Source organism: Biomphalaria glabrata, unplaced genomic scaffold (genome assembly GCF_947242115.1).
Source record: "Biomphalaria glabrata unplaced genomic scaffold, xgBioGlab47.1 scaffold_19, whole genome shotgun sequence".
In the NCBI taxonomy this organism is placed as follows: domain Eukaryota; kingdom Metazoa; phylum Mollusca; class Gastropoda; family Planorbidae; genus Biomphalaria; species Biomphalaria glabrata.
Window position 1 is genome coordinate 324,576 of NW_026602932.1, and position 72,089 is coordinate 396,664.

Here is a 72,089-nt window from a genome sequence, read left to right on the forward strand (position 1 = left end):
TTGAATAGGTTTACTCTACAGAGCTCAATAACCTTCAAATGCCACATTTAGTTTCATTCCACTCTCCAGTTGAAGTAAATAATCACTATCTCTACCATCAGACTCAAACAGCTGGTAATCACTTACCACAATCCTTATTCTACAATTAAAACAATAGTATTAAGTCTTATTGACATTTTATTTATTCAAATTTAATTATATCCACTCGTCGTTCTCTTAGGTCAGAGTTAGTAAATGTTAAAAAAATAAAAAAATTAGCAGTGCATTCGTCAACGAAACAATTAAAAATCGGCGATTGCAGACATAGCCCGGTGACTATAATTGTGTAATGGTTTTAAATGAAATCCATTATCGTAGACCCCCAAAAGCATCTCATAGACCCCCAATTTCTTTTTTAACTTCCGTGGACCCCCTGGAGGTCGTCGTAGACCCCTGGGGGTCCATATAGACCACTTTGGGAATCACTGTTCTAGAGTGTGATGATCTGTGTACTCCATATTATGAAGTAATTTCTTCTGCTACTACTGTGCTTTTTATATTTTATATGGCTTAAAAGAACTCATCTATGATTATGTCAAATTTTTTACAAAAAATTTCATAGTACCTATTAGAATTTTCTTACTTAAATTGTCTGATTTTGTCAAAGGTTCTGTTCCTGCCATTATGTATGGCTTTTCCTTTTGTAATAAAATTCCTAAAGCTGGTGATTTATTTTGAATACCAGTACTTAGAAAGTTTATTTCTGTGGTCTTAAGATGTGTAGCTATTTTAGCTTTAACTTACTTGGTTATTTTAGATTTACTAGATTTAGCAAGAGTTGTCGGTATAGTTGCATATAGATAATGATGTGAGAACAATAACATCAAAATATAAGACATTATAAAGTGTGGAGAATTGTCTCTTCTCTTATTAGATGAAATAATTTAATAAGGATCATTTTTTTTTGTCCAGAGACAGATGTTACTTTATAGAGAAGATAAGTACTCAATAAGTACTCATACTCAATAAATGGAATTCTACTTGCTCATAGTTTGCATCCTTATCGGATGTCAAACATCTTTCTTGAAATGTTCCATATTATCTCCCCTTAAAGAAAACAAGTATAATGAAAACCCTGAATGGCAATTTAAAAAAAAGAGTAAGGTAAAGTTCCCCTTTCAGTCCTAGCAATCTATAGTGCAGATGATGTTAAGGTCATCTCTTTCTTTGGCCAACAGTTAACAAATAGGGTGTCATGTGGCCAGCACAACACTAACACTAAACATTTTTCTTATTGTTTTTTTTTTTAACAATTTTAAAATGTTCTTATTCTTTCAGTATTCAAAGCAATGCTGTGGTCTGCACCTCCAATGCTGCTGAAGAAATAGAGATTGTAAGTATTTCAATACCATTTAAAATTTTGTATCAACATTATTTACTATTTAATTTCTGTAGTCCACAAACATATAAGAATTGCAATGAGAGGGGGGGGAGGAGATTCATCATGTGAAAAGTTTAGAGATGAAAAAAAGAGTTCTTATTAAAAGAATTTTCAACTGGTCATTGCCTACATTGATTCTGTCAACCATATCTATGGCCTCTTTAAATCGAGAAATGACAATGGATCATCTTATGGAAGTGAGATGAAGCTTATGCCTTAATCCTGGATGGAATGATGCCACCCTCTCCATGTGGGTAACCAGCCAGGCTAATTAGCCCCTCCCTACCCAAATCTTACTTGCTTAAGTGTCAGTACTCGCCTTTTCCCCTTCTCCTGTTAGTGATAAATAGTTAGACCAGGTCCAAGGTCTGGTTTTCAGAGGCTATTTGAGATGCATGCCTTTTTAAGAAAAATGTTTTTATATTTAACTTGTTAAAATTTTATTAGATTTTTTTTCATTCCATAGGCGAACAGTACAGAAGAAAACCATGTTTATGACTCAGTAATATATACAGGATATCAGACCGTAAGTCATTAAATAGTATTTGAACAGTCTTATTTCAAGTTTATTGCTTTCATTATCTCTCTATGGTGCAAAGAAATGTATACTAGTAAGGCTATTTGTGCCTGTAGAAAGTAGAGCTATTAGTTTTCTAACAATTTATTGAAAATTTTTTATAATAAATAAACAATGTCAAGAATGCTTAATTGGATATTACAGTTGCCAACTCTAAAAAAAAGGATTAAGATATAATTTTAACAATATATTAATTACATTATCTTACGTTAGATCCCCTCTTGTTTTAAATACTTTTAAGTCATAGAGTGAAGTCTACATGTCCTTCCATATTGACATTATTTTTTGCTACAAGCAGAAAAATTAAGAAAATTTCATTCTGCTGCATTAAAAAGTACTCATACATTTTAAAAAACAAAAACTGATCAAAACTTCCTTCTTTTTGTACACTTAGCTATTTAGTTGTTCTGCCATGTATGAAAATCCTCAATAGGATAGAAAAAGTTCTTTACAGGGCGACCATTTAATTAATCTCCAGACATTACATCCCTAAAAAGAACTGGAAAAAAAAAAGATATTTAAAAAAATGCTATTGCAAACCTTTTACTTTTTTTAACTAACAAACTTTCACATCCAAGACATAAAGCAAAACTTGTATAGGCAGTTTAAATTCACACCAGACAATGGAGGAAGATTAAACTAAATTTTTTATTGTTTTAGTTTTTTTGTAGTTTGGGTACTACATCAGAAATGAAGATTATTAAATCCTAGTCCAAACCTTCTACAGGATGGCAAGGGAATGACCGCCGTTAGGTGGGTTTGATATAGCGACCATCATGACAGCAGTCCAGAGCACTTATCACTAGACTACAAAGTTTCCCTTTCAGACCTTGTGGTCTATAGGGCAGATGATGTTAAGGTCATCTTTTTCTGTGGCCTACGGTCAATGAGGGTGTCAAGTGGCCAGCACAACGACCAACCGCCTTTACTTTTCCCCACCTAATGTCAGGTAGCCATTAGAGCTGGGTGGACTTAGAGGTGCCCAAAGATCCCGAAATTAAAATTACGTCTTCAACAGAATTTGAACCCGGGATATAAAAATGTTAATACTGTGTATGTGCATAAAGTAGATTTATTATTTTCTATGATTTTATAGGATAAAGTTCTTTAATGACTGTTCAGTTTTTCAAGTTTTTTTTTAATATTAAGGGGACTTTTTTTTTATTAGAGTGTTTGAGCTCTATTTTTTTTGTTTGTTTGACCACATCAGATCCAGCCTGAAACTTCGGAGAGCCTAACTGAAAGCATCCCAACCAGTATTGCTGACCAAACTGTGAGTTATTTAACAATGTTAATAACGTCTAATTTCAAGTTTATCAACACTCTGTTTTTAATGTTTGTATATGCAGGGATGCTTACATGCCAAAAGGGAATTCTGTATTCCCAGACCTGGAAATGTGTATTTTGAGGGCCAAATGTGTATTTTCCTAAATATCAAGAAATATACTAAGGATAGACTAAAATTAAATCATTCAAGCGCATAACATACACAAAGGGCAGCAATCCTAAACACAGCATAAAGTTATATAAGACATTTTGTACATTTTTCAAAATATTTACACTTGCAGTCTTTGTCTTAGACTTTTCTAGAAAATGTTAGAATGAAAATGTTCTTGTTGCTTGGCAATGATTTACTGATCATAATGCCTCTTGTGTACGGTACTTCACATTCCATAATAGCAGCAACAGAAACTTTATTCAAAAGAATGGGAATTTTTGTTACAAGTGAATATAGACTTATACCAGATGTAATGGTTTGCTTAGCTGGATCAGTGACATCTAGTTTTGTAAAAAAAAAGTTTTGTTGATAGGCAATTTCTTTACAAGGTATCCAAACACTTTGGCATCCTCTACAATCACTAATAACAAACATTTTAAATATTTGTTTTTCAGGCAGATAATTTTAATTAGTCATTGAACTTGTTTCTAATATAAAAAAAAGGAATTGAGTCTGCCTAAAATGCCCCTGATTTCATTATTTGAATTTAGGCCTTCATAAGTAATGGAAACTAGATAGTCGCTAGTGACTATTCCAGTAGCTACCACAGAAGATACATTCTGCAAGTTAGGGAACATCAGTTTGATTCCCTTTATCATGTTATAAGAGAGATAATATTAAGCTCAACCAATATTTCTTCTATGAAAACCTTTGCCCTTCTCACCTGCATGTAAACAAAAAATCTAAATCAGATCTAGAATAGATCTAGATCTGTAAGCAGCTTCATAAATTTATTTTTTAATGTGCATAGGGATATTTAAAGGTATTTTATCAACCCCACAGAATTGTAGGCTGTGAAATACTAGATCTAGATCTGTACAAAGTTAGCTTAGAACAGCCAATTTTTGCCCCCCCCCCTCTTTTTAATTTTAGATTCCATAAATAAGAAATAGCTGCTTTTGAGTAGAATAAATGTCATAAACTGGGATTTTATAAAAGAATTGAGACTCATTTTACATTTGAGTAAAAATCAATAATAGTAGGTAATCATCTCACTGTATTTGTTCCACAAAAAGAACTAACCAGCAATAGTGTTTATTGGAACATATTTGAAGAAAGTTGATGGGAAGGGATGGCACCCTGAGCTACCGTACCAGGTGCCACAGACACTGTCTGGGAGGTTTCCATTCTGTTTTTAGGTGATCAGTTGGATCTCTACTATACTTATTCCAGAAGAGTTTTATCAAAGATGAAGTGTTGTCCTGTTTGTGGAAAAAAAGCCAAATTATTTTTTTACAATTTTATTAATTTTAACGATCGAAACAAGACTATGGCTTAAATATTCCTGGTCCATTGGTGACTTCAATGGGGTATCACACAAACTCTCTTTGTAATCTTGTTATTTCTATATATATATATTACAAACTTGTATAATAAAATTGATACTGTAAATATGTGCATAAAGTAGATTTATAATTTTCTATGATTTTATAGGATAGAGTTCTTAAATGAGTTTTAAAGTTGTTTTTTTATTATTAAAATGACTTTTTTTTTATTAGAATGTTTGAGCTCCAGTTTTCATGTATTTTTATTGTTAAAATGATGTCTTTTTTTTATTAGAGTGTTTGTGATTTCAAATTTTTTATTTGACCATTCCTGTTCCAGCCCATGACTTCAGAGGGCCTAACTATAACTATTAATGGAACCTCCACCCGTATTGCTGACCAAACTGAAACAGATCCAGTTTATATTAATATGGCTTGCCAAACTGTGAGTGATTTAACAATATTTCTAGTCTTATTTTAAGCTTATTATCAACATGCTATTTTATTATTTCTATATTTCAAGTTTTTTTTTTATTATTAAAATGACTGTGTTTTTTTTATTAGAATGTTTGTTTGTTTTTTTGTTTGACAACACCAGATCCAGCCCAAATCTTCAGAGTGCCTTATTGAAAGCATCTATAAAATACCTACAAACAATGCTGTCCGAATTGTGAGTCATGTTTAAAAGTCCTAATTTTAAATTTATCAACATGCTATATTTATTATTTCTATATGCTACAAACTATTATAAAAAAGTTCCTATAGGGTAATATGTGTCTTTGTGTAAAGTAGTTGTTTATTTTTTTTTTAATAATCTTATAGGATAGATAGTGTTCTTAATGGCTGTCCAGTTTTCATGTTATTTTATTGTTAAAATGACTGTCTTTTTTTATTAGAGTGTTTGTGATCTCAAATTTTTTATTTGACCATTCCAGTTCCAGCCCAAGACTTCAGAGAGTCAAACTGCAACTGTTAGTCGAACCTCTACCTGTGTTGCTGACCAAACTGTAAGTGATTTAACAATATTTGTAAAGTCTTATTTCAAGTTTATCAACATACTGTTTTTTATAATTGTATTTGCCTCAGGCTAATATAAAAAAAAATCCTACATAATACTGTGTTTGTGCACAAAGTGAAGTTATCATTTTTTATGATTTTATAGGATAGAATTCTCTAAAGTTTGTTTAGTGAATTAAGCTCCATTCTTTGATTTTCTTGTTTGAACATTCCACAGCTTAATGGTTCCAAATGCCCAACTGAAACTGATCCAGTTTATATTAATATGGCTTGCCAAACTGTGAGTGATTTAACAATATTTGTAAAGTCTTTCAAGTTTTATATAAACATGCTACTATTTTTATATGCCACAATCTTATGAAATACTAAGACTGCTTTATTGATCCTAATGGAAATTTGTTGTGATTACAAGGACTCTTTTTCTCATATAAAGACAACACAACAGAAACATACACATAAATACAACAGACACAACATAGAAAGTTTATTCAGCGACTACACACAGGCATCTTGGTCCTGATCATGTTTCCTGATCAACGAGTGGCATTGATATAGTCTGACCGAGTGAGGTACGAACGAGTTTTTGTATCGCTCTGTTCTTGTTTTGATTGACAGTAGTCGCCCACTTCAGGACGACCTGACATAGTTCTGATGGAGCCGGTGGCTGTTGTCTTCCAAGATTTTTTCGATTTTCCTTAGACACTTTTGTTCAAAAAGTTCCTTTAAATGTGGCAATGTTGTGAGTGTAATTTTTGATGCCCTTTTTATGATGGTTACTAGACGGCTACACGTTCCACTACATATTATTGTGTGTGTGTTTGTATATAAAAAAGAGCTATTCAATTCTACGATTTTATAGTATAGAAAGAGTTCTTTACAAAATGCCCAGTCATCTCAAAACATTTATTCCTTAAGATGAGGTGGAAAAAAATATACATTGACAAAAAAAATTTAGTGCAAACAAACAGAAAAATTGCATTCTACATCAAAACATTATTTTGATATCCTAGTCCAATCTTACAGGATGACATGGGGATGGGCCAGGTTTGTGCATAGGACAGGTTTGTGCATAGGACCATCATGACATCTGTTCAGAGTGTGTACCACATGACCAAGTACCCATCCAATTAATGCTCTCTATAGAAAATTAAACGTGATGTCACTTATATGTTATTTTTTTTTACACTCACTCCATCTGTCTGTATGGTAAAAAGTTTGTACACATTTTTTCTCGTACACCTAATCTCTGGTCAAGCTGAAATTTTGCTAAATTATTTCTTTTACATGACAATGCAAGAATCAATTAAAAAAATTAACCAATTAGTTAATTAACTATTGCTACTGTAATTAATTATTTTGTTGGGTATCTTGAGCAAAAAAAAGAAATCATACTTGACAGATGTTGTGGTATAAGTTGAATTAGTCCCCCTCAGAACTCCTGAGACATCAGTGAAAATTATTTTTATGCATTTAAATAACAATCATGTAATCATTCACCTAGATAGCCCCTTCGTCCCTCCCCCTTTCACAACAGGTCCAAACAAATGATAGGATCATAGCACATTGAGAAAGCTAAACAAAAACAATTGGTAAAAATATTTCTAATTGCACAGATTTACTATGTCTTGGCATTTCATATAATTACATGACTGATCCAAACTAATTGATACAATCACACTTAAATATAAGCTTTGTTTTTTTTTAAAAGTATATTTTATGTTTTTTTTGTTTGTTTTTTTAATTAAAATGACTTGCTTTGATATCACTAAATTTTGTTTTTAACCTATCCACAGACTGTCAATGAAAGGAATAAATGAAAACATTTGAGCAGCCTTAAATATACTGAAATTTTATTCTACAAAAATGTAACTTCCTTCAGAATGAAAAAAAACAAGTTTTGGGCAATTATATGGAAAAAAAAACAAGTTTGAGACAATTTGAAAAATGTCTGATTCAGGTCTTTTTGAATGATTGTTGTGTTTTTTTAATATTAAAATAATTTTTTTTGTGTGTTTTAGATCTATATGTTATCACTGTAAAATTGAGTTGTTTAATTTCATATGCATAAGTCTTGTTAAGTTGTTCAGTATTTCATAGAGATATTTCCTTTTGATACCATCATAAGCGATTTAAGTTGATGTACTAGTACATTGTTTTCTTGACATTTTTTTAGTTTGTATTTATGTTATGAGTGCTGCTTTCAATATGTTAGTATTACTTCTTCCAAAATTCTTGATATTGGTTAGTCTTATTGTGAATTCAGGTTTTTTCCTCCATTTTTATTAGCTCTGTTGTAATTTTGGTCCTCTCCTGGTGCTTCGTAATTTTTTATTTCTGATGTTTAACCCTTTGACAACTAGAGTCGCCGGGAGTCGCCTCTACTGGTTGACAACTAGAGTCGCCGGGAGTCGCCGGCAATTGCCGATTTTGGGTTGTTTCGTTTACGCACGCACTGCTAGTTTTTAAAACTATTTATACCTTTACTAACTCTGACCTAGAAGAGCGATAGTGATGCTATTTTTAGGTGCTTATTTTGACTCTGCAGCATGTTAGATTGGATTTTTACGATTTTTTGAAAATTACGTTTTTTTTTTGCTAGCCTTCAAAATGGAACATATTTAGGCTTATGTTTAGGCTTTAATAGAATAAGATTTTAATGGGAATATTAATGTTTAAGCTGTAGAATAAGGATATAATGATTGGGGTAAGTGTTTTAGAACCATTTAAGACCGATAGTAGTGAAAATAAATAAAAAATTGATGCTAGATCCAGTATTGAATATGTTAGATCTAGTGAAATGGGAGATTGGAAGGCAACTAAATATGACTTGATATTTTAATGTTTTTGAGCTCTGTAGGCCTTCAAACATGATGCTTAACCATAGGTCTATTTTTTCTATTATAAAAAGAAGGTTTTTGTTAAGTTTTATTAGTTTTTTTCTGTGAATTTAGTCAAAAAATCGATTTTTTAAATTAGCTGATACAGAGTTATATCCCTTCTCTTAGGGATGGGGTAGATAGTTTCTTACAACTGCTTAGTGGTGAAATGGTTAAATTAGTGTTGGTAGGTTCAGACATGCCTACCCCCAAGACCCAGAATGTGGAACACTCAGGTTGAAAATGTGGAATTTTGGGCCCCAATGTGGAACATTTATTATAAATGCTTTTATGTTAGTCAGCCATACTGTACGCAATATAAATAAAACTTCAATTATAATTACTTTAATAACAATACTAGTTTGCTTCTTATAAATTAGATGTAAATATTATAATTAAAAGTAAGAAAACCTTTAATTCATAATTATGTCCTTCGTTTGAAATCAATAGTTCTAACTCCTAAATGATGAATTCTAACTAAAATGTATTCTAATAACCTAGACTCAAATGTTACTATTTTTATTTGTTACTACTAGATCTAAATCTACTGACTAGATAAGATCTAGATTATTCTAGATTCTAGATCTACTTGATTATCTATCCTTTTCTATGGCTCTACTCTAATCACTCTAGATGTTGTCTCTAGTTCTAGATCTACTAGTGACTTACTAGTCTAGACTTACATTTAATATAAGTCCTCTAAGTCTAAGAACACAGATTATAATAATAATATTATAGATCTAAATATTAATGTCTATAGTCTAGATCTATAGTATAGACTTAATGAGAACTAAATTTATTACATAATAATGATACATAGAAATCTAGAATCTAATCTTTACTATAGTATTCTAGATCTAGTACTCTAATAAGCCAAATGTTCCATTCAAATCCCTTTCTTTTCTCACAAGTGACAATGGCTCTACTAGTCTAGACTAGATCTAGATTCTAGACTATTCAATAATTCATTATTCAACTATTCATTCATCATTGTCTTGACGTATGGTCTACTATCTATGGCAATCTATGGTTACGGTATTGTCACTAGATTCTAGATCTAGTATAGTTACTATAGACTATAGTCTATATATTGTCACTATTCTAACACTAACTCAACTGGTTTCTTAGGCTTAGGTTTCTAAGTAATCCAAGAAAAGGATTTTAAAAAAATACGTTATTAAAGACCTAGATCTAGACCTAAATGTAATTAATTAACTTAGACACAGTGTCAGTAAGTTGTGAGTAAGGCTAAGGCCTAAATAAGGCTATACTATAGTTACATTCTAGATCTAGATCTATGTCTAGATCTAGCTCAACCGTATCTTCATAAATTTAGGACACACCGGGTCCGGGAGGAGATGAAATGTAAACAATAAACACAGACCTATAACTATATCTATTTTATTTTGCATTCAGTATTTTCATTTCGCATTATTAATAAATAATGAACAATCGGCGATTTTTTGTGTGTGTGTGTGTCGGAATTCAGACTTGGTGGAACAAAAAATCGTGAATGCGGAACGGCGGAACATGTGAACTTTTTTATGCTTTTGCGGGACGGTTCCGCATAATGCGGGACTGTAGGCATGTCTGTAGGTTTATAGTGTTGGTGGCTGTTCATATTTTCCTTTGTCTCCATCTTGTTTTAATTAGGAACTCCTCAAAGTATTCAGCCCATTTGTCAATGACCCTTCTGTTTTTTTGTGATGAGGACACCATTATAGTTCTCATACATGTGTGATCTTGCTTGAAATCCATTCTTGTCATCCCTTATTTTCATGCCCATTCCTCTCGCATCAAGGTTCTCAATGAGTGCTCTTTGTTTTTTTTATTGCCTCATTTTTATGCTTTCTGACAGATTTTGTAACCCTTCGCCTTGCTTCCTTGTACTGCTTTCTGGTTTCTTTCTTTAGCATTATTTGTCTGTTCAATATGCCTGCATTCTATATGTCAGACTCTCCTTTTCTTTTGCTTAAATCCAACCATGTCATCTGCTTTACTTTTAATAGCATGTTGTTGTTTTTTTATTGCTCATTTGTTATAATTAGGATTACCCACAGGCTATGTCTGTTGTTGTGCTTCAACAATTTATCTTTTGGTCTGTGAATTCTAGTATATGCTTCATTTAATTGGAGTGGCCAGCTTTAAATTCCTTCCCATACACACTTCTGGCCTGTGAACTATTCTCACGTAACATTTTGACCCAATATCCCCCATCCAATTTCAATACTCTTCTAAGATATTACTTTGAATTAGAGCGGCTCACTTATATTGATCTCCCACACACAAACACATCCTTCTGGACGTTTTTTTTTTTTACCACCACCCCAACACACAAAATAAAATATCTATATCTGCTTTTTCTTTTTAAAACATTTTACACACATAAAACAAAATTTTTGTCCTAGCTTTGATAGAAAAAAAAAGATTGTTTTCATATAATGTCTACAAAAACAAGTTAGGGGCCACATACTGCCATTGAAATTTACTTTCAAAAGGAGTTTTTTTTTTAAATGGTGATTAAAACAGAAAGAAGTATAAAATTGTCTTTTTGTTATAGCAACTTGAAGATAAAATTGGGAATGAAACATCATTTTGGGAAGTTTTAATTGCTGTAGTTTCCATTTGTGAACTGGCTTAGTTGTTCTAGAGCAGGGGTTCTCAACCTGTGGGTCGCGACCCCCTTGGGTGTCGCCTAAGACCATCGAAAATATGGATTGTTTTTGTCTATTCTTCTTTTGCTGTGTGTGTGTGGGGGGGGGGGGGGGGTCGCACTGAGTGGGGAATTCTAAAAAGGGGTCGCCAAGCTTAAAAGGTTGAGAACCGCTGTTCTAGAGACAAGTTAAGTAATAACAAGTTAAATTTGTATTTTTTTTAGTTCACCACAATCGGGGTACCGTAACTAGTGAAAGGTGAGGGAATCAGTAAGTGCCCTTAGAATTATAGTCTAGATTGTAATTGTCCTTTCCCAATGCTGTTAGATGTGTTAGGAATTCTTAAGTTTCTGCATCAAGTGGGTCTATCATGAGTTTTTGATTATCATATTGCTGTGCTACTTTGGTTACTGTATATTTTACTGTTACTCTTTGTCTAAATTTAGCTTTGGCTACCAGATGGTCTGCATCTGTTTCTCTGAAACTTCTTACATGAAATACATCAAATCTTCATCTTTTACTTATGATTATCCATTTATGATCTATTTGATTTTGGTTTTTCCATCAGGTGAGATTCATGTTGCTTTGTACATTTTCTTATGCTGGAATTTAGTGCTACAGATAGACATTCCTTTTCCTGAGGCCCAACCCAGTAATGTTAGATCATTATTATTTGCCTCTTCATATAAGTTTTCTTTGCTGATTATTGGTATGAAGGCGAATTCTTTTCCAATTTTGGCATTGAAATCTCCTAGAACTATTTTGATGTCCTGCAGTGTTGCCTTGTCATGAATTCTTCTAGTCCATCATAGAAGGCTTATTGTGTGATCAATGCTTTTTCCTTCAACGTTTAGGGCATTTTATTATAGCCTAAACATTTTTTTAAAATTAACTTTATATTATTCATATTTGTTTTAGCTTTCCCAACAATATTTTTTTTTATATGACTGTTGTTAACCCTGCGCACAACCAGCTGGGGGTGGCCTATTAAGCTCTCTGGATAGCTGCCTTTACTTTCAGTTAAGGTGCCATAATCTTTGTGGATCCTTCCTTTTCATACAGGCAGCAGGTTTGATTTTGGTATATCATAAGTATTTTATTTCTTCGATATTTGCCATATCTGAAGAGCATTCCCCTATTTGCCACCTGAGTAAAAGTTTGATGGGAGATCAAAGACTCCAGATGAGAAAAGTTCCATCTTGATTTAATTGTGATCCTTCAGTTGTGAAACTACTATATGGAAATGAATCCCTGTGCAATGGCAATGGTCGAAACTATATCTCCTCAGCAGTTTCCCTCTCTCCAAGCAACTGATCTAGATCCAAAGGAACAGCAAGTGTCGATACAAGATCAGTGGCCTCACAGGCTTTATACTATTGTCTTTCTACTTCTGCTGATGAATTTCAGAATTATGGCCCTTGAAGGCCTAATTGTTAATTTGTTTACCAACATTGCATTGCACTAGATAAAATTATTTTATAAGCTTTGGAAGGTGCCTGTTTTCTTCAACTTTTTTTTTTTGTTAACTTTGAACATTTACTTTTTAAAAATTAATGTAGCCATGATATCTGGACAGTTATTTTGTAGGGATACTGTTTGAGTCATAGCTTTTCTGGAATGTTACTTGCGAGTTGCATAATCAAACTATCGATGTGAGGAAATAAAGTATAAATAAAATAAAATAAGGTTATTACCTGCATGTAATTGTTATGAACTATTTGTTGTGATTAAAATTTTGAAACAGTTCCCTCTTCTGTCATTTATTTGTGGAGTTTTGTCTGTATTTGTTTACACCAAACTTAAATACCAGCATACAGCTGTTTAGTAATCTGCAGTTACAAGTTTTCGCCAGCATCATACACTGTTTTGTAATTACATGAATTATAGAGTACTTGCTTACAGAAATAATATAATAATCAACATTATTAAGGTGTACGGTACATTAAATAAAATAGCTGATGAAGGAGACAACATAGCAAATTTTAAAATACTGTGGAAACAATCCTGTAATAATTTCACTGAAGACAAACAAATGATATTCAATGAATGGCAATGCCTTCAATTTCCAAGATTAAAGATGAATGCAAACCCAGTCATGACCTGTATATTTTTCCACATCTGGTGCAGACAGAGCCATCTGGTGTGGGGTCTAGTTAAGTTTTCTTTATAGAATTATAAATAAATTAAAAGGCAAATCAGAATCAGGTGATAAGGTATTAGATACTTCTGGTCAATGATTTTAAAAATAAAATTGGAAAGCTCATTAACTTTACAAGACACAAAACAAACTAGTGCAGCAAACTATAGAATAACTATAATAAATGGAAAAGGCAACACATTATATAAAGAATTTGAAACTGTTTAATAAAAGAAATAAAAACAAGCAACATAATTTATCTCTAGATCCAGAATTATAAGGGGATGTACAAAATGTTCCTCCTAATGATAAGGACAAGGAGGCTCATTATCTAAGGCCGGCCCTGGTTACATGTTTTAGAGGTCTATTATTTCATGCACAGTACACCAACGATTGCTTCATTATGATTGATAGATTGCTTCATTATAATTGATTTCCTTGTGTAATCAATGCTTAAAATGGTATAAAGATAAGAAATAGACAAAAACTAAAAAAAAATTCCGAACAAGGGTAAGTACTTTATCTACCTAAGAGTCTTGTACTTTAGCTACCTAATAGACATTTGTACTTTATCTACTTAATAGACACTTGTACTTTATCTACCTAATAGACATTTGTTTTAATATAAAGAAAGAACGCAATACAAAAACAATATAATATCCAAATAGTGTATAAAGAGAGATGGCTTGCAGAATTGTCACGGGAAGAACAATATTTACAGCACATCAATGGCTGTGTCTGGCAGATACTACGGCTAGTACACAGCTGGTTCTCCTAGTACACACTCTGTTGAAAGTAAACAGATAATTATACATTACTTTCATCATGTCTCGACTACTGTAAACAGTACTGCTTCTTGCACGACTTAATCAAAGTTAGATATGTTGACCTCTAGTTCCTTTGATGGATTATGGGCAGGACATGGCCTAAATTGTGCGATGTGTCAAAAAATACAAATACCTCTAGCTCACAAAACAAAATTTAAGCAACCGATAAAGTGGATTAGTACAAATAAGGAAACAAACAACAAACCTATGGACTGAACAGAATACCGACAAATAAACATTTCCAATACATGGTTGAATATTTTTTGTTATTATAAAGAAAAAAATTACTTCAATAAAACAGGAAACGAGGCATTTCGTGTTTTGTAGAAACTTCACTCAATGGTTATGTCTGCGCTGAATGGCTGATTGTGGCAAAATATGTTGGTCACAGTTAGGGCTACGTAGCCACGTGAAATACTGCACTACTCATTAATCTTCAGACTCGAAGACAAGCTTTATTATTATTATTATAAACCTCATTAAAATTTCTTACTGTAAACAAAGTTTCTACCATAACTGACATCATGATAATTGTTTCCACTTACAAGAGCTAAGGCAAATTAAGCAGATCGAAATATCTAGGCCTACTGTATATTTTGTTTTTTTTATAGTTATAATGTTTTAATTGGTGTAACGCACAAAATGTAAGACACATTTCCTAATGGATAATAAAGATTATTATTATTCTCTCGACAATATTACTGGCCACCGAAAGGCAGGAAAGCCGCCATAGCTTTGTGTGGTCTGTCAGTCTGTCCTTTCCTCAACCTGTGACACTTATAGAAAATCTTGTGAAAATCTGATTTTACAGCTTGGAAAATCTCTTTTGCTTAGGCTACTTTATGATTTCTGAAAGTTAACCGTTTTTATTGTTATATTGCCGGTTTTTCATAAAAATGCAGAATGATACACATTCTTTGATACTTAAAGATACACACTATTTTATTTCCAGTGATTCATATGAGTCTATATTGAATGAAAGTACAGGTACAATCTTTTAATTAACTTCTCTTGACTCAAAATATTTTTACGTATATAGAAGATCGTTTAATGGCTATGTATCTTTTCTAAAACACGTTTATTAGACAAAGGAATAGTTTAAAGTTTAGAACTTAGATACAAATCGCAAATCACTTACACTACCAAAAGCTTAAACGTCAGATAAAACACATGTAATAAAACATGAATGGCTGCTTAATCGTTTGTTATGCGTTCTGGGCTGTCGTTCGGTGGTCTCGATGTTCATGAGTGCAAACTCTGCCCGCTGCCTTCCCCCTTCGTCCTGCGGGAGGTTTGGGCCAGGATGTAGTTCATCTTCAAAACTGAATAAGCATTCGAAAAATGTTTAATGTATTTACACACATTTTGTTACAAATTTTCCTACCGTTGGGGGACGTTAATTGTGTGGTAGCCTACTTGTATTTGCAGAATTGTAATGTAACGAGCAATAGTTACAGCACAGTGATGACTTTATCTGGCAGACACTAGTGTTAGTGCACAGTTCTGGCCTCAAGTCTAGATCTCCTGGTTCACATTCTGTAGACAATTTAAAAAACACATACTATATCATCAAGAATGTCTTCAATGCTCTTCGATTTGTGACTTGCAGCATACATTATTTTTATCTAAATGTTTAGCAACTAATGAAAAAGATTAGGCTAAGGGATTAGTGGAGGCAGGTACGATTAAAACAGCAATTTCGTGTATTATAACGTCACAAATATCTTTAAGCGAAAACAACTTTTGTAGTCTACACAATTGAAACAATAATTTGCATTTTTTTATTACAATTATACACGTCACATTCTTTTAACACAATTTAAAAACTTTAATGCACGCATCACGATGATACTCTCTCTGTAATATACACAGTGGTATAGAGTTGGTATAGACTGAAATACTATTTGATAAGCAATAATACACATTAATTCACAATTTTACATTGTTTGAAGCAGAAAAATATACTGCCTTTTTAAAGCGAGGATTGGACTTATAGTCATAGTCGAGTTCATAGAAAACCAGAAACATGTTCGTATTCAACCACGAGGGAGGAGCTATGTATACATATACACACACAATTACACAGTCACGATCGAAAGACTACAATATTGTAACGTCACTCTTTCTATCCAGGCTTTATGCAAACACTTCACAACCTACTCAACTTGACAATTCGGGCGCCATAAAACTTAATTAATGTCTAATATCTTTATGAAACATATGAGGTCACTTCAAAAAAGGAGTCAATTAGTCAATACTGTACAATTGGTAACACGAAACAGTGTCTGTAAAAATGCTTAACCGTACTGTACTGATGTATAAACTCTGTACTGTTGAATCAAACTCTGTACTGATGTATAAACTCTGGACTGTTGTATCAAACTCTGTACTGATGTATAAACTCTGTACTGTTGAATCAAACTCTGTACTGATGTATAAACTCTGTACTGATGTATAAACTCTGTACTGTTGTATCAAACTCTGTACTGATGTATAAACTCTGTACTGATGTATAAACTCTGTACTGTTGTATCAAACTCTGTACTGATGTATAAGCTCTGTACTGTTGTATCAAACTCTGTACTGATGTATAAACTCTGTACTGATGTATAAACTCTGTACTGTTGTATCAAACTCTGTACTGATGTATCAAACTCTGTACTGTTGTATCAAACTCTGGACTGTAGTATCAAACTCTGTACTGTTGTATCAAACTCTGGACTGTTGTATCAAACTCTGTACTGTTGTATCAAACTCTGGACTGTTCTATCAAACTCTGGACTGTTGTATCAAACTCTGTACTGTTGTATCAAACTCTGGACTGTTGTATCAAACTCTGGACTGTTCTATCAAACTCTGTACTGTTGTATCAAACTCTGGACTGTTGTATCAACCTCTGGACTGTTGTATCAAACTCTGTACTGTTGTATCAAACTCTGTACTGATGTATCAAACTCTGGACTGTTGTATCAAACTCTGGACTGTTGTATCAAACTCTGTACTGTACTGGATTCAACTGGGCGACTTCCCACTGGACTTGACTGTAATGGATTCAACTGGGCGACTTCCCACTGGACTTGACTGTAATGGATTCAACTGGGCGACTTCCCACTGGACTTGACTGTAATGGATTCAATTGGGTGACTTCCCACTGGACTTGACTGTAATGGATTCAACTGGGCGACTTTCCACTGGACTTGACTGTACTGGATTCAACTGGGCGACTTCACACTGGACTTGACTGTAATGGATTCAACTGGGCGACTTCCCACTGGACTTGACTGTAATGGATTCAACTGGGCGACTTCCCACTGCACTTGACTGTAATGGATTCAACTGGACGACTTCCCACTGGACTTGACTGTAATGGATTCAACTGGGCGACTTCCCACTGGACTTGACTGTAATGGATTCAACTGGGCGACTTCCCACTGGACTTGACTGTAATGGATTCAACTGGGCGACTTCCCACTGGACTTGACTGTAATGGATTCAACTGGGCGACTTCACACTGGACTTGACTGTACTGGACTAAATGTAACTCGTGAATCTGAACTGTCATGACCTTCTCTCATTTTATAGGGTCGTCGAAGGCCTTCTCGAAAGCGCAAGAACATTGCCATTCCTTCTGGATGATCATATGAACCAAGGAATCGCCCCTCGCCACGGTTGAAAGTTTGTCCAGGGCCGGCCTTAGATTAAAGGTGGCCTCGCACAGGACTCAAAAAAATGTTTGGAGAAAAAAATAGCAAAACTTGGATCAAATCTCAAACTAGCAGAAGTCTATAGCTCAATGTCTACTGGTCTAGCTCTAAGCTCTATATCATCCAGATCAAATCTCAAACTATCAGAAGTCTATAGCTCAATGTCTACTGGTCTAGCTCTAAGCTGTACATCATACAGATCAAATCTCAAACAGAAGTCTATAGCTCAATGTCTACTGGTCTAGCTCTAAGCTCTACATCATCCAGATCAAATCTCAAACTATCAGAAGTCTAAAGCTCAATGTCTACTGGTCTAGCTCTAAGCTATACATCATCCAGATCAAATCTCAAACTATCAGAAGTCTATAGCTCAATGTCGACTGGTCTAGCTCTAACCTCTACATCATCCAGATCAAATCTCAAACTATCAGAAGTCTATAGCTCAATGTCTACTGGTCTAGCTCTAAGCTCTACATCATCCAGATCAAATCTCAAACTATCAGAAGTCTATAGCTCAATGTCTACTGGTCTAGCTCTAAGCTCTAGAATCTAGATCATACAGATCAAATCTCAAACAGAAGTCTATAGCTCAATGTCTACTGGTCTAGCTCTAAGCTCTACATCATCCAGATCAAATCTCAAACAGAAGTCTATAGCTCAATGTCTACTGGTCTAGCTCTAAGCTGTACATCATACAGATCAAATCTCAAACAGAAGTCTATAGCTCAATGTCTACTGGTCTAGTTCTAAGCTCTAGATCATACAGATCAAATCTCAAACAGAAGTCTATAGCTCAATGTCTACTGGTCAAGCTCTAAGCTGTACATCATCCAGATCAAATCTCAATCTAACAGAAGTCTATAGCTTAATGTCTACTGGTCTAGCTCTAAGCTCTACATCATCCAGATCAAATCTCAAACTAACAGAAGTCTATAGCTCAATGTCTACTGGTCTAGCTCTACATAATCCAGATCAAATCTCAAACAAAAGTCTATAGCTCAATGTCTACAGGTCTAGCTCTAAGCTCTACATCATACAGATCAAATCTCAAACAGAAGTCTATAGCTCAATGTCTACTGGTCTAGCTCTAAGCTCTACATCATCCAGATCAAATCTTAAACAGAAGTCTATAGCTCAATGTCTACTGGTCTTGCTCTAAGCTCTACATCATACAGGTAAGTTTTTTAATAATTAAAAATGCGTAATTTCTTTGTTTCAGTCTTATATATATTTATATTTTCACTTGGCATAAATTTTATATTTCACCAAAATTCACTTCGCCTAGGGCCTCCAATCACATAAGGTCGGCCCTGATTCACCTAGCGCTGGCCTCTGTTACTTGTGCTAGTTGTACACAGACGATTAACTCTACCCAAGTCGCCACCAGCGCTGTATCGATATGAATACAAACACGGTTACAAATGCCGAGTACAGATGTCATGTTCAGGACTACTTCAACTAGGCCTAGATCTAGATCTAAGTAGTCTTTTAGTGTTTAGGTGTCGAATTGATTACAAATATATTCTAAATATCTTACGTTTTGGTGAAGTGGGTGTAATAAATGGTATTGTTGGTGTGGTAATTGATTCAGTTTTGAAATAAAACGAGCAATAGTTACAGCACTGTAATGGCTGTGTGTTGCAGACACTAGGGCTAAGACATTGTTCTGGTCTCAAATCTAAATCTCCCGGTTCACATTCTGTAGAGTTTAAGCTTGAGATATGGAACAGTATCAAATATGAACAACCACGAATTTAAGGAAAATGTTACGAACTGACGAGACTCTTAATTATGTACAAACTAACTCATAGACATAGTAGACGATGAATACTTTAATGTTGAGAAACCATTAATAACATTTCAATAATAACATGGTTTACACTATTCCATCTTGGATTCTGCTCTCTAACCCTTTCAACACGCATTCACACGAAGCAGTACGAAGCAGTAAATGGCCTAATTTGTTTTACATACGTCGGTGCAAAAGAAAACGAAAAAACTAATTAACCAAATTTGTTAATTAACTATTGGTAATTAATTACTTTGTTTGGTATCTGAAACAATGAAAATAAATAGTACTTGATTGAAGTCGCGGTATAAGCTCCTTTATATTAGGCTGCCGTCTGAGGCTTAGTATGGTTACCGCGTTGGCTTGAGAAGCCTGAGAAGGCTTTAGCCCCAAAGTTCGGTCGTTACCTTTTTTTTTTAAATACACTTTAAAAGCGATCACCCAGATACCCCGTTCTTTCTCCTTCTTTCCAACCGGTTGATAAAAGTGATAGGATCATAGTGTATTGAGAACGCTAAAAGGATGAGATAGCGCTGAATAATGTAGAAGTAGTTTTCTTTATTCGATATCAATCACAATAATTAATTGCCAATAATGAATTGACTAATGGGTTTATTTTTAATTGATTCATGTTTTCTCTGCTACAATGAATAATTATTCAAGTTTCCACTTGATACAAGAATAGGTGTTGGAGAAATAACATCTACATTTATCTAAGGAGACCAAAGCCTACATATTTAGCCATATATCTTAATTCTGAAGGATTACATTCCTCTAAGATACTCTAAGCGTTACTAGACATGGATTGACATGTATGGCTTTATGTATGACGTAATAGATCATTGAAAGTGTGTATTGAGGTTTACCTTTCACGGGCCTAGACACATTGTTACACGTGTCACAGCATGCTCGATAGCCAAGAGTAGAGTAACAGTTGCCCATAAAGTCATTGATAAACAAACTGCAAGAATAGCTCGGTCTGTCTCCAAATGCACAGTTTTCTAGAGATAGTAAAATGTAACAGAGCTGCTCAAAAGATTCCTCAAGCGGACTAATTCAATTTAATGCCACCACATCTTTTAAGTACGATTTCTTTCCCTTATTTAAAAAAATAATTCATTATCAATAGTTAATTAACAGAGCTGCATTAACCATAGAGTAGCAGCAATAGCACAGTATTAAGATTTACTACTTCTAAAGAGAAAAGTATTGCTGGGAAAATTAAGTTAGCTTTATAATGTACATAAAGGTACATTGATGGCAGTTTTAAAAAATGTGTTTTATAATGGACACAAATGAAGCGACCATAATTTCAAAAACATTTGGCCTATTATCGTACAAATGCGTCATGTAGACTCCCCATAGTACCAGTATAAATTAGTTTATTTAAAAAAATCAATATTCAGTTCTGATTAGGTGAATAAGAAAAAGAATATTTAAGATCTTTAAGGTACACACCATCAAGTTGAGGAGCGTATGGGTCGCTGACACATTGTCATTTATGCAGACCTGAAACAAAGACAGGTATTTAAAAATTCAATGATTAAAATTTTATAAACTGTGTGATAAATTACTTATTTTGTTTCAAGATCTTACCAAGAAGAACATAAAAATACTTAAAAAAAAAAAAAAGTTATATTAAATGTAATTGAATCAATTAGTTAAAATCATTCATGTAATTATAGACTGGGATTTTTAATTTCGGGAGCTTATGAGCATCTCTGAGTCCACCCAGCTCTAATGAGTACCTGACATTAGTTGAATAAAATTAAAGGCAGTTGGTCGTTGTACTGGCCACATGACACCTTCCTAAACCATAGGCCACAGAAACAGGTTACCTTAACAACATCTGAGATATAGACCGTATGGTCTAAAAGGTAAACTTTACTTTTTTTCCTTATATGTAAATATATATCTAATTTTATATAATATAGACGTTACTTCAAAAAAAGAAGATGATTATGTCCTTCGCGTCATGCATTTAGCCATGCATATTAACCAATGACCTAAACTCTGCAAGTCACTAGTTTTCCTAGCTAGCTCAGGTAACCCATTCCATGCTCTAATAACACTAGAGAAATAATTTATATATATCCTCCTTCGTGATCGAAGATGAGCACATTTCTCATATCCTATGGACTCGTAGATGACTGTAAAGTCCAATCCTGACTTTAAAAAGCCGACCGCATACATGGCCTGGGGTGGGTTGGGCCAGTTGCAGATAGGCTTGCTTTTTTCTCTCAGCTTTTTGTTAGTTGTTAGTTCGGCGCTTTTTCACGCTGGTCACTCTTCTTGCTTCAAATCTCAAGACTCCAACACTCACAGCTTCACGCCATTAGGAGAGATTGAGAGCTAGTGCTTCCCAGCGGTAAATGTCAATATTACACCGGAGCTCTTGAGAGTGTCTTTATAGTGTTTGCTGCTTGCATTGACCCCTATTGGGAGCGCTTTCCTACACACAACTCCCCGTACAAAGGCAGTACGGAAAGGCGATTATTCTTGCATGCGGACTACAACTCCCGCCTATCGAAATTGGGATCTTTTTTACTGTGACATCGATACTGTTCATGTTGGCTTACCTTAGGATTTCTGTATCTGGAATGTGGTCAGACCAAAGCACCGTATGATATTTCTGAACTTAAATTGTGTAATGTCTCTATAAATAGCTCGTTTTTATCTATAGTATTAGACTATCTTTATGTAATTGTACAGCAGACTGACCTAGATATATAAATCTGTGTGATAGAAATATTTACACCAATGGTTTTCATTTAGCTTAATCAATGCGCTATGATCCTATCACTTGTCTGGACCAGTTGTGAAAGGGGGAGGGGAGAAGGGGGGTGGGGCAAATGCTGACATGATCTCCTTTTAAATGAATTTAAAAAAATGTTCCCTCAGGGCTAAAGATTCCTCAAGCGGACTAATTCAACTTATGCCACCACATCTTTTAACTACGATTTCTTTCCCTTATTTAAAAAAATAATTCATTATCAATAGTTAATTAACCAATTAGCTATTTTTTAAATTTTATTCTTGTGTTATCAGGTAAAAAAAAATGAAGCAAAATTTCAGCTAAATACGAGATTGGGTGTGGGAGAAATAACAGGTACAAACTTTTTGCCATACAGACAGACAGAGTGAATTGATTAAAGCTTTGTAAAAAAAAATGATGTACTTCTATTATTTGTAAATTAAAAAAAAAATTTCATAAGCATTTAGACCAGTGTTTTCTTAATAGTGTTCCGTGGAACCTTTGTGTTCCGCGAGGCCTGACTTGTTCCTTGAACTATTTAAATAATTTTTAGGATTAGTTTAGGCCTACACGTGAATTAATCTCTACGTATGAATTAGTTTCTAAGTAAATGCAGAAAAAAAAAAAGATTTTGTTAGTTCTTCCTGGTAACAAAAAAATTCTATAACATCACTATGAACTTTCAACTGACCTAGATTCTGACTCAAAATTGAACCAAAGATAGAAAAAGCATATCTCTGCACTGTTTTATGGGGGCGACTGATAACAAAACAGATCAATTTATTTAGTGGAGGGAATTAAATTTTTTTACTTTGGTCAAGCTTATTTTATTGCTTGAGTTTTCATATATTTACTTTATCAGTGTAACCCGTTGACTTTTATTGGTGGTAAAATGTAAAATGTTGTAAAATGTTTTACATGTTTCGGATGTTCATTCAGAGTTGAAGATAATTACTTCCTAGTCCAAACCTCCCGCAGGACGACGGGGGATGGGAGCGGGCCGGGCAGGGTTTAAACCCTGGACAATCCAAACATCTGAACGACAGTCCAGTGCGCAAACCGCACACCAGGCAGCCACAGGGGGCTGTGGCTGGGGTGTGGGAGGAGGGAGGGTGAATTTGAAAATCCCCCGGCCCCCACTAGCAGGGGGGGGGGGGAACCCAAAATGAGTGTTTTTCCATTGAATATTAAATATTACGCAAAATGCAAGTGCCCACAAAGAGATCAAGCCCCCCCCCCCTCCTGGGCCCCCAAATGATGGGAAATTCCTAGCTACGCTCTGGGTAGGGGTTGAACATTAAAGCCTCATTAACTAAGGATTCTGTAATATTAGTTTTGCTTCATTTATTTCTCTGGATAGGGGAAAGGGACGATGTTGGCTATTTCTGCCACAAGTAGTACTACCAATGAAATAGTAGTTGCAGTGGGTGGAGTCACAATAAGCGAGTTTAGGGCTAGACTATACCCAGAAACATGAGAAATGGTGAGAGAGAAAGATGGAAGAAAAAGAGAGAGTGAAGGACAAAAAAAGAGGGAACAAAAAAAGGAAAAGAGAGTGAAAGAAGGAAGGAAAATAAAGTGAGAAGGGGGAAAAAAGAGAGAGAGGAGGGAGGAAAAGAGAGAAGAAAGAAAAAAAAGAGAGAAGGAGAAAGAGAGAGAAAGAAGGAAGGAAAAGAGAGCGGAAGCAAAAAAAGAGAGACAGAAGGAGGAAATAGAGAGAAAGAAGAAAAATAGAGAGTGCGGATGCATGTGTAAATCAGATGTACTTGAAGTATTTCTAAAGATACTTGATTATACAAAGTGCGTGCGTACCTTGTTGAGTGTATTTTAACTGCGAACTCGGACATGAACATCACATTACAAGACATGAACAGCTACAACAGGATCAAAGCCTCAAGAACCAAGTTAAATCCAGATGAACACTATAAACCATCTTTAATACAGAATGGGCCACAGTCTAGTCCGTCAATAACAACGATGTCTACCCCTCAAGAGTCTAGCAGTAACTGATTTCTAAAAGTCTATTCTAATCTCTAACCCAAAGTCTATGTCGTCACTATACAATGTACGTTCACTGTCGGTCTTATAAAGTGCGCAAGCCAACTAACTAAACAGGCTATCTAACAAGAGAGAAGAAAGAAAGGATGAAAAAAAAAAAGAAAGAGGGGAGGAAGGATGAAAAGAGAGAGAAGGAAGGTAGGAACAGAGAGAAAAGAAAGAATAGAGATAGATGAGAGAGAGAGAGAGAGAAAAGGAAGGATGAAAAGAGAGAGAAGGAAGGTAGGAACAGAGAGAAAAGAAAGAATAGAGATAGATGAGAGAGAGAGAGAGAAAAGGAAGGATGAAAAGAGAGAAGGAAGGTAGGAACAGAGAGAAAAGAAAGAATAGAGATAGATGAGAGAGAGAGAGAGAGAAAAGGAAGGATGAAAAGAGAGAGAAGGAAGGTAGGAACAGAGAGAAAAGAAAGAATAGAGATAGATGAGAGAGAGAGAGAGAACAGGAAGGATGAAAAGAGAGAGAAGGAAGGAAGGAAAGGACAAACAGGGGGAGAGAGAGAGAGAGAAAAGGAGAGAGAAGGAAGAGAGAAAAAAGAGAGAAAAGAAGGAAGGAATAAAAAGAGAAAGAAGTAAGGAAGAGAGCGAGAGAGTGAAGGAAGGAAGTTCAAAGACTCAAAAACAAAGATATACTGCTGCAAGGGTGAACGACTGTATAGAAACTACAAGAAACATGCATAGATGTGACCCTGCAGGTCCAAGTAAAACGAACGACATTTGGACCACGAGGCCTTACTGCCCTCTCACAATTTTTTTAAAAATTTAATTCAGTAAACAATTTTTTTTTTCTCTTTGGCTTAGATTTGTATTGCTAGTTCTAGTACAATAACCGCATTGTCTTAGCGTTTCTTCACCAATCAATAACCCTAATGCAACCAGTGGTTGATAAACGTTTCTGATATATATTGAGGATCGATGAAATCTTACCTTTCCATCGCCACAAGATGTTCCAGTGAGTGCTATATGCGGGATACATAACCCTCTTAAAACATCTGCACATAACATTGCTTGGCAGATTTCAGTGATAGAGCGTCTAGATTCGGAAGCCTGATTTAATAAAATAAAAAAAAGGTTACAAAGACAGTTTGTGTAGAAACACAAACTCAAAATCGGCACCCGAAGTGGTCCACCCAGGCAGGTAAAAAGGGCAGGATTCAATATTTTTAGAAAGAACATCAGAATGAAATTGAAAATGAAAGAGAAGAATGAAGAAAGAAGGTTGACAGATCTTGTCTGGTGACCAAGGGTCCAGCAGACCAAAGGATAGGTGAAAGTGAATGTGTAGTCAGACGTGAACGTGGCCTAACTGATGTCTTATAATGAATATCTAATTCATCTAATTGTTTTGTAAAGGGTCGATCTCTTATTCAAATCCTCAAGAAAAAAACATTTCCGTAAAAAAAAAAATTACTTTAATTATCGACTGTACAGCATTGTCTGGACCCTGCTGGGCCATTATCCATGGCATTGGGTCGAGAGCCCGGAGTGGACTGTACACTCTGTGACCAAGGTGTGATTACCGGTTAACGCTGTTGTATATATATATATATATACTCATATCTTAGGCACACTGATTTAATATTGATCACGATGTATAACCATCGTTTATTGTGTCATATCATATCATTGTTTCATTAAACCTTTTGCTTTGTTTTACGCATTCTCGTTGTTGACTAGTATACGTTATCAGATTACCATTATTCGTTCTCTTGGTAATTACTTCAAAAATTAATTGATAGACAGTAAGGCGTGTCCAGGCAGACGAGCCAAAGTGTAACCCCGACAGGAATTTACTACTCAGCGTTGAGGTGGGGAACCCTGTGGAGTATTACATACCCCTAGAACCTATCAAGTTGATACTTTAAACAAATATTTATTGCACCTAACAAAACACGAATCAATAAAAAAAAAACAATTAGTGAATTAATAATTGGTAATTAATCATTTTGTTTGATATCTTATAAGGTAAATAGCTTGTACATTATTGATATAGTTTTAAGGGTGGAGTTCTTCCCCTTTAGATTAGGTTTTCTTTTTAATAAAAGAATTTCTTTTCTTTTTTAAAGTTCCGATTGCCATACCAGGCAGTGATATAACAACTTCAAATGTGAGCGTGATAAAACATCGCCAAGGATTTTTAAATGAGGACATTTTTCTATGTGCGGTGAGGTGGCTGAGCGGTAAAGCGCTTGGCTTCCAAACCGGGGTCCGTGTTTCGATTCCTGGTGAAGACTGTGGTTATGCTGGCCACATGACACTCGTTAACCATAGGCCACAGAAACAGACGATCTTTACATAATCTGCCCTATAGACCACAAGGTGTGAAAGGGAACTTTTTTTTTCTAAATAATCGTAATCTTTGCTGCTCTTTTGGCCAAAATAATCAGTATTTACACTAAAAATTAATTTGTTGACTAAGATAGTACCAAGGTATTCACAAATTTACATTATTTATGTTCTCTTTTGCTACAGAATCAATATCGGTTTCCTTCTTCTTCCTGCGAAAATCGATTATCATTTATTTATTTACATTTAATTTTAAGAAATAGAAATTATATCTACAGTATTTTTCTCTTTGTTCTATTCTCTGAAATACTCATTTACCTCCGAGAGCAGGGCAAGGAGAGTCTCATCAAATTAGGGGATCGGTAATTAATATGATGATAATCAATGATTAAGAAGTGACTTAGCAGGAAATAAAAGTGACTAAGAAGTCAATGCATGATGAAGTGACTAAGCAAATATTGCGTGATATGAGTGATAACTCTGCTTAGCAGGAAAGAAGTTAATTTAATTGGGCTGTTAGCGAGTTGTGTTACTTACCCTGCAAAAGAAGGAATCATTTCCAAAAAAACTGTTGACACTGTTGATCAGGTTTGATCACCTGACCCAATAGTTTATCAGATACATCTGGAATGTCTGCTGATGCTTCGACAGCGTAGACAAGACAAGTGTAACCTCGACTTGGAATAAACATTTACAATATATATAATACACAGAGTTTACATTTTAGCTTCAAATCTTTACTTTACATAGGCAAGACTCGTGTGTTGGTCGAGAGAAAGGGAGGAATGAAATGGTTTGAGCTAGACTGTGCACTGTAATAATAATAATAAAAAGGCCCTTAACATTCCTAGGAACATCCTCGTTGCCTGTCAGAGGATGGTACTGCTGCAGACCTGCTACATCACCAGAAAATTCCTCAGTGGAAACTGATAATGTGACTATGATGAATTTTCTTTCCCTTTAACCAAACTCGACCCTGGCAGCGCCAGAGAATGAATAGTCATTCTTTTCTAACATAATAATAATAATAATAATAATAGTCATCATCTTTACTATTCATGATTAGATTTGATGTGTGTGTGAATTGGAGTTCTATATTTCTATATTCTCTATTACCTTGGTAAGAATCATAGATGCTTGGGTGTACTGTGTAGTGAATTACCAGTGCGAGATCAATACATAGCTAACACAGTCACAGAGAGTCGATACAGAATCCAAACTTGAGATAGCACAATGACTAACTTTATTACAGAATTGGACACAGTCGAGCCAGTCACTAAACTAAAAGTCTACATCAGTAATATCAAACTCACTAACAAGGGCGTCACTAAAATGTGGCGTTTTAAAGTCCGTCTACTGAAGTGCGCCTCGAAACTAAACTAAGTGTCATAATGAAAGCATGCTTACAGATGCCGAATACTATTTAAAAATGTCTGTTTTTCAGCTTATAAAATTGAAAAAAGACAGACTCAAACTCAAATATAACCTAATAACAAGCAAAATAAAAATAATATTTTAAAAAGTATTAAATCTAGTTATATCAATTAGTTTGGATTAGTCATGTAATTAAATTTATAATATAAGGGTCCTATCTTGATTCTAGACAAACAATAATAAATATGAGCGATTAGAAATATTTTCAACAACTGTTTTTGTTTAGCTTTTAGGTTTTTAATACGCTATGATCCTATCACGTGTCTGCACCAGTTGGAAAAGGGATTGGGGGAAGAAAAAAGGGAGTATCTGGGTGATCGCTTATTAAATGTATTTGTAAAAAAAAGGTGAGCAGCCTGAGTTCGAACTCGAGGTCTCCTCAGCCTCCCCAAGCCAATAAAGGTAACCCCTCTGCCTGAGAGATGCCTATAAAAATGGATTTTATAAAATTTTCTTTCTACAAATAATAATAATTCAGCATATCAGTCAATTGAAATTTCTTTCCCTTGCTCGAGATACCAAAACAAAGACACCCAACAATTCATTAACAATAATTAACTAACTAATTGTTTTTTTTTTTATTTGATTCTTGTACTGGCAGATAAAAGAAATTGTGCAAAATTTCAGTTTTTTTTTTTCCAAGATTGAGTACGTGAGAATTAACATGTACACACATTTCACCAGACAGACACAGGGAGTTGATACAAGCTTTGTAAATAATAAGGCATGTCTTCGACTCTGAATATTTATAAGAATGCAGTATTTTCTGTGGCTAAACAGCCCCATCTGCGACCTACATACTTTGCCACAACCAGCGCAGACATAACCATTTTCCGCCGGTGGTCGATTTACATGTTCTTTTCGAGGCACCACCAAATTTCAACAGCCACATGCAGATCTTGAGTTGAAACAACAACAAATAAATGTTTTCATAACAATGTAGAAACCAACCTGGAGCTCAATTTTTTCTTCAAAAAGCTGGTAAAGTAACTGACACTGCAGGGAGAGAACAGCCATGGATTATACTCTGTCCCAGGCTTTTTTTCCGGAGAACCCATTATGTTTCTCTCTGAAGCGTTGTAGAGATTGTTTTCTCCGTCGTGACGTGCTGAGAGGCTGCAAATTGTAATAAATTAACTAGTTAAATTTCCTAGTATGGTTGTTTAAGAAAGTCTTGTCTTTTCCTGCCTCACATGGCTGCTTTGTGGTATACTCCCCGCTCCATATATTACAAAATCAAAGTCTCCTGCCCGCCAAAACCTACAGGAGGCTTTCAATTGAATCTAATACTGCTCGGGTAGGCGAACTAAAGTAATAGCAAAATTCTTTATTGAAGAATTTCATGATAAATTAAACAATGTAAAGGACAGTGAATTGCGACTATGAATCTTATCTTATATGATACAGACGTTACTTCAAAAAAGAAGATGATTACGTCCTACGCGTCATGCATTTAGTCATGGATATTAACCAATGACCTAAACTCCGCCAAGTCACTAGTTTTCTTGGCTAGCTCAGGCAACCCATTCCATGCTCTAATAGGGCTAGGGAAGAAGGAGATTTTGTACAAATTTGTCCTAGCATATGGAATGAGGAATAATCTCATAAAAATGATAATGAATGCCTGGTCATTTGCTATAGTCGAAACGATGTCACCGACACAGTAGTTTCCCCCTCTCCCCACAGCAGTTTCCCCTGTTATGACATGATTAGGATTTAGTTATTTGTTTCGGGAATAAGGGGAAAGTTGTACTTAGTGACAAGTGACGTGAAAGATAGTTAAAAAACAAGAACTCTCTAAGCGACGCTTTAGAATCAAGACGCTTTCTTCTTTACAGTAAGAATAAGAAGAATTATATAGACAGCTAGTAATAGAGGACATCGGACGGTTCCCCTGAACTACCAACATGATTTACTTTACATTTGTGTTTGGTAATCCACTTATCATAATCAGCTGTTCCTTTCTTACTAGACCATTTTGTGCAAAGTCTACAGCTATTTGTAAGAATTTCTGCGTCTAAACATTTACCTGTTTCTATTGATATGGCTGTAACAACGCCATGATGGCTCGAGTGCCCTCGAGGCTGCCATGTCCCATCAACGCTCACACCGCAGTCAGTGATGCCTTCTTCGTTGCTGATTCCAACCTCCCTTGCAGCCTTTTCCATACTTTCTTCTGCAACTTTCTTAGATGCAAGGCCTATGGTATGCATTACAGATTGATAAGATGTTTCAGAAATAGGAGGTGGACTGTTTGTGTGTTGACAAAAATTCAAGAGCGCACTGAGACCTCGACCTATGGATCTTACAAATGATACCATTCTGAGATTTATTTCCCTAAATCCTCTTTTTTGACCATCTCTATTTTCTTTAGAAGATCTAAAGCTTTCTTCAAATGAGCAGTCAGCTGAAGTGCATTTCACAATTAGTTCCTGACAAAATCCAATTCTTGCGCTTTCATTCAAAAACAAATTTAGAGAATAGTTGAAGCATTTAGGACATATCAAGTAACTTGCCAAGAAATTATTAAAACATGCTAGGTTTAAAAAGATATTACAATCCAGTGGATTATCTGATAAACTTGATTCAGATGAAATATCTACATTAGGTGAAGCAGCTTGATGTGTCTCTTGTTGTTCACCAACTTGTCCATGATCATCACTTGTACTACTTGTAGACTTTGCAGACTTGGTGTATAACTGTATTTAATATAATTTATTCCCACGAAATTTTCTTTTTCTACCACAACTTTGCCTTTTATTATGCTTATTGGCCATTATTGTTACACAAATAAAAATGCAATATGAATATAGATCTAAATATCAAAATATACAAAAGAGTCTTTCACCAGCAGCAATCCAAAACGAAAAAATGTTGCTAGAAATTACACAAAATGCAACAGAAAATAAACATGCTTTTGTTGACTGGGACAGTGAAGTAATAGAGTACATTCCCTTAGCTACTTCCTTTATATCTATAAGCATATCGCATTTTAACTTCATTAGAAAATAATTAAAAAGTATTATTTACAAAAAAACAAAAATATTTACCTGCTTATGGTCGTTGCTAAGGTAAACAAACACTACCCCACCTAATACAAAAATTATTTTAAAATACTTCTAGAAGGAATACTTGCCTCAAATAAACTGAATTTGATAGAGAAATGGTTGTACAATATAAATATGAAGAGAATGAAAAAGTGATATTTTGGTCATTTCTTACTATTCTCTAACCTTAGATCCACCTTAAGTATTAAAAGTGTTTGCTGTTTTAACACCAGCGTCGACTCAATGTATCGATTGTTGGCCTTTCGTTGGTGTTATCTGTTCCAGTATTGAGTTCAGTGTTACCTCCAGTTGGACTTAGTTACATTTTCAAGTACTATACAATGCGGAAGAGCATAACACCCCTCTCCCCACAGCTGACGTACCCAACGAAACAAAACTTTTAACACTATCGCTAGGCGTATCAGCTAATCTATGTAACACATCTCCTTTATTTTTGCTATTAGCCCATTTGTTTATAAGTCTAATTAAGTAGACGCGGTGGTTGAGTGGTTAAGCGCAGTGGCGTCACTAGGGGTGTGCGGTCCGCACCTGGTGACACCCACCAGGGGGTGACACCCAAGTGAGTAAAATGCAACTTTGAAAACTAAAACATTAATACCTTGAATTTGAGAAAAATAATTTATTGTAGACACCAGGAAAAGAGTTTCTGAAGCTCAGAAATGTAGAAAAACGCTCGGCGTCCGGGGCTTCGTCCCGGAACACTACGAGTGAGATTAAGGCACTCTAATCATCTAATCTAACCAGTTGAGTGGCAAACCTAGCATTGTTTATTTTAAACTGTTCAGAAACACATAGACTGAAACGCCTCATTCGACGTATAGGGCTGCAAGCTCTATCCACAGCCCTTTCCCAGCTGGCTCCACGGAATTCAGGACTTCTAAAAAAGTGTGAGGCCATGCTAGACATGTTTTTGCGTTCCTCTTTTCGGCTTTCATCTTTAAGTCTGACTTTGGTAAACGTGTTTCGTCTTGTCTAATGTGATATGTCTCACAAATGTCAATCGACATTCAGTCGCCACTTTCCTTAGACGGCCTGTAGGGGAAAATATTTCTCTATTGGGTACATTATCTCAGTATGTTATTCCTAGTATCTTTCTCAGCCATCTACTCAGCCTCGTTTCAGCCTTCCGCGTCTCGAAGCGTGGGGGCCGCTGGGACAATGATTGTATTGAGAAGCTGGATTTTAATCTCCAGGCTAATTAATTTTGTTTATTCAGATAGGCCTTAATTTTTAAATCCGACATGCAACACCATGATATGATCTTCATCGCTTGAGATAACACCTTCTAAATAGGCTTGGTTAACTTTTCTATTTGTCCAAGATCTGTATAACCAATGCTTATGGGTGTATTGGGTAACCTGCATAACTTTGAGGGCGTCTTTATCCGTCATCTCGAGTATACATTAAATTGTATTTCAAAGTAATGCTATGTCGTCTGCAAAATCCAACTCGATTGAAATCCGAATGCAGCCCGTTTAATGTATTTTTATGACATCGTCGATGGCTACAAGAAAGTGAAATGGGGAATAAGATATACCCTAATCTTATATACGTCTCGATGTTTAAGTATGCCACCGTCTGTTGTGACACAACAGCTTGATTCACTTTAGACATGTCGCTGAATCTGGACAAATTGTTGCGAGTTTCCTTATAGCAGCATTAATGCCTTCCAACAAACTAAATAGCAAAGGATTACCCATGTGCCAGTTCATGTGCCACCGTTTGAGAAGTAGAGATAGAATAGCGATCTTCTTGGCGATCTTCTATCACAGAAGAGCTCTTCCCGTTTGTTCGGCACATTGTTTCACCAAAAGCAATCCCCGAGAGAAATTAGGATTCCGTTATTAGAACATAGGTTAAGGATTTGTCCTGGATATGGTTTGGATATGTTCTTTCAGATTTGTAAGCAAGTCATAACTAAATGGATAAGTAAATTGTGATATCATGAGTGTTTTTTTTTACCTATTTGAAATAATAATATTAGTATAATATTACTGAATAATTATAACATATTAAATTAAATTAGATTCCATTTTGCCCTAACTGGCATGGGAGAATAAAGCTGACAGAAGAAGGCCTAACCCACAGGAGCCGAATACGAAAAGGAAACTTAAATAGACAGTTATGCTCCTACTTAGATCACTCAATCCTCATGCTCGGCTTCTCAGGCGCTCTCAAGGGATTAAAAAAAAGTGTTAATAAGTTGAACAGATTTATTTACATGGACTAATGTCTTCCGCTCTACTAACTTGAGTGTCTCTCTTGTCACTATTCTTAGAGTATCTCTAATCTTGTAGTTTCTGTCTTTGTCAAACTACACGTATGGTTCCTATATTGCTACTCATTAAATTTCCTAAATCTATCTATAACTCAAGAACACTCTACAAAAAAAAAGGATTTGTCGACACTAGATGTAACAAAATATGAAGGCTGCAACTGGGTTTCGTATCCAAGTGAAATATTGCTTTTTTTCATTTACTTTTTACCTTTACCTATTCCTTAGTCTGTTGGACCGTTGGGGCACCATGCAAGATTCGTCGACAGTCTTTCTCCATTTCTATATATCTTTTGCTTTAGAACCTCTTTCAATGACAGGCCCGTCAATTCTTTTATGTTGTCCTCCCATCGCTTTCTCTGTCTGCCTCTTCTTCTTTTTTTTTATTGGTACTGTTCCCTAAAGGAAGGGCTTTGCGAGCCCCGATGATTTTTTAATATGAATATAAATTTTTTAACGCTAGTTAGCAGGTCATCATGGGGTCCAATCTTTGAGGTAACCCTGTCTCTTATCTCTTGGTTTGTGATGCAGTCTTTGAATATGATACCCAGGATCCTTCTGTAGCATCTCTATTCCATTGTTAGGATCCTCCTCGTCAACGTCCAAGACTCACAATACAAATGCGGCCATGACAAGGGAGCGTATCAGTCTGATTTGTTGTCGAGGGCTAATACTTTGCCTTTACATAATAACAATTTTATTTATAAAGCGCTGTTAACAAACAAAATGTAGGCTCCATGCGCTGTAATAACATTACAAACACAAACACGACAGCTACAATGACAAACTAATCTAAAAAAGTTTTAAACAGATAAGTCTTAATGTTCTTCTTAAAAGTGGTGTAGCATGTTGTCTGTCTGAGATCACTAGGGAGTGAGTTCCAAACCTTTGGTCCGTGAACTGAAAAAGCCCGCAGACCGTAGCTTTTGAGGGAGAAATGTGGCACCACTAAAAGCGTTGAGTCCATTGAGCGCAGGGCTCTCTGGGGGACATATGGAGTAATCAGTTCGCATATTATTATATGTTCTGAAAGTGCTGCTGCTGTGGAGTGCAATTTGGGCCAGTAGTTAACATTTCATTTAGTGCCACCAAATGCAGTTCCCCTAGGGCCTCGATTTATCTAAGGCCGGCCCTGGAGGCAAGAAAAGTGATAACTCAAGATGTCTGACCAGCTTTAAAAAGTGAACACTAAAGAGGACACGTAAATGAACAACATAAAATAGACGTTCATGAACACCTTGCACACAAGCTCAAAGTAGAAATCTTGAGCTGAATTGTGAATAGAAGAACTTGAATGTGTAAAGCTTAGACTTAGAAGAAAGACTCGTTCCAATGATAAGGATTACAGGAAATTGATTAAATGAGAAATCATAGACCATCAAACGGCTTCATTGGTGAAGGCTTAATTTAAAAACAACTTAAATTTTACTTGTTCGATTTGTTATTTCACTGCTCATCTTGAATCACGGTCTAATGAAGTCATCAGTCAAAACAAAGAGACCCACATTGAGAACTTTTAGTAAGAAAAAGGAAATACTTTTAAAATATGACCACAGCGTTACGACCTAGTTTCCCACTACATGGCTGCCTGCTCGTGTGGTATGCTCGCCGGACTTTCGTTCCGTTGTCTCCATGGTCCAGGGTTCATACCCTACCCGCTGCCATCCCCCGTCGTCTTGCGGGAGGTTTGGACTAGGAAATAGATTATCTTCAACTCTGAAGGAACATCCAAAACATGTCAAACATTTGACACTTCAAAACAACGTGTTAAGCGTATAATACATGCACTCACATTGCATCTGGTTCGTAAAAAAACAAAAAACAAATTAAATTTAAATACGTATTAAGCTGTTGTAACAAATTAATTCTCAACCAACATTCTGGAAGGAAGTATGATCATGAGCTGAAGTAGGCCTACTGTCTAAAGACATTAACCCGAAAAGAGACCACTTACCTAAGGTACTTTGTTTATCATTGTTACTGTCCAATGTAAAGAGGTCATAACTGTAATGAAAAGAATGGATACGAAATTGTTCGTTATTAATGTTAAATGTACTGAACTGAATTTAAATGACTCTATTTTTACCAAGCTTAAAATCAACTCATTCTGTCTGCCTTGTAAAAAGTTTGTACACTCTTTGGCTCAATCTCGGATCAAGTCGACCCTAACCCTATATGCAGTACTTTTTTGTAAAAAAAAAAAATAGGTGCCGGTACTCAATGATGGATTGCCTAACTTTAAATTACTAATAAATTAATAATAAACGTTAAAATACCAGAAAAGTAATAATTTTCCCCGAATTGAAAAAGGTGAGAAAGGTGCTGGTCCGCCGTACTGGTGCTAGGAGAGTTTTTGTGAGGGTGGTTATAGTGATATGAATAATGCACCTGAATATCACGTGATCAGGTCATGAGATCTTGTAGAAAGGACTGGCGTTTTTGTGATTTTTCAAGATTGCCTTGGTAGACCAATAAAAAAAAGAACGAGTAGGTCAGAGAGACAATTTAGTTTCGTACATTCACCCCTCAGTGACGTCAGTTCAGTGAAACCCCGAGTAAAGTAGAACGAGAGTGTAGGACGAGACAGAGAAACTAGTTCAGTCCAGCAATTACAGTCAGTCGTTTTGTGTTGCTTCTCGTAAAGTACTTCAGTAGAGATTTTGTGTTGAGCAGTGTTTGCTGAGAGGCTGATCAAAAGAGATTTTGTGTTGAGCAGTGTTTGCTGAGAGTCTGATCAAAACAGATGCAACATTGGTGTCTTAAAGTAGAATTTTCTATGGCTTTTATGAAAATGATCCACGAACTTGAATTCAAAGTGCTGAAACAATAAATACGATGACAAAGACTGAAATGCTTTAAAAGAAAGCCTTCAGGACAGAAGGCTCAAAAGTAAAGTAGCAATCATACATAAAACACTGAACCATAATCTTCAAATACAAAAAACACAATTGAATCAAAGACTCTGAAAGACACAAAGATAAAGGCCCATTCCTCGTGCTAGGACGAATGTGTACAAACACTCCTTCTTCCCTAGTGCTATTAGAGCATGGAATGGGTTGCCTGAGCTAGCCAGGAAAACCAGTGACTTGGCTGAAATTAAGTCATTGGTTCATATGCATGACTAAATGCATGACGCGTAGGACGTAATCATCTTCTTTTTTGAAGTAACGTCTGTATTATATAAGATAAGAAACAAGGAAACTCTTTAAAAAAATGTCTCCAGCTAGCTCTGGTGGAAGATTAAGAGGACCTGGACACCTGCCTGTTCGTAGATCAGCCAAGCGCCATTTTGAACAAGGTCATTGAACAGATCTAACGAACAGATCTGTACCATAGTTGAAATTTAACTTGAGATATGGATAAATGTACTATGCTTAGCAAGGCAGGTGAACATATAGGTAGCATGATTAACAAGACAGATGAATCAATAGGTACCATGCTCAATAAGACAGATGAATCAATATGTACAGTGCTCAATAAGACAGATGAATCAATAGGTACCATGCTCAATAAACAGATGAATCAATAGGTACCATGCTCAATAAGACAGATAAATCAATATTTACCATGCTCAATAAGACAGGTGAATCAATAGGTACCATGCTCAATAAACAGATGAATCAATAGGTACCATGCTCAATAAACAGATGAATCAATAGGTACCATGCTCAATAAGACAGATGAATCAATATTTACCATGCTCAATAAGACAGGTGAATCAATAGGTACCATGTTTAACAAGACAGATGAATCAATAGGTACCATGCTCAATAAACAGATGAATCAATAGGTACCATGCTCAATAAGACAGATGATTCAATAGGTACCATGCTCAATAAAACAGATGAATCAATAGGTACCATGCTCAATAAGACATATGAATCAATATGTACCATGCTCAATAAACAGATGAATCAATAGGTACCAGGGGCGGACTGGGTTTCAAAATCAGCTCGGGCATGTCTATACAATCGGGCCCACAAATTCTATATCATATGATGGGCCTCCATTTCTAGGTGTGCCTGTCCTCAAAATCATTATAATAAGTTTGATAATGTATGCATGCATATAGTGAAATCAATATCTATATACAAAATATAGGCCTTATGTTGCTTTTTAATCGCTAAGTATGTAGGCCCTAAAACAATGAAGCCTACTACTAGCACTGTCAACGAATAATTACATTATTTCGGAAAATTTGTTAAATTAAAATAGTATTACACTGTAGAGTCTGTGAAAGATTTCTTTTAAACATTACGCCCAGAAGGCCTTTTTATAAGAGAATACTATAAAAACCTTTAACAATTTGATATATGCCGTAATGGCATCGATGCAGCCATTTCGGTGGCCCTACCGGCCCATTTTGGTACCGGACCACCGGGCATTTGAGCAGATGCCCATATAGCCAGTCAGCCCCTGATAGGTACCATGCTCAATAAGACAGATGAATCAATATTTACCATGCTCAATAAGACAGATGAATCAATAGGTACCATGCTCAATAAGACGGATGAATCAATATTTACCATGCTCAATAAGACAGATGAACTAATATGTACCATGCTCAATAAACAGATGAATCAATAGGTACCATGCTCAATAAGACAGATGAATCAATAGGTACCATGCTCAATAAACAGATGAATCAATAGGTGCCATGCTCTATAAGACAGATGAATCAATAGGTGCCATGCTCTATAAGACAGATGAATCAATAGGTGCCATACTCTATAAGACAGATGAATCAATAGGTGCCATGCTCTATAAGACAGATGAATCAATAGGTGCCATGCTCTATAAGACAGATGAATCAATAGGTGCCATGCTCTATAAGACAGATGAATCAATAGGTGCCATACTCTATAAGACAGATGAATCAATAGGTGCCATGCTCTATAAGACAGATGAATCAATAGGTGCTATGCTCTTTAAGACGGATGAATCAATAGGTGCCATGCTCTATAAGACAGATGAATCAATAGAAACCATGCTTAATAAAACAGATAAATCAATAGGTACCATGCTCAATAAACAGGTGAATCAATAGGTACCATGCTCAATAAGACAAATTAATCAATAGGTACCATGCTCAATAAACAGGTGAATCAATAGGTACCATGCTCAATAAACAGGTGAATCAATAGGTACCATACTCAATAAACAGGTGAATCAATAGGTACCATGCTCAATAAACAGGTGAATCAATAGGTACCATGCTCAATAAAAAGGTGAATCAATAGGTACCATGCTCAATAAACAGGTGAATCAATAGGTACCATGCTCAATAAACAGGTGAATCAATAGGTACCATGCTCAATAAACAGGTGAATCAATAGGTACCATGCTCAATAAACAGGTGAATTAAAAGGTACTATGCTCAATAAGACAGGTGAATCAATAGATACCATGCTCGATAAACAGGTGAATCAATAGGTGCCATGCTCAATAAGACAGATGAATCAATAGGTACCATGCTCGATAAACAGGTGAATCAATAGGTACCATGCTCAATAAGACAGATGAATCAATAGGTACCATGCTCGATAAACAGGTGAATCAATAGGTACCATGCTCAATAAACAGGTGAATCAATAGGTACCATGCTCGATAAACAGGTGAATCAATAGGTACCATGCTCAATAAACAGGTGAATCAATAGGTACCATGCTCAATAAACAGGTGAATCAATAGGTACCATGCTCGATAAACAGGTGAATCAATAGGTACCATGCTCAAGAAACAGGTGAATCAATTGGTACCATGCTCAATAAACAGGTGAATCAATAGGTACCATGCTCAATAAACAGGTGAATCAATAGGTACCATGCTCAATAAACAGGTGAATCAATAGGTACCATGTTGAACATGATAGATGAACTGTTAGGAACCATACTTAAAAGACGTACGAACTGACAGAAACCATGCTTAACAAGACAGATGAACTAATAAGTATAAGTATGGCTCCTTTTGTCTCGAAAGGCAATGGATGCGCCCAAGTGAGTCACTGGTTTTGGCTTAATCTTGAGACGGGGCAGAATCTGGTGTGGCTAATCAAGCCAATTCTAGAACGGCAGACTTTGCCACAATTCGTACATGTGTATGCCTCTGATTTAGGGCTAGCAGACAGGGCAGCTTTCTTTTTTTCCCTCTTGATTAAGGCCGCTTCAATTCTTTTGTTCTCAGCAAGGGTTGTCCCAGCACGCACAGTCTGTCTCCATGCACTCCGGTCTTTGGCTATGTTTTCCCACATACTTTCGCTGATGCCTTGTGGCTCTCATGTCTCGCTTGCAGACATCTCTATATGTTAGTCTTGGGCGGCCCTTGGGTCCGACTCCTTCCACAAGCTCAGCATATAAGATATCTTTCGGGATTCTACCATCTGGCATGCGGGTGACATGTCCGAGCCAGCGTAATCTTCTTTGTGTCAGGAGAGCATACATGCTGTTCATATTGGCCAATCTCAAAACTTCCTGATTGGAGACATGGTCCCTCCAAGAGATGCCCATTATGCGTCTCAGGCAGCGCAAGTGGAAACTAATAGGTACCATGTTTAACAAGACAGATGAACTAAAAGGTACCCTGTTTAACAAGACAGATGAACTAATAGGTACCATGTTTAACAAGACAATCAATAGGTACCATGTTGGCTACCATGTCAAAAAGAGAAACGAACCTTTACTTAACCGAGACGCTGGTGATATTAGCGCTGTCTGTGATAGCAATTCCTACGAATGTAGATCCCACGACAAGAAGCCTACGATTATATTGAACTATCACAATCTTAAAGATATCAACGCGAATCCTGCACTCAAGTGTTTAACAAAAGCTGAGACTCAAGTGCGAAATCGAATACTAGGAAACTCACCAAGGTCTGGAGCCAACAGAATTATGTTCAGATACCAAGATCAGTGGGATGCTGATCAGGAAAACCAAATGTAATATATAACATTTTTTTTTCAACAAATAACTAAATTTTGTGGATAAATGTTAATCGGCATGTACAAAAAAATATTTTTTTCCTTTATATAATTTCCCTTACATTCATGTATTTATCATCATAGAAATAACCGAATGTCTCTCGAGAATAGGTGTCAGCAGTGAGATGAACCACTGTCGTTCTACGAGATGAACCACTGTCGTTCTACGAGATGAACCACTGTCGTTCTACGAGATGAACCACTGTCGTTCTACGAGATGAACCACAATCGTTCTACGACATGAACCACAGTCGTTCTACGAGATGAACCACAGTCGTTCTACGAGATGAACCACTGTCGCACTACGAGATGAACCACTGTCGTTCTACGAGATGAACCACAGTCGTTCTACGAGATGAACCAAAATCGTTCTACTAGATGAACCACTGTCGTACTACGAGATGAACCACTGTCGTTCTACGAGATGAACCCCAGTCGTTCTACGAGATGAACCACAATCGTTCTACGAGATGAACCACTGTCGTTCTACGAGATGAACCACAATCGTTCTACGAGATGAACCACTGTCGTTCTACGAGATGAACCACAGTCGTTCTACGAGATGAGCTACAGTCGTTCTACGAGATGAGCTACAGTCGTTCTACGAGATGAACCACAATCGTTCTACGAGATGAACCACATTCGTTCTACGAGATGAACCACAGTCGTTCTACGAGATGAACCACAGTCGTTCTACGAGATGAACCACAGTCGTTCTACGAGATGAACCACTGTCGTTCTACGAGATGAACCACAGTCGTTCTAAGAATTAGGAAGGGCAAGGATGTATTAATTTTCTTATTAATTACAAACGTTACTTCAATAGAGAAGATGATTACATTTTATGCGTATTTATGTATCAATTTAGTCATACATGTTTATAAGTCACTTGAAATATGCCAAGTCGTTGCTTTTCCTGACTGATTAAGGCAGCCCATACTATCCGCTAATAGCACTATGGAAGAGAGAGCACTTGTGCAAACTTCCATATGGAATAAGAAATGTGCCTTTATCTGTGTGTCTTTGATTGATGAATTGTTTTCAAAAGAGTAGGCTATATTTATGCGAAAAAGAAAACCTTGCATCATTAACTTTAAAACAAAAGGTATTGTTTGAAACTCGGTGGTGACACAGATGGTCGTAACAGTATGTGTTTTTAGCCTACCCAAATCGCCCCAGTCTAGCACAGGACGAGCGGTCAACCGTGACCAGCGACAATACTCGCCAGTTCGGCAAGGACCAGTGTTGTAAATATTACGCACGCAGGTCACGGCGTAAGTGATCAACTGGAGTGGTCAAGAAGGTTCGAGAAGGCCAGTTGAGACGCTATATAAGAGAGATTTGTTTGCTCTGTGTTAATGTTGTCGCCAATTGTGATGTATTTGAAATTAAACTGTTACTAATACTTAGGAGCTTTGAGTTGTGAGGTTCTTTAAGTTCGTTGTGTCGTGTGGTGCAGTCTGCAGAGAGTCTGGATAGTGGAGATTCGTAGCAGTATTTTTTCAAAAGATTTTTAAAAAGCCATTGCACTAGAACTTTGTAATATTTAAAATATCATAATATCAGATTTTTTAAATATCTTTCTAGTTTGTTTTTTTTTTTTTTTGGGGGGGGGGGGGGCTTAAACAAGGGCCGGAACAACCATGCAAGACTATTAGCGGCTTTTTCTTTTTTTTTTTTAGTTGGGGGGGGGGGCTACTAAGTAATGTAGGGTAATTCTTACCCTGTTAACAGCATCACGTGATCATAAATACCAACGATGCTACTCCCAGAGCCTATGTTAAATGCTTGTAGATTATCTATCGCTGTGTCCGCATTCATCTCATCGTAACTAGCGTCCCTGTCTATAAAACTTGAAGAAGCGACCGTCTGGGGAAAAATCGGTTACTCTTTATTGTTAGGTATTTATACGAAAAGAAAAAAAAAAATTCAAACAATTTGTAAGGCTCTTCAATGAAGAACAGCACATATTAAAAACGAAGGCAATAAAAAAACTAGACATTCTGGACCAAGATAGAATACATAAATAAATAACTTTTGAGCTAACAAATGTAAATTCCTCTCTATCCGGAAGAAATAAAGAAAACAATAGAGTAGATTAACCGCGGAATAGACCAGCACTCACTACAATTTGGGATAGGATAGAATTATCTTCAGAACATATGAGGGAACATGCGAAACATGTAAAACAAAACATTACCAACATTTTTTTGTGGTACTATATTTATAGATTTAGATTTCGGTTTATAGGTCAGTAATTAGTTAAGTCATTGGTCAGTAATTACTATAGTCATTGGTAGGTAATGAATAAAGTCTTTGTTAAGTAATTGGCCAATACTTAGTAAAGTCATTGGTCAGTAATTAGTAAAGTCTTTGGTCAGTAAATAGAAGTCATTGGTTAGTTATTAGCAAAGTCAATGATGCTTATTCTTAAATCACTGTGCTCGGATATTTTTTGTTAGTCAAGTTTTTTTTAAAAACTACTTCTATGATTTCAACAAGTTCATTGTGTTTGATGGAAATATTTGTCATTGCTGAAACGTTTATTTTATTGAATGGGGTTTAAAAATATTAACTCTAAACAAATTCAATATTGTTTTTCTTATAAGCACCTCCAATCATCTACATGTTATGTTAACTTAAGAAGCAAGAAGGTCTAATTTACTATGCATACATCGTAACTCTCAAATTAAATTGATGAAACTTTAAAACTTTCAGGCCTAAAAAAATTGACACAGGCCTTAGAAAGTAAAAAAAAAAAATTCTACAGTCTAATCCAAGCAATTAATATATATTTTTAAACAACAACTCTGCAATATGCAATGAGAAATCTTTCGCATTCTCTTAGACACACCCACATGAATCTTGTGATGCTACTCATTTTGCCGAATCCTTTCCTCTAGCGATCGTTTCCACCCGAGTGCCACGTTGAGGCAGAGTACCCGCCTACCCGGGCATCATAGACCAGCGCAACCGAATCAGAAACCGTATTAGTAATGAACCATGCTACGATAACTCGCTTAGAGCACGTGAAAGGAAGCGGGCAGTAAGTTCTAAGGTCGCCTTGTCCCCGTACGAGGACAGACCAAAAGCCGCACACCGCACATGAACCAGTTCTCTTTCAAATCCTTGTCCCGATCTCCCTTCATGCAGAACGCGACATTCATAAAGAATGTGGTCTATTGTTTCCACGTCCTCGATGCAGTGGCGACATTGTGTGTCGTAGTCCAGCGCCACCACTCGTGCGTATTGAGTCTTTGTCTTCACCATGTCAAGGGGAGATAAGGAAAAAAAAAAAGTAGGATAACTTGTTATGTGGTCAAGTCATTTAGATCTAGTTGAGGATAACGAGGGGCAGGATGAGAGGGGGGGGGGGGGGTTAGTGTTATGGTCAATGCTGTAAAAATGGAAATAATTTAAGAAGAAATGAATACAAAATGAACAAATGCTGTGTTTGACATTGAGCGACTCTCAAAGTGATCTAGACATCTCGAACTTTTTTTTTTTGTCCTCTACGGAGGAGCCGGGGCGCCGTGGCTGACTTGAGTTAGAGAAAGTAAATACGGTTGGACGTTGTGCTGGCTATATGATTTCCTGCTCGTTAACCGTTGGCCAAAGAAACATCATCTGCTTTATAGATCGCAAGGTCTGAAAGGGTAACTTAATTATGGAGGACCCTCGGTAAAAGTTTGAGAAACACTGCTAAAAAATGTAATCTATACGCAATATAAATCTGGCTATATTAATATTTATTAGTGGTCAAATTTTCCTCTTATTTTATGTTTTAAAAATAAATCTAGTACTATTAATTATTTTCTATACCTGAAGAACGTATACTTTACTCAGTAGAATATGAATCGTATACTCTAGATGTTTGATGGCTTCATACAGCATATCGGCCTGAAAAAAGAAACATATGTGGATCGACCTTTAGGATTTTCGAACAAAGTATTCATTAAGCTTAAAGCTAATTACATTAGGGAAAAACACAACTCAGCTCGGATATACATTTCTTAGTCTATATGAGGCTTCGAACTCGAGCCCTCTCTGGTAGCCAAGACAAACACAACTCAGCTCGGATATACATTTCTTAATCTATATGAGGCTTCGAACTCGAGCCCTCTCTGGTAGCCAAGACAAACACAACTCAGCTCGTATATACATTTCTTAGTCTATATGAGGCTTCGAACTCGAGCCCTCTCTGGTAGCCAAGACACATCTCTCAACGAAATAAGAAACGAAATCACATTTTATTTGAGATTTTCACAATGCACTCAAGGACGCTCTCAAGTTGCTAAACTAGGTCAGGGACGTCTAAATTGAACTTCCAAATTGCCAACTCCAATGAAAGTTACAAACAGAAAGGCTTAAAACTTTGATTGTGAATTGCTCAAAATGGGTACAATGGCTAACATGTGACGTTTCAAAAAACAGCTTATTCACACTATCTTTATTTTGTACATCGGTTACGCCAAAAAGCTTTCTATTAATAGGTATTCCGCCATGTATGAAAATATCAAGTATTCCAAATTAATTTTTACTGACTAGTTTTAATAAAATTAAAATGTTTCTGTAACCTTTTTTTTTATTTATCGTTATTTGGTTACATTGTTTTCTTTTAAATTTGTAGGCGTTTCAATCATGCCAGGATGGATAATTACTGCTTGACGAGCATTTAAACAGCTTGTTTCAAACAACTGACAAAATTTGACTGCAGCTAAATCTCCTACAAAATGAAAATCTCCTAAAGTCCTCCTAAAAATTGTTAGAATTCTCTTAAAATTGTGTTCACTCTCCTAAAATTAATCAATAAGATATTGATATAATTCACTGCCACCACATTCCTGTGGTATTTTGGTTAATAACCCTTTCCCTTTTCAATGTCTTGTGTAATTAAAGAGTCCCATTCTCGATACACAGCTTTGGCCATAGGTTGAGCATTAGTAATCAGAAGACGCTGTATCACTTTCACCCTTACTTCTTTTTTTCCCCAACTGTTGGTGTCAGTTTTATAGAGCTTCATGTTGCGTTTCCATACCTTAAAAGTGTGCGACCATCCTCTCTCCTGCTTTCTGTAAGAGCACCACACAGTCTTGCTTTGTGAAGAAACGAAATCCGTGAAATGAACAAACTTATATTCCAACTTTTAAGCTTCACGTTGTTTTAAATAAATATTTTTGACCATTTATTTAGTGCCTTATAAAAAGTATGTAAAGATTTGGTTGTTATTCGAAGTACTATCTGGCTACAGATTTTCTACTACTTTTTACTGCGACTTTCTCGTCTCGACTAACAAGATATCTGTACACAATTCATTTCTTTTTATTATGAATGTCACACATTTAGACCACGCATGTTTCTCGTGCCTACTATCTGTCGATTCATTCTGCACTAACATTTATACATCGAATTAGATTTTACATTTACATACATGCGCGCAATCGAATTTAAATAATTTTAGAACCACTGCTAAGAGAAACTCACCCCACTAAATACTAAAGCATAGTACTCTAGAATAGTCTGCATTGCCGTGAAGTTATTGTAGTTAGCTTGTGCTAAGAACTTGGAGTAGCGTTTGTAGTCAATCATCGCCACCACGTCTACGTAGTAGTCCTGCACTGCGTTCCGGCGACGTCTGCTTTGTGGGTAGTAGTCCAGAACTGTGTTCCTGCGACGTCTGCTTTGTGGGTAGTAGTCCTGCACTGCGTTCCGGCGACGTCTGCTTTGTGGGTAGTAGTCCAGCACTGTGTTCCGGCGACGTCTGCTTTGTGGGTAGTAGTCCTGCACTGTGTTCCGGCGACGTCTGCTTTGTGGGTAGTAGTCCTGCACTGTGTTCCGGCGACGTCTGCTTTGTGGGTAGTAGTCCTGCACTGTGTTCCGGCGACGTCTGCTTTGTGGGTAGTAGTCCTGCACTGTGTTCCGGCGACGTCTGCTTTGTGGGTAGTAGTCCAGCACTGTGTTCCGGCGACGTCTGCTTTGTGGGTAGTAGTCCTGCACTACGTTCCGGCGACGTCGGCTTTGTGGGACTGACCTCAGTTTTGACCGGTTAGATTTATGACCTGTGCTTTTCATATGAATGTCTCTAATGTTGATGGCATTCATTCTCACAGTTTTTTCTTCTGGCGCTGTAATATTCATTACATAATAAAAATACTTTAAAAATATATATATATATAAAGCTTAGTTGTATCAATTAGTTTGGATCAGTTATGTAATTACATTTGTCATAGATCTAGACTCTAGACTTACGAAAATAAATCTGCGCGAGTATTAATATTTTCACTAATTGTTTTTTGTTTAGCACAATTTCTTGATTTTAGCTTTCTCACTACACTATAATCCAATCAATTTACTGAACCAGTATGTGTGGTATTGGGGGAGAAAGAAGGATGTATCTTGTTGATTGCTTTTTAATGCATTTTTAAAAAGGTGGGGGACAACTTGAGCATGAGAGCTTTTTTTTTTTTAACTCACACAAAACGTAATAACATGGAAAGTCACGTGACTTACGAAGTATTCTTACGCGGTCAAACCTATCAAGCGTTGTGGTTTTCAGTATTTCTAAATTATAAACATATTGGTCGAATGTTGTCGACGAAAGTGGTCTAGTAGATGCAGTCCATCTAGAATGCGACATCGGTTTGGGGGACATATTTCTCCAAGGCTTTTTTAAGGTCTTTTTCTCTGAGTCGAAGAGACATTTGGAAGTGTTCAAAAGAAATTCCCCTTTCTGAAACGATACTAGTTGGCATGTCTTTACAGCGTAACAAATAAGAATCAATTACAAATTTATAATTAGTTCAATGTTTTATTGAAAATGCTCCTGTATTACTAGGCATTCAAGATTAGTGCTTAGTTGGCCTCCTCCATAGTAGAACGACTATGGCTCATCTCGAAGAACATTTGTTCATAGGACTGTGGAGATGTGGCCAAGTCTTGTTCGCTGTCCATGGCTGTCTTGGTCATTATCCACTGCTTGGAGGTGCCGTTTGATAGCCTGGGCATAACGGAGGCGGGCCGGAAGGACGACCAGTTTCTCTTGATCCTGTCACGAGTCATAAAGGAGGACTTTCGGGATACGGTTGTTCCCGTCCAGAGGACATGACCAGGTCAGCGCTAGGGGACGTTATCTGTTAAATGTTCATATTCGGAGCTATCTGATTTGACGATGGTGTGCCACACAAGGTCAGCCTGACACAAGATTGAGGACCTAATGAACCCTAGTCGTTCTAAGACTCAAGCAGGCCAGCACACAACTTAACCCTAGTCGTTCTAAGACTCAAGCAGGCCAGCACACAACTTAACCCTAGTCGTTCTAAGACTCAAGCAGTCCAGCACACAACTTAACCCTAGTCGTTCTAAGACTCAAGCAGGCCAGCACACAACTTAACCCTAGTCGTTCTAAGACTCAAGCAGGCCAGCACACAACTTAACCCTAGTCGTTCTAAGACTCAAGCAGGCCAGCACACAACTTAACCCTAGTCGTTCTAAGACTCAAGCAGGCCAGCACACACCTTAACCCTAGTCGTTCTAAGACTCAAGCAGTCCAGCACACAACTTAACCCTAGTCGTTCTAAGACTCAAGCAGGCCAGCACACAACTTAACCCTAGTCGTTCTAAGACTCAAGCAGGCCAGCACACAACTTAACCCTAGTCGTTCTAAGACTCAAGCAGGCCAGCACACAACTTAACCCTAGTCGTTCTAAGACTCAAGCAGGCCAGCACACAACTTAACCCTAGTCGTTCTAAGACTCAAGCAGGCCAGCACACAACTTAACCCTAGTCGTTCTAAGACTCAAGCAGGCCAGCACACAACTTAACCCTAGTCGTTCTAAGACTCAAGCAGGCCAGCACACAACTTAACCCTAGTCGTTCTAAGACTCAAGCAGGCCAGCACACAACTTAACCAATATTCTACGTAATGATCTTAAAATCAAAACAAGCTAAATAAAAAAAAAATATTTCTTTTATGGAAACTAAAGTTATATTAAGTGTTTCAATCCATTTAAATCAGTCATGTCATTAAATTCATAATAGGTCTAGACTTACAATAATACATCTGTGCGATTAGAAATATTTTTTACCAATTGTTTTTGTCTAGCGCATTTTCATGGTTTTAGCGTTCTCAATACACTATGATCCTATCACTTGTCTGGACCACTTGAAAAGGGGTAGGGGGAGAATGAACGTGTTTTTTTGGGTGATCGCTTTTAAAATGTATTAAAAGGGAACGACCTTAATTTGAATTTGTTGGCTAAAGCCTTCTCAGGCTTCTTAAACACTCTGCTAGCGAAGATCCTATAAACATTGAAGATTGTATAGTTATCTTTTGTTTCTATTTCATGTTTGTGTTCACTAAGCCTCGTATAAAGGGGACTCATTCAACTTACACCACCTCTCCAGTCAAGCACCATTTCTTGACATTGTTTGAGATACCAAACAAAATAATTTATTACCAATTGCTAATTTACTATTTTAAAAAAAATATATTTTGTTTTGTCATTTAAAAAGAAATATTTGTCCAAAAGTTCAGCTTGATCCGAGATTGGGTGTCGGAATAATATCGTGTACAAACTTTTAGCCAGACAAAAAGACAGACAGACAGAGTGAGCTCATGTAAGCTTTGTAATAAATATAAAACCGAACTAATTTTTCACTTAATTGTATTACTATTACGTAGCACGAGATACATATTTAGCCGCAAAGAGAAGCTGATTATGCAGGAAATTGCATAGCGACTGGGGCATCGTCCCAGCCAGAGAAGCCACTGTCCATGAAGTTTAAACCATTTTGATTCTTCCCAGAAAACATCAATTGTGGAAAACTGACCAAATTTAATTTAGATTTCTTGTACGCCGATTTCTCTGAAGACCTTTGGATACGAAAAACAGCTTTGTTTGTAATATCTTGGCAGAAACCTAGATCCTGTAATGATGAGAGTGTTTATCATATATTAATTTAGACAAAATACTAAATACTGGATTATAAAGTGATAATACATGAAAACTACATTAAGTCATCTCTCATTTATGTATCCGTCCTGTACGTAGGATGGTCTCAATTAAAAAAAAGATTAATAAAAATTGAACCCCCAGAGATAGAGTAGATGCAAAATTTAACTGTTGCTGTGGTCGACAGTTAATGAGAGCGTTGTGTGGCCAGCCGAACGACCAAATGCTTTTACTCTATCCAGCTAATATTAGGCACAGATTAAACTTGAGTGAGATGAGAGAAGTACTCTAGATCCATAAGTTCACCAGGATTCGAACTCATGACCCCACTAACGACTCCGCTATTGTAGCTAATTAAGTTATAATAAATTAGACATTTTATGTCTACAGAAACCTTTCTTGTTAGCTGTAGGATGTTTAAAATATGTTAGATACAAGAGAGGCTTCATTTTCATGAAAAAAATGAATTGATCATAGTAATTTGATTACCTTTCCATTTGTAAGATCTGGATTTTTATTGAAAAAAAAACAGGTGTTATGGAAAAAAAAACAGGGCGATATACTGTGTTCTAATGAACAACGTCCCTAACCCGAACAACGTAAAAATATGAACAGAATAACATTGGAAGCGTGGTCGAGAGGCCAAGTGCACTTGGCTTGGCTTGGCTTGGCTACCTAGAAGGGGGCTCGAGGTTCGACACCCGACTCTGGCAGAGTTGTGTTTACTGAGCGCCTAAAGGCAGCACGGAAAACCAACTCCTAGATACCCCCTCCCCCCCACTGGTCCACAAATGAGATTGGACCAAAAGCGCTCTGAGCATGCTATAAGCATGAAAGTAGCGCTATATAAAAGCTATAATAATAAAAAAAAAATGAAATACACATAATAAACACTGTGGGGCGAAATCCCCGTGGCCAACTAAATAATACACATTAATTTTGTTGTGATATCCAAACATGGTAAAGGCTTAGAAAATCAACCCTGAGGAAAAAATCAGAGAGTCGCTGACTTTAACCTGCGACGCAGCTGTACCAGCACCTGCCTTTAACCTGCGACGCAGCTCTACCAGCACCTGCCTTTAACCAGCGACGCAGCTGTACCAGCACAGCTGCATGGAGAGGGAGGCGATGTCATTCCAACCATCTCTAATGCACAGGCTTTCTTCACATTTCTATCAGACGACCAAAAGTCGTCTCGCGACTGGAGGAAGCTTTAACTCTTTCTCCTAATCGACGATGCCAACGTTAAATCATTAAACTAAATTGATTTTTAGATTTATAAGCTTTTGATACCAAATACAACATTTTCTGATAACAAACAGAAACGTTAAGTTTTTGAAGTTTAAACAAAACAGTATAGTGAAATTATGTACAAATGAGCAAAACGAATAATACTATCAAAACGAGGAAAATAATTACGAAGAGAAAGAGTTAATAGCAGTAGTCTTGTTGAGCAATTGAGTTATCTATTATTTTTTTTTGCGCGTGTTAAGCGTGTGGAATGGTATGCCGATGTGTGTACATTTTACTCGAGCAGCCAGTCTTGTGTGTGTGTGAGTGTATTTTTCACTGTTGATATGAATTTTTTTTTTGAATGAAATCAAGAAACTATTCTAATGATAAACTATCCCTAATTTACCGGTACCTAAATTTCTGGGTCGATAAATTACCGGGTTCCTTAATGTCCGGTGTCAAATATTCCAATGCTTAAATTTCCTAAATCCCACACTTAACAACTGGACATGTAAACAATAATTTAGGGGTGCATTACTCCAGACACTTGCTCGCAACACAATCACATTCTTTTCAGTAAGTTTCGCACAATAAGTTTTTCTTCATTGTAATTTGTATGTTGACTATTAGAACTATTTCTTTAAAAAAAAAAATTTAAAATGTACTGTTTTTACCTTTTTGGGTCTGGTTTTCACTTTATGTCTATGGAAAATTCCTTCCTGGTTGGTGTCCAAAGTATACAAAGGAATATCGAGGTTAAAATGCCGCGAGCGTCTGAGATTAAGTTTGGTTAGAGATTTTGTTTCTGTGCTAAAAGTTACATTGACCTGGTCAGGCATTTGATCTCCTGTGACTTCACTCGCCTCATATTGAAGCATAACTGTGAAGAAAAAATAAGGCTTAAATTTACATGACGATATATAAGAGCTGTTACTATGACATCCATTAAATGATTTTTATAAAGTTCTTATGAATAATAACAATGATTAACTCTTTCTCTCCTAATCGACGATACCATTGTTGATTTGACCTAATTAAATTAAATTAATGTTTAATTTTATAAACTTGACTTTGTGTTAATAAAAAGAGCATGCTATTCCCTTTAATTCTGTACCAGATACAACATTTTCTGATAACAAACAACAAAGCTATTGAAGCTTGTTCATAACAGGGAAGTGAAATAGTAATGAGCAAAATGAAGACAAATAAAAACGGAGAGAAAGAGTTAAATGTGGGTGGAGTGAAAATGAATATCGAGGGCGGCTTTAGTTCAATAACTGATAAATATTTGAATATGTTACTCTATACGAGCTATGTCTGTTGATCTCAAACTGTATCGGATATTTCCATAGGAAACACTAGCCGAATGGGGGAGGGGGGGGTAACTGTTGTGTGATTGAAAACATTCCAAAAAAAATTCTTGCTTTTTCCAACTTTATGTGTACATTAAGATGCTCTGTCAGCATTTCTAGAAATCACGTCAAAAAGCAAACGCCTCTTAAATTAACATGAAGAACCAGAGAACAAAGATCTGTTATCTCAGCACACAAACATTATCAACATTGATCCACATAGATTGTTATTTATACAATAACTTTTACTTATAATTGCATTGTTCGTTCATTATTATTTAGTGTATAATTTTTTTTATTCTTTTTTTTTTGGGGGGGGGGGGGAGGGCGAGGGGTAATCAAGGTTACAAAAATTATAAATGAGGTACACATAGGTCAAAAGTTTGGGAAACACTGCCTTAGTCTGTTGGACCATTGGGGCACCATACACGATTAGTTGACCGTCTTTCTCCATTCCTTTCTTTTGTCTTGGTTAGAACACCTTTCAGTGGCAGGCGGAAAGAGAACCCAAACCGACCACAGGAAGACACACGGTTATGTCTGCTTTGGGTGTGACAAACTAAGTAGATGACAGCTAGGCTGCGTTGCCAAGTAAAATACTCCTCCTTAATCTTCGAATCGGAAGTCAAGCCTTATAGATTGGCATTAAATCTGTCTCTCACTGCTAATACCTTTAGCACAATGTTATTGGTTAATTTTTTTTACATGTAATTACAAAAGAGACTCCAATGAGCTCTTATACAAGGTAATACATTCTCACGTTATTACCCAAATAAAAATCTCTCTTCTATTACGTTATAACACCAGAGATTCTAACGACTTTTGTATATAAGGCAGAACAGTAGAGTCTAAGTTATTAGAATAGTGTTTATATTAATAGATCACACTGACCGTCAGTACTTGAGATATGACAGATGAAAACAGAGAAAATTACAACAATAATAGACATTCTTCCAATATGTTCTCTCAATTACAGTCTGTTGATATATAAACGTTTTTTGCAATATAATATTTGCAAATTTAATGCTTTTAAAAAGAACATTCAACTCTTGTCTTGTGACTAATGTACAGAATTACACACATTATACTTCTTGGTTTTCTTACTTCTTAGTTGCTACATTAAACCGCTGCGGCTTCAATCGTGAATATATCTTTGTTGTTCTAGCCCCCAAATAAATCGATCAATTAAATATTTATTATAAGACATCAGTTAGGCCAGGTTCGTATATAATTTCACATTCACTTTCACCTATCCTTTGGTCTGCTGGACCGATGGGGCACCACACAAGATCTGTTAGCCCTTTTTCTCCATTCTTCTCTGTCATTTGTCTTTGATAAAATTTCATTCTGATAATATTGAACCCTGCCTTTGTTACTTGCCTGGTTTGACAAAGTCGGGGGCCGATTTTCAGTTTGTTTCCCACAGACTGTCTTTGTAACCTTGCTATTTTTTTAAATTTTATCTTTATTTTTCATTTATGTTTCATCAAATACTTAAGCCATTGTAGGCAAACATAATAGACCCCAATTCATTTCAGGCAAAAAAACAAAAATATTAAATATATATCATGCTAGCAGTTCACACCGGCTACACCCGTTGATTTGTTCCAAGGTTTTATTAGTTAATATTGTTTATTATGGCCGGAACCCACTTCTTTTTTTAAATTATTTGAATAAATGGCCTACATGTTATTGATCACCCTAACGTACTTTACAGCAAGTGAATTAGTTTATCTGTAACAATGAAGTTTAACGACCCGCTCCCTCTCTGTCCTTCTATCTCTCTCTCTCTTTTTCGCTCTCTGGAACCTAAATCGACCACCATCGGACAATAGTTATGCCTGCGCTGACTGTGGTAAAATATGTAGGTCGCAGCTGGGACTGCGTGCCTACGTGAAATACTGTACTTCTCATTAATCGTCTTCTTGTTGGGATTCTATAGATGACATGGATTGGGCACTTTATCACTAACATGGACATTCAGTTCAGACTAAGATAGTGAGTCTCTTTCGTTAATAAGTTAACAATTATTTTTATATTAGGATTATATCTAAAGGCGTACCAAGGATGCCAGCCAACCGGAGTGGCTAGTGCTGTCAGCGCCCCCCCCCCAACCTTACAATAGTGTACGTAATACATATTTGCATAGTCATGTGAGAAATACATAACTTACAAATAATGAAAACGATGCTAGCTAATGAACTATCTGTAGTAACAGTCACAGTCCTAGAAATACATGTACATTTAGCCATGCTGCTTAAAAAGTTAAGTGTCTGACTTACTTACTTTGCATACGGCTGGGGTTGAAAATTAACAAAGCGGATACAAATCAGTGAAATGATTAATACAATTATTCATGCTAGCTTATCTGAATTAGTGAAATATATGTTTTGTAATGTTTTGGCGCCAACCCCTTACGCCCCGGCACCAGAGGCGGATGCTCTTCTCTCCCCACATTTGGCACGCCACTGATTCTAACTTGTGTCAATAGTGATTGCTTAGTTTGGACTGCTCTCTATCTTGCAGTTTCAGAATGTATCCAGCTTTTATTGGACAAGTCAAGACTGAACGTCATTGAAAAAGGTCTGCTACATACAGTAAAAACAGGAAATGTCAAGATTTGGAACATGTTCCTAGCACGTCCAGAGTAGTCCGATCTAAGGTCAAGGATGCAGGCTAGTAAACAATCTGTTTCCTTGTATAGTGAGACATTTAATCTTCAGCTCATTGGAACTACAGTGCCAGAATATTGGTTTTTCTTATAAAGTTGTCAATGTGATTAACACTGACCAATATTCAGCTAAATACAAGACAAAGAATGCACCAAAAGGATGTCGCGTTTCATTATAAAATAACATGTGTGTGTATGAGTGAAGGGTGGTCCATTACAAGTCAAGACTACATATCGTGGACTAGCCAGTACTGCCTAACTGGCCCTGTATTGTTATGGCCCAATATATGCAACATATGAATTACAACTAAGACTAAGATTGCTTTATTGATCCTTGTGGAAATTTGTTGTGATTACAAGGACTCTTTTCTCATAAGTAGAAGTCTGCAGAAACTAACAGATAGAGACAAGGAACACGAGGAACACAAGAAACAAGAAACATAAGGAACACAAGGAAACAAGAAACATAAGGAACACAAGGTAATTACTTCAATTGTCATTACAGACTTAAGTAAAGCAAGGAATCAGCAGTACAACGGGGAGGGGGGGGCTGATTTAAATAATGCTACATATATAAGATCACAGGGCTACATAATAATCATAAGGCTTGTGTTCGAGTCCGAAGATTAATGAAGAATGCAATATTTCCCGTGGCTACTCAGCCCCAGCTGTAGCCTACATATTTTGCCAAATCCAGAGCAGGCAAAAATATTGTCCGCCGGTGGTCGATTAAGATTTTCTTTTCGTCGTCTACGTCTGTCCTCTGTCGCGGATTTTGATTTGGTCTCAAGTGTGTATATAAAAAACATGCAAAAAGAAAACTGAACCACTTCCACATGAACTGTCTAATAAAAATACGTAATGTTAAATGGCAAGAAAAAATAGCCAATACTGAAGTCCTTCGAAAAGCGGCCTGCAAAGCACCCACACAATCTTGATGCAGTTCAGGCTTCGATGGGCAGCACCCATCTGCAGAGTGGAAGACCTCCGCATCCCTAAACGACTCCTGTATGGCCAATTGAGGGAAGGAAAGCGCTCACAAGGTGGACAAAGCAAATGCTTTAGGGACACCCTCAAAGCTTCTCTGAAAGCCTTCAGCATTGCTACAGCCACCTGTGAGACAGGCGCATGATTTAGACTTAGAAGACGATCCGACGCGAACAGTTTTCCTAAACATTAATTTATTAAACTCTTGAATCTATAATACATGGGCACCCTGAGGGGTACATTGTGATGCACTTGAACCCGCCCCCCCCCCACCCCGGATTTTGACTAAATCTACATCTACGTAATAAACCAAAAAAAAAAACAGTTCTGGAAGATGCATTTCATTATAAAATTATTTTTTTTTAATTGGCTAAAACGTGGCTACTCAGAATTCAGAGGCGCGCACATACATGGTTGGCCATTCTTTCCATACGCCTAGGCTAATCACTACACTACATTAACCAGTGCCCCAGTGGAAGCACTACTTGTTCAGTTGCTGCTTAGAAGTTAATTGATTTGATGGCGCGAACAAATGGCTAAAATTTCGATACTCAGAATCCAGTGCACCCCCTTGCGGGCACTCATGAATACAGATATGTAATGTGATTTCTTCGGAGATAAATAGTTTTTAAAATATATATTTTTAAGTTTTATTTCTTATTACCATATATTGTCATTGGAAGTACGCCATATTATATAAGATAAGATAAGATAAGGCTTAATACTAGACTATCTCCCTTGAATTACTTGCCAACTTTTTTCTGTTGCTGTTTTGCAAACAAGCTTTTGTACTTTTAAGCAATAACTAAAAACTATATATAAATTATGTAATAAAAGTAATAGCATAGATCTACAAAGGCGAAAAAATAAATAGAAAAAATATTAACATCAAATATATAACCCTCAACTTTAAGCTTGACATGTTGTAGTCATAGCGTAATTTAATCTTCGTTGTTTTTATATAATATATATGTATATTATAATATATAATAAGAACAAATATTTACACCACCACATCATTCAAGTACAATTTCTTTCACTTTTTCGATTCCAAACAAAATAATTAATTACCAATAGTTAGCAAACAAATTGGCTAATTTTAAATGACTGCTTGATGCACAGGGTTAATTAGATACACGGGTAGGCCTGACACACACACAAACCGTAATAGAATAAAGAGAAATAATAATAATAATAATAATAAAACTATTGAATGTAAAACAGTGAACAATATAAAAATAAGCAATATCTACAACAAAGTTGAGAAAGTCATGATTGGATTGTGGCATGAAAAGGAAGATTCGGGAAATGTTACAATGGCATCGGAGTTAGTAACCTTGTGATGGCTCCAAATAGAGACTGGGCCGATAAAAAATCATTGATTTTATTAAATCTCTTCAATGGGATAAAAGAGCAGGAAGATGAAATAGTATGAGTGTTACTACTTCTCTGGACCAAATAGGGGAACGAGGGGGGAGACACTGTGAGAAGCGTGCGATGTTCGACAACCGACGCGAGCAGAGTTGTGTTTACTGAGCGCCTAAAAGCCAGCACGGAAAATTTCTCCCAGTTGCCCCCTCCTCCCACTGGTCCACAAATGAGATTGGACCAAAGCTGAGCATGCTATAAGCATGAAAGTAGCGCTATACAAAAACTATAATTTATTTTATTTATGAGTGTGACAAGCAGAGTGAATTTGTCATACATAACTGCTTTTGAAGCTGGCCGACAATATAGGATCCAAACTAGAGAGATTTGATCGGTACATCGTTTATGTTACGTCACATTTTAGACTTAGACCTCAGTTGAACTGTATGTCGATGATCTAACAAAGAAAGTGAACGACGAGATCAGTATTGACCAAGATAACTCACCGTACCTTGCCCTTCCCCTTTACGAGCCTGCTGGTGATCCTAACAGTAACTGATGTAATCGGAGCCGGCGCTGGCGAAGCTCCGAACAGGGAAAGGTGATTACATCACACCTAGTTCTGCCGTGAAAACTACAATTGTACGTGTCGGCGCGTGTTGAAAGGTACGGAAGAAGAAAGGGTAAAAATAGCCACCGGTACGGTAGAAGAGAAAAATTGTCTCCATAGAAGAATGTAAATACTAGTGGATTAATGAAAAGAGAGGGGGAAGCAGTAAGTGGAATCACTACCCACCCCCAACCACATATTGTTCAACAAATTTAGTGTAATAGAGGAGCAGTTTTCTTTTCTTGATCAGGTTACACTCGACCTATATCCCCCCCCCCCAATCTTGTAGCTGGACCATCCATAGTCACACTCAAAGAATTTTTTTCAGAAAAAAAAAATCGCGAAACGTGAATTAAATCTCAAGCAGAATTCTAAGGCTCTACGTCCTCTCACCTAGCTCTAATTGTAAGTCTCTACTACGAGTCAAGGTTTAGTCACAACTATTTAGATGTACTTGTTAGATGACATATGTTAGAAGACCGTTATGTCTTCCCTCTGTTGACATAATGGAAACGTTATTTCTAGTCTCATGGATCGTCCACGAAGGACAATAGTGCCGTAGGAGCTATGTGAATATAACTTATTTGTTGATTTTGATATGAATACAGGTGAAACAGGAAAGTTTATTATTGATTGCATATTTTAGGTATTATTTTTTTGCTTTTCTATTTCAATTGAGGCCACATTATTCACTTCGCATTGGGCCGCCCTATTCGTTTTACCTCCAATTATGTAAGGCAGGCTCTGCTTGTAGACAGTAGACTCCACTCAGCACTTTAAGGGTTCAACTTCCGTTTAGATTACTTCCGTTTTGATTACTTTCGATTCCGCGAGGAGTGTGGTGTCTTCGTTTCCATTTTTTTTTTTTTTTTGCATTTTTTTTTCTGCTATGTCTATAAAGACATTTTTGATTGAACTCAAGGATCTGGAGGGTGGCTTGGTCCACCCACCAGGCACTCTGCTACTAAAATTGTCCGGATAGGGAGCAGTCAGAGCTTCGATGGCGTCCATCGTCGCCTCCTTGAGGCTCGGGCCGGAGGAGGTGGGTTCCCTGTACCGCTCCGAGAATCCCTTCCTATGGTTCCTCCCGACTAGTTATGGGAGATTTCAATCATCTTTCGTTGGCTCAACACTTGCCAACATATACTCAATATGTTAATTGTCCCACACGGCACGATTAAACCTTGGACATGTGTTATAGTTATTTCCCCTCGGAGAGTCGGACCACACAATCCATCTTACACCAACGTACAAACCGGTTTTAAAAACAACAAAACCCGAAGTACGGTCCATCCAGTCATGGTCTGACGACGCTGTTTTACAGCTACAAAGTTGTCTGGAGCAAACAGATTGGGACATAGAATCGCGTTGGTGAAGAGGCATTAAATTGTTTTATTCAAAAGAACCTAGTGAATCAGTGGCGTAGCTAGGGTGGGGGAAGGGGAGGTCCACATTTTAAACACCCCAGGGCCCACCACTGGAGGGGTCCTCCAAATGAGAGACCGAAATTTGTTTTTAGATTAAATATTATTATTATAGCTTTTATATAGCGCTACTTTCAAGCTTATAGCATGAAACCCTAACGCTTTTGGTCCAATCTCATTTGTGGACCAGTGAGGGGAGGGGGTATCTAGGAGTTGGTTTTCCGTGCTGCCTTTAGGCGCTCAGTAAACGCAACTCTGCCCGAGTCGGGTGTCGAACCTCGAGCCCCCTTCTAAGTAGCCAAGCCAAGCCAAGTTCAAGCGTACTTGGCCTCTCGACCACGCTTCCCATTATCTCATATCATGATGTCAAATGTCAAAATGAAGGAGCTGCCTGGGCTCCCAAACCCTAGATACGCCAATGTTGTGAATCAATCTTGTCGCTTAGATAGAAAAGCTCTATTTAGAAGATGAAACGACGTAGCTTAAATTGATATTTTAATTTTTTAACTTTTTTTTTTTACATTTTAATAATAGCGCTTTTATTCAGATATAATTATAAGGCTTCTCTTCGAGTCTGAAGATTAGTGGGGAATGCAGTATTTCCCGTGGCTAAGCAGCCCCAGCTGTGACCTACATATTTTGCCACATCTAGCGTAGGCTTAACCGTTGTCCACCGGTGTTCGATTTAGATTTTCTTTTCGCCGTCTACATCTGTCCTCGGCAGTGGATTTTCGTTTGGTCTCAAATGTGTATCCCGTAAAACACAATTCAAATGCAACCATTTTTGAGTTTGTTTTTCCAAGAATGGCGCCTTTTTATTTCCTCTTTGTAAGCAGTAACGTCTAGGATATTTGTACCGACACAAAATATAACAAGGCCAAAATAAATATATACAACTAGATTACTTTAGTAGATGTGTATTTTCGGGAATAGACAGACAGACAGACAGAAAGATAGATAGATAGATAGATAGATAGATAGATAGATAGATAGATAGATAGATAGATAGACAGACAGACAGAATGACAGACAGACGGATGGATAGATAGATAGATAGATAGATAGATAGATAGATAGATAGATAGATAGATAGATAGATAGATAGATAGATAGATAGATTTGTTTATGTTTGCTTTTGCCAAGATATAATCTTACCCACTTTTAGGTAGCCAAGCGCTTTAACATCTGGTCGCCATGCCTCGATATGTAGATCTAGATTTAGTTTATTTGTGCATGAATTAGTAGACAGATGTCAAACCTATACCTTGGAATAATGTAGAGTTTCTTTTTTTTTTCCACAGCAAATTGGTATTCTAACTTTTTATTGGTAGACCGAACGCTATGCTGTCACAAAAATTTGAACTAACGGATTTATCCAACAGTCATACCAACTTAACGGCCATGCGTGACAGCAGGAGTGGATGTCATGTTAATATGCATGACTAAATGCATAACGCGTAGGACGTAATCATCTTCTTTTTTTGAAGTAACGTCTGTATTATATAAGATAAGAAGATAAGAATGCCTTGGATGGGTTCGTCTTTCTTATGCTGTCTGCTGCTGTAGCTGTAGGGTGGGGGGGGGGATGTCATCGTCCATTCCGCAGGAGGCAACAGAGAAGTAGTCTGTAGGTGTCATCCTGAGACTATACTAGGTGGACAGATCACAGAGTGCTTGAAACTTGCCAGTCAAGGGCATAGAGAAATATGTAAGAAGATTTTCTAAATTATGTTTAAATATGTAAACTTTATTTAAGATAAGATAAGATACGATACAACATAAGAGAATGGACGGACCTGCCATTGAAAGACGTTCTAACTAAGGCAAAGACAGAGAGGAATGGAGAAAGACGTCGACGACGGTCCATTAGACTTAGGGATAGATAAAGTTAAAGATAATATAAATGGACCATAGCTGAGCATGCTATAATGGAAATTCAGTTTGACTACAATTGAACACCTCAGCGTAACTACTCAAAAACACTCAAAAACAGGCTCTATGAGTTCTACTTCTTTGTACTTCTCAATGACGACAGATCCTAATACAAGTACTTAAAGTAGATATTATCTCTTAATTTATATTGATGGCTAGGAATATATTTATTTCAAAACAACACGTTTTTTTTATGACATATTTATTCATATACTAAGAAACAAACATTAATAGCAAAATTGTTTGAAGGGGCGCGGTGGCTGAGTGATTAAGCGCTTGGCTTCCGAACGTGTGGTTCTGAGTTCAAATCTCAGCGAAGACAGAGATTTTCAGTTTCAGGATGTTTGTCCATTCAACTGTAATGGGTACCTGACTGTAGCTGGAGAAAGTAAAAACGGTTTATCGTTGTGCTGGCCACATGACACCCTGCTCATGTTAGAGACAGATGACATTAACATCATCCGCCCCATAGATCTTGTGCTGGCCACATGACATCATGCTCATGTTAGAGACAGATGACATCCGCCCCATAGATCTTGTGCTGGCCACATGACACCCTGCTCAAGTTAGAGACAGATGACATCCGCCCCATAGATCATGTGCTGGCCACATGACACCCTGCTCAAGTTAGAGACAGATGACATCCGCCCCATAGATCTTGTGCTGGCCACATAACACCATGCTCATGTTAGAGACAGATGACATTAACATCATCCGCCCCATAGATCTTGTGCTGGCCACATGACACCATGCTCATGTTAGTGACAGATGACATTAACATCATCCGCCCCATAGATCTTGTGCTGGCCACATGACACCCTGCTCAAGTTAGAGACATATGACATCCGCCCCATAGATCTTGTGCTGGCCACATGACACCATGCTCATGTTAGAGACAGATGACATTAACATCATCCGCCCCATAGATCTTGTGCTGACCACATGACACCCTGCTCATGTTAGAGACAGATGACATTAACATCATCTGCCCCATAGATCTTGTGCTGGCCACATGACACCATGCTCATGTTAGAGACAAATGACATTAACATCATCCGCCCCATAGATCTTGTGCTGGCCACATGACACCATGCTCATGTTAGAGACAGATGACATTAACATCATCCGCCCCATAGATCTTGTGCTGGCCACATGACACCCTGCTCAAGTTAGAGACAGATGACATCCGCCCCATAGATCTTGTGCTGGCCACATGACACCATGCTCATGTTAGAGACAGATGACATTAACATCATCCGCCCCATAGATCTTGTGCTGGCCACATGACACCCTGCTCATGTTAGAGACAGATGACATTAACATCATCTGCCCCATAGATCTTGTGCTGGCCACATGACACCATGCTCATGTTAGAGACAAATGACATTAACATCATCCGCCCCATAGATCTTGTGCTGGCCACATGACACCATGCTCATGTTAGAGACAGATGACATTAACATCATCCGCCCCATAGATCTTGTGCTGGCCACATGACACCCTGCTCATGTTAGAGACAGATGACATTAACATCATCCGCCCCATAGATCTTGTGCTGGCCACATGACACCATGCTCATGTTAGAGACAAATGACATCTGCCCCATAGATCTTGTGCTGGCCACATGACACCATGCTCAAGTTAGAGACAGATGACATTAACATCATCCGCCCCATAGATCTTGTGCTGGCCACATGACACCATACTCATGTTAAAGACAGATGACATTAACATCATCCGCCCCATAGATCTTGTGCTGGCCACATGACACCCTGCTCATGTTAGAGACAGATGACATTAACATCATCCGCCCCATAGATCTTGTGCTGGCCACATGACACCATGCTCATGTTAGAGACAGATGACATTAACATCATCCGCCCCATAGATCTTGTGCTGGCCACATGACACCATGCTCATGTTAGAGACAGATGACATTAACATCATCCGCCCCATAGATCTTGTGCTGGCCACATGACACCCTGCTCATGTTAGAGACAAATGGCATCTGCCCCATAGATCTTGTGCTGGCCACATGACACCCTGCTCATGTTAGAGACAAATGACATCTGCCCCATAGATTTTGTGCTGGCCACATGACACCATGCTCAAGCTAGAGACAGATGACATCCGCCCCATAGATCTTGTGCTGGCCACATGACACCCTGCTCATGTTAGAGACAAATGACATCTGCCCCATAGATCTTGTGCTGGCCACATGACACCATGCTCAAGCTAGAGACAGATGACATCCGCCCCATAGATCTTGTGCTGGCCACATGACACCCTGCTCATTTTAGAGACAGATGACATCCGCCCCATAGATCTTGTGCTGGCCACATGACACCATGCTCAAGCTAGAGACAGATGACATCCGCCCCATAGATCTTGTGCTGGCCACATGACACCATGCTCAAGCTAGAGACAGATGACATCCGCCCCATAGATCTTGTGCTGGCCACATGACACCCTGCTCATGTTAGAGACAAACGACATCTGCCCCATAGATCGCAAGATCTGAAAGGGGAAACGTATTGTTTAAACATGAAACACAATAATAAGATAAGAGAATCACTCACACACGCTCAGTGCTTTTGTTTTTTGTTAAAGTCTTCTTCTCTTTGTTTACGTCTGTCATTGGACATTTCCATAAAAAGGCGATAAAACTCTATGCGGCTATTGTTGGTGTATCATGTGTATAGAAACTAAGGACGCATTGATACGGTTGTTCTATTTAAAGGTTAGGCCTAAATGATTTTTTTTTACACACTGTAGCACTGTAGAGTTGAATTTTCGAAGTTCGTCACTTGATAGCACTAAATAAGTCTATTAGAGAGGACAGAAGGCTCAAAAGTAAAGTAGCAATCATACATAAAACACTGAACCATAATCTTCAAATACAAAAACAAATTTAATAAAATACTCAGAAAGACACAAAGATAAAGGCACATTCCTCGTCCCATATGCTAGGACAAATTTGTACAAATACTCCTTCTTCCCTAGTGCTATTAGAGCATGGAATGGGTTGCCTGAGCTAGCCAGGAAAACCAGTGACTTGGCAGAATTTAAGTCATTGGTTAATATGCATGACTAAATGCATGACGCGTAGGACGTAATCATCTTCTTTTTTTGAAGTAACGTCTGTATTATATAAGATAAGATAAGGGAGAAAGTCTTTTTTTTTTTTAAATCCAATTATGAAATACAAACCTTATCTAAGGGAAAGAATTCCACCAAGCAAGCATATCTCTCGTTAATGTAAAAATTATTTTCCTTATGCGATATCAAACAAAATAATTAATTACCTATATTCAAATGACTAATTGTTTAATTTTGTTTTTGATTTATTTTTTATTAGCTACAATAAATAATGGTTTCAATTTTCAACTTGATTCGAGAACGGGCGAGGTAGAAATAACATGTTCAATAACCTAAGGGGACGAAATGCTGCATATTTAGCCGTGTCTGTGACTACTGATGGAATTAATTTCTCTTGTTAGTTTCAAACAAAATAATTATTGACAAGTAATTAATAGACTAATCGGATTATGTTGTTTTTGTTAGCTGATTCGTGTCTTGTCTTTGCCAAAGAATAATCCTGCAAAGTTTCAACTTGTTTCGAGAATGGATGCTGGAGAAACAAGGGGCACAAACTTTTTACCAGACAGACAGATGGACAGACAAAGTAAGTTAATATACGCTTTGTAAAAATGGCAACTGACTAGTTTATTAAAGAAGATTTGATACGAAGATCAACTGTCACGCATTGAGCTATTGTTAAAATTATAACTCAATTCTTTTTACTTATCTTATAAATTACTGACGTTACTTCATTAAGAAATATAATTACGTTTAAATAGCCAAGTATGTTAATCAAAGACTAAAAATTCGTTTAAGTTGTTGGTTTTCCTAGCTGATTTAGACAACCCAATACATGCACTAAAAGCACCGAAAAGAAGGAGCACTTGTACGAATTTGTCCTAGCGTATGAAATAAGAAATGTGTCTATGTCTTTGTTTCTGGGTTTTGTGTTTCTCTGTATTCTTACCTTGTGTCATAGATGTTCTCCTGAATTGTCTGAATTTAGTAATATTTTTTAGTAGGGTAACTCTACTCAAGTGTGAATATTCGTTTGTTATAAATGGTTACAAGGAGGGTTGCCTGGTGGTGCGGTATGTGCGTTCGGTCGTCTCGATGTTCCTCGGTTCAAACCCTGCCCGCTGCCATCCCCCGTCGCCCTGAGGGATGTTTGGACTAGGAAGTAAATCATCTTCAACATCCAAAACAAGTAAAACAATTTACAAACAAACATTTTACAAACAAACATTTTACAAACAAACATTTTACAGACAATTTAGAAACAAACATTTTACAAACAAGCATTTTACAAACAAGCATTTTACAAACAAACATTTTACAAACAAACATATTACAAACAAACATTTTACAAACAAACATTTTACAGACATTTTAGAAACAAGCATTTTACAAACAAGCATTTTACAAACAAGCATTTTACAAACAAACATTTTAGAAACATTTTTAGAAACAAACATTTTAGAAACAAACATTTTAAAAACAAACATTTAACAAACAAACATTTTACAAATCTCAAGGCTCAATTTTGCCTCAGTTTCTTTTCTTATTCTTTTGTTAGCAACAGTGAATTCATTGTTAGTGTCAGTGGCGTAGCTGGGAATCTGCCGTTCTTTGGGGGCCCTGGAGTTACTTCTTTGGGGGCCCTGGAGTTACTTCTTTGGTGGCCCCTGCATTTTGAGTAATATTTAATATTTAGTGTAAAAAAACAAACCCACTCATTTAGGTGGCCCCACCCTAGCTACGCCTCTGGTTATTGTTTAGTTTATCGTGAAAATCACCATTTGCTATTACAGCAGACGATTATAAGCCATCGCAACTAACCGTGTCGAAAGCCTTGGTGAGATCCACAAAGGCAGCATATATATTTAAGTTCCCCTCTCTGCATTTTCTTGTAACTGTCGCAAAACAAATATCCAAAAATACCGGCTCTAAAGTCACATTGGTTCTTGTCAGGGTGAGGGTTGCTGGGCATAACTCTAGTGTGTAGTGACGTGCTGAGATCTCTTCTTGCCTCGTAATTATCAAACCTTTGCTCTGGCCACTTCAGCCATCGCGTAGCATTACTGTGTACTAAGTCTATGACACACTTACATGTAAATATATATAACTCAACTCCACAGATGCAGACGAGGAAAGTTTAATCGTAAAAAAATGGGTTAGTCGGTCAAGCAAAACTCATGCAAAACTCATGCAAAGAGCTTTCATGCTACTGATTGAAGTGTGATGCTTCTATAGTTGGAGCAGTTAGACTTGTCACTCCTTTTGTATATGAGAATTGCAGTTTCAAGTTTCTCAAATGGTGAATCATCGAGCTCCTCTCCTATAGCTTTTTTTTTTTGGAATATTTACCACGGATCCCTCCGATACAAACCATTTGTCACCAAATAGCAAGCCATAGTGTTCTGTCCAGCAATTTTGTGTATCCGTCTTGCTAGTTAAAAGAGTGGAATCATCGGAAGATTTTAGAGGCGACGTAGTATGGTTACAGTCTGGTAAGATGAGAGCTATTGGCACATAGAAGCGACTCGTGGAAAGAGCGTGTGTCACCAGTGTTAGCATAAACCCGGATAGTTCAACTTTAAGCCACCATTTACTTCTATGCCCGGACCTTTGACTGCGGAGTATTACAAGAAGCTTTATAGAGAGATCTGGCTGCATTGTCATTATTGTTTGCAAGAACAGAACAATAGCAGTTGTGCTTTTTCTGTAGCAGTTCTTGAATTTCTTCCTTGTTCTCCTCACACCAGTCTCTATTGGGTTAGGCTGACACGTCACGTGGTAACGTTTTTAGCTGGCTCTAGTTACTAACTGGATTATCTTCCCTAGGGCTTTCTGTGATCAACCTCTAGTATCCCCCTTAATTTCTCTTGTATTTTTGTCATCCTTGAGAATGTGTTGCGTTCATATGCGCTGCCCATTGTAGCCATTCGACAATAAGCAGTAATGTGCATATACTTGGGATGTTTCGTAGCACGCTTCACGGGCAAAAATAAGCGATTGAATCTCATTTTTTTTAAAAATATTGTTATGACTTTGCCATGCGCACCGCCATCCAAGATAGTGCAGAAAGAAGGTGCGCACTATCAGTGACCAGACAAGTCGGATGTTGACATAAGAGACTAACGATTTCCGCCCAAGTAGAGAGCCAATATGGAGAGGCTGTGCTCAAGGCAGATGCCCTTTGTGTTTGTCATGTCTCCATGTAAATAAACGTCTATGTCCTCGTTGAGTTGCCTCACTTAAGTTATTACAATTGGTTGTCAGAAGTGGGATTATAGGCAACTCAACGAGAGGAGGTAGGATTTACAATGGCAGCTTTGAAACAATTAGACCAACTCTCAGTTAGAGAGCTTAGGAAGGAACTTCGTAACCGATATGAGATAATTGGTGGTACCAAGGAGGTGCTTACAGCTCGTCTCCGGCAAGCCTTGATAGATGAAGACGAAGATCCAGATACCTACTTATTTGAAATTGTACCTGAGATTTATGAGCTTATTGGCAAGATAAATGAAGCAATGTGTGAACAAATTAACAGTATGGGGAACAAGGTAGATAAAATGGTGTCTCAGCTGAAAGAAGGAGTAGACTCGTTGGTAAAGGAGCAGTTGCCTGTAGACTCGTTGGTCAAGAAGTTGCGTGGTCAAGACTGTGGTTGCACAAACAGAGGTGACGGAGACGCTGGGGATTGGAGCGCCGTCTGTGGCTGTGTTGTGGGCAAGTCTTGTGGTTGTGACTTTCAAGACGAGAAACGTGACAACGATTGCTGTGATGATCTCAACGAGATGTACCGAATCGAACGGAAAGAGACAAATGAAGAAACTGAAGACTGTTACGTGCCTGAAGCGTTTGTTCCTGTTGTACCTGTTACCAGTACCTTAACTGAAGTATGTTATGTGCCTGAAGCGGATGTTCCTGTTGTACCTGTTACCAGTACCTCAATGAGCCTGACGGAGCAAGACAACGTTGGGTCTGCGTTCAAGCCTGTTGCTATGGACCTTAAAGACCTCTGCCTATCTGTCGGTGCTCACGAGGGAAATTCGAAGCTTGACAACTGCATCCAGAAGTTTAGCATGAACTGTACATGCGGCACATCACACATAGAATTTAGATGCCAAGAAAACCACCAACCGGGCATATGTACTTCTACCATCATCATCGACATTGGCATAGATGAATGTCAATCAAACCACTCTAAATCTGAGCTGTCAAGAGGAAGACATTTTCCACTTGAACCTGAAGAGACCTATCTTCTGGACGTAAGCCTGTTGTCTGAGGATGACTGCGGTGCATTGGACTTTGCTTGCAACGTGGCTGCAAGCGAACCTGAAGCTCCCTTGAGAGGCGTCTGTCGGAAAGGTCTGCTGAGACAGCGTGTCCGATCAACGGCTGTGCTGAAGAAAACAGTGCTCGACCCTATCTCTTTGTGTGGCAAACGGCCATGTCATTATCGCAACAACAGCCTGGTCAACTGGAGAAAGAGAAAGCGGCACTGGAAGAAAACAATGCGGATGGCCTCGTGGGGAACACGCTCCCTGCCGCCTGTGGCTCCCACTGATCGACCTCCACCTGAACTGTCAAACCTCAGCTGCAGTGTTTCTTTTCGGGACGAAAAGTGCTAAGACGGGGGCAATGTTATGACTTTGCCATGCGCACCGCCATCCAAGATAGTGCAGAAAGAAGGTGCGCACTATCAGTGACCAGACAAGTCGGATGTTGACATAAGAGACTAACGATTTCCGCCCAAGTAGAGAGCCAATATGGAGAGGCTGTGCTCAAGGCAGATGCCCTTTGTGTTTGTCATGTCTCCATGTAAATAAACGTCTATGTCCTCGTTGAGTTGCCTCACTTAAGTTATTACAATATATATGATTCATCCCTTTATAAAAAAAAAAAGACTTAATTACATCTATTCTTAGGTTTCAAATTATCATTCTTCCCTAGTTCTATTAGAGCATGGAATGGGTTGCCTGAGCCAGCCAGGAAAACCAGTGACTTGGTAGAATTTAAGTCATTGGTTAACAATCATGACTAAATGCATGACGCGTAGGACGTATGACGTAATCTTCTCTTTTTTTTTGAAGTAAGGTATGCATTATATAATATAAGTAAAATCCGAAGTAGATGGGTAAAGTTGGTTGTTGTGCTGGCCACATGACATCCTCGTTAATTAGCTATCAGCCATAGAAGCAGATTACTTTTAGATCATTTATATCCCATAAATCGCAAGGTCTGAAAAGGTGTCAATATATTGATATTACATTTAAATACGTAAAATTAGATCAATGAGATCTTAGGAAATGTGCATAGCTATTGTTATTGTCGCAATCGACTTTCAAAAAAACTATAAATAATTTTAACTCCCGTTTATTTTTTATAAAACGAATGATGACATATTATATATTCTATAAAAGAGAGGTTACTTCAAAAAAAGAAGATAATTAGATCTACGTCCGGAAGCTCAAAATTGGAACCAGTGAAATCTGCCCATGTGGAGCATCACCAGAGAATGCAGACCACGTCCTCCAAAACTGCCCTCTTTACCAAGAGGCCAGTATAAGTCATTGGCCCCAAATCACCCCAATAGAAAGGAAACTATATGGAGAGCTCCCTGATTTGGAAACCACTGCGCAGTTCATCTCATGTATTGGTCTACTCATCTGAACACTCCAACATAATGAGAACGAAGAAGAAGATCTACGTCCAACGTGTTTAATGTGCCATTCTAGTCATACGTGTTAATAAGTGACTTAAACTCTGCTAATTCGTTGGTTTTCTTGCTTATTCAGGCAACCCATTTCATTCTCTAATGGCACTACTTTACTCCACTAAAAAAAAAAATTAAGTCCATCTGGAATAACCTGCCCAGTGTGCAGCTGAATTTTCCGGGCTAACATAGGTTTCAACAGCCACACGAGGAAGCACAAAACCCCAGTGCAACGCCCCCAGACACCTGGATGACAAAAGTGGTCATCATGGAACAACGATGGACAAACTATATGATATATGATTTAGATCTCTTGTATGGCCAACTAAGCGAAGGAAAGCGCTCGCAAGGTGGTCAAAGAAAGCGCTTCAGGGACACCCTCAAAGCTTCTCTGAAGGCGTTCAGCATAGACCCAGGCACCTGGGAGACAGAGGCACATGACAGAGCATCATGGCGTCGCGCTGTGAAAACTGGCGCACAGGTTGCTGAGGAAACCACGATGGACGAACTATATGATATATATGATTTAGATCTAGTCGACATAACGCCATAACTTAATTTTTCGTTTTATTCAAGTCCTTTTTATAAGTAGCATAAAGTTTTTCTTTTCTTCTTCTAATAAAATTGTTATTTAATGAGACCTTAATCCTAATTATACCTAGACAGCGCATATAATTTAATTTATATATCTTATTTTAGTATTTAATACGTACAAATAAAAATAAATAAATAAAATCAGCTGTCGTTGACGCGAAAAATTAAATTATAAACAATTACACCTCTCAACGATTTTCTTTACATGATTGATCCCTTTCCAAATAATTCTTTAATCGTCTCTTTTCAAAAAGATCACTGATTAGTCTAGGTCTAGTTAGTAAACTAAGATCCACCATGACAGTCTAATAACTAGGGGTATTCGATGGGAAGTTTTACCCAAATTACTGGGCCACGGTTGTGGCCATTGATGTTGTGGACTACCTATAATATTCTAAGAATACGTTTTTTAATTGAATTCTAGACTAGACTTACGTCTAACTTACACTGAGTTACATTGATGCCTTCAAACTTCAATCAGACTACACTAACTACAGACATTATACTCAATATAAATATACTGATACTCACTACTCAGTGATAGTATGTGAGAAAACTGTCTAAGATCAGACAGTATGATAATGAGTATGGAGACAGACTGTGCAATGCTCAGAATGCTGGTAAGACCCTTACTAATACTAATAGCAAAAGGACTGAGCCAGCCCTATTAATTCCAGATTATAAATAATTCATGAATATGGAGGTAAATAATTAACAAAATAATTTTTCTTTCAAATCTATTATCTAGCCATGATTAATGATAATGTTTTAAAAGGTCTCCGGTTCGAATCCCAGTAAAAGCTGGGATTTCAGATTTCAGATCTTTAGGTCATTCCACCCTTTGGGTTGGTAGACATATGATACGACAGTTTCTGCGTACTAAGCTGATCCGCCATTTTGTTTGTAAGTTTACATTAGTAGCCTTACTCTGGCTATACTGACTATAGTAAATCTAGATCTAATACAATCGGGTTTAAGTTTCCAAAACACAATCTCTACTTTGACCTTTTTAGTGCATTAATTTAAACAAAATGCCTAGCTACTGCTGCTTAAAAGGGTGCTAAAAAAAAAACTCATATACGTCAATAAACAAGAAAGGAATGAGATTTTTTAGCATTCCTAGACGACCTAGGCCTAGAACTTGGCAAGGCTCTAGGGATGAAGAGATTACTTCAAAAAGAGATTACTTTGAAAAGACTTGGCTGTTGCCCTGGGAAGGTTTGGACTACGAAGGAACTTCCAAAATGTAAAACATTTTACAGTACAATTTAGTGGATTTAATTATAATAAGATAAAGTAGATAGATCTATATTAACTAGATGATACAATAAATAGTTTGTCCATCATGGCTGAGGGCTTTACACTGGGGTTTAGTGCTTCCTCATGTGACTGGTGAAACCTATGTCCACCTAGATGTTAGTCTGGAATGCTAGTAATACTATATTCTAGTATAAAGACTAGATTTCATATCACTATGCTCCAACAATAGTGTATCACTTACTCCTATGGCTAAAGTCAAAAGTAAATGCTACAGATCTAGATTATATATCT

General features: G+C 37.1%; 2 protein-coding genes across 7 annotated transcripts; both read right to left on the reverse strand.

The window, feature by feature from the left end:
• Positions 1 to 13,673: 13,673 nt before the first annotated feature.
• LOC129924198 (uncharacterized) lies at positions 13,674 to 31,932 on the reverse strand. 6 transcript variants are annotated; one of them, XR_008776186.1, is made up of 8 exons: positions 31,527 to 31,932; positions 29,245 to 29,409; positions 27,397 to 27,536; positions 25,501 to 25,620; positions 21,223 to 21,273; positions 20,631 to 20,765; positions 15,656 to 15,807; positions 13,678 to 14,230 (listed from the first exon to the last, which is right to left on the reverse strand). XR_008776186.1 is itself a non-coding variant. In XM_056018011.1 (3 exons), the coding sequence occupies exons 1-3, from the start codon at positions 30,382 to 30,384 to the stop codon at positions 27,413 to 27,415; spliced, it is 351 nt and encodes a 116-aa protein (XP_055873986.1). In that variant the 5' UTR covers positions 30,385 to 31,486; the 3' UTR covers positions 27,399 to 27,412. The 6 variants fall into 6 exon arrangements, 2 of the variants coding, with proteins under 2 accessions (XP_055873986.1, XP_055873987.1); XR_008776189.1 differs by lacking the exon at positions 27,397 to 27,536 and having other exon boundaries at positions 13,674 to 14,230; XR_008776188.1 differs by lacking the exon at positions 29,245 to 29,409 and having other exon boundaries at positions 13,677 to 14,230.
• A 10,400-nt stretch (positions 31,933 to 42,332) lies between these two features.
• Positions 42,333 to 56,486, reverse strand: LOC129924206 (uncharacterized). Its single transcript, XM_056018021.1, has 6 exons — positions 56,472 to 56,486; positions 53,041 to 53,126; positions 51,472 to 51,677; positions 46,098 to 46,738; positions 44,436 to 44,513; positions 42,333 to 42,482 (listed from the first exon to the last, which is right to left on the reverse strand). The coding sequence occupies exons 4-6, from the start codon at positions 46,713 to 46,715 to the stop codon at positions 42,333 to 42,335; spliced, it is 846 nt and encodes a 281-aa protein (XP_055873996.1). The 5' UTR covers positions 46,716 to 46,738; positions 51,472 to 51,677; positions 53,041 to 53,126; positions 56,472 to 56,486.
• Positions 56,487 to 72,089: the final 15,603 nt, after the last annotated feature.

Coding starts and splice junctions, on each gene's coding strand:
- LOC129924198 (XM_056018012.1), bottom strand. CDS start 30,614: ATGGTATCATTTGTAAGATCCATAGGTCGAGGTCTCAGTGCGCTCTTG. Junction 27,537..30,322: donor AGCCATATCAATAGAAACAG/GTAAATGTTTAG, acceptor GTTTATTCCAAG/TCGAGGTTACACTTGTCTTG.
- LOC129924206 (XM_056018021.1), bottom strand. CDS start 46,715: ATGAATGCCATCAACATTAGAGACATTCATATGAAAAGCACAGGTCAT. Junction 44,514..46,097: donor ATGCTTTAGTATTTAGTGGG/GTGAGTTTCTCT, acceptor TTCTTTTTTCAG/GCCGATATGCTGTATGAAGC. Junction 42,483..44,435: donor GTAAAGTATACGTTCTTCAG/GTATAGAAAATA, acceptor ATTTTTCCCCAG/ACGGTCGCTTCTTCAAGTTT.